General features: G+C 42.1%; 4 protein-coding genes across 5 annotated transcripts; all 4 read left to right on the top strand.

The window, feature by feature from the left end:
* The first annotated feature begins 739 nt into the window (after positions 1–739).
* Nlrp10 (NLR family pyrin domain containing 10) lies at positions 740–8991 on the top strand. Of its 2 annotated transcripts, XM_075971825.1 has the most exons (4): positions 782–800; positions 909–1027; positions 4939–5239; positions 6844–8991. In XM_075971825.1, the coding sequence occupies exons 3-4, from the start codon at positions 4963–4965 to the stop codon at positions 8544–8546; spliced, it is 1980 nt and encodes a 659-aa protein (XP_075827940.1). In that variant the 5' UTR covers positions 782–800; positions 909–1027; positions 4939–4962; the 3' UTR covers positions 8547–8991. The 2 variants fall into 2 exon arrangements, with proteins under 2 accessions (XP_075827941.1, XP_075827940.1); XM_075971826.1 differs by lacking the exon at positions 909–1027 and having other exon boundaries at positions 740–800.
* A 21104-nt stretch (positions 8992–30095) lies between these two features.
* Positions 30096–31070, top strand: LOC142850920 (olfactory receptor 10A3-like). The gene has a single exon (XM_075974820.1). The coding sequence runs from the start codon at positions 30126–30128 to the stop codon at positions 31068–31070; it is 945 nt and encodes a 314-aa protein (XP_075830935.1). The 5' UTR covers positions 30096–30125.
* A 13701-nt stretch (positions 31071–44771) lies between these two features.
* LOC142850919 (olfactory receptor 10A3-like) lies at positions 44772–45773 on the top strand. Its single transcript, XM_075974819.1, has one exon. It carries the CDS (start codon positions 44772–44774, stop codon positions 45771–45773), a length of 1002 nt encoding a protein of 333 aa, XP_075830934.1.
* Positions 45774–54143: 8370 nt separating this feature from the next.
* LOC142850918 (olfactory receptor 10A3-like) lies at positions 54144–55088 on the top strand. Its single transcript, XM_075974817.1, has one exon. The coding sequence runs from the start codon at positions 54144–54146 to the stop codon at positions 55086–55088; it is 945 nt and encodes a 314-aa protein (XP_075830932.1).
* Positions 55089–60948: the final 5860 nt, after the last annotated feature.

Raw genomic sequence — 60948 nt, 5'->3', positions numbered from 1 at the left:
AAATAAAACTCTAGGACCAACAGTGAGGGAAACATGGTCCACACACACAGTAAGAGGAGACCCCTCTTATTCATGAGCTGATCAGCCTTTCCTTCTGTCCAGGCTTCATTTGATGGGATGAGTGGCACCCACAATGGGGAGCACAGCTGGCTTTAGTCAGTTACCGATTCAAATGTCAGTCACATCCTAAATACAGCATCATAGAAACTCTCTCTGATGTATTGCCCAAAGGTTGGAGCACACAAAATTAACCACCGCATGTCACTTTCTAGTTCCTGGGGGGAAAGTGTCTGAGAAGTCATGCCTGAAAAAAACAAAACAAAACAAAGCGAAACAAACAGGATTATCTCTACCAGGGAATCATATGAAGGTAGGCCTATAGGTTGTTTACCTAGCCTGTTTCAGGGATTGGAAGGAACATTACAACACACACACACACACACACACACACACACACACACACACGTGCACGTGTGTTCTAGGCAGCTCCCTGCTCTTGTCTCTCTCCTCTCTGTTTTTTCCTGCTCAGTTTATGTGTTGTATGTCTTTCCTATATCTCTTCTTTCCCACTTTTTCTATCTGCTTCTACTCTTGGTCCTGCTTTCCCCATTTTAATCTTCTCTTTTTTGGGGACTCAGTTTCTCTAGTCGTCATCTCTGCCTCTAGCCAGGACAGGGTTAACACCATTTCATCTCTTGCCTCCGCCCCTCCAATAAACTCAGTTCCTGTTTCTATAAATACTGAGGTGTTGCTGAGAGTCTGGCCCAGTGACTTAGACCTTGAGAGCTGGCGTTGGTGCAGTAAGTCCTCTGCTCTCTGGCACCCTACGTATGCCGTCATGTCTCGTTCTTTTGTTTTCTCATCTTGGCTTCTTGCTTAATCTCTGGTGCTCTGGTTTCTGTTTCTAGCCTGATCTTGGCTAAGGCTTTGGGCAAGTCAGTTCCCATTCCTGCCGTTTCCTCTGAACTTCAGGGAGTGCTCACAGAGCACCGCAGTTGGGATTTGGAGAAGGGATCAAGGTGCACAGGTGAGAGGGCTGGCTTCGTTCACCCCCTGGCTTTCCCATCCCCTACCACCGCTGCCTTCAAGCTCTTTGGAGATCCTATAAGCCGTACATCGTAAAGAATATAGCTTCTGTTAGACATGCTTACATCCATCTTCTGACCAAGAGACCCACACAGTTGTCTCTCCTTCCCAGAGCCTTTCTCACTGAAACCACCCTCCGGCTTTCCCTCTGTTTAGGGTCCTAATCCAGTTCCAGTCTCAATTCCCCCTCCCGCCCATTTGAGATGTCTAGCCTGATCTCTCTTTTGGATGCTTTTTGTTGGCATTTAAAAATATCCCTTTTCCGTGTGAGAACAAAGACCTTTCCTTGGCCTAGCATTTCCCCATCACTTCGCAGAGTCCCTTCATGGAGAAGCTTCCTGAAAGACTACACATGTTACCTCCATTTCTTTGCCACCTATCTTTTCCCCAAGATGATCTATGACCTATTGTTTCATCTCAGTGATACATGTGTATGTATCAGAAATTCAATTTATTACAAAGTCTGTGCCTTCAGTTTTCATTTTTCTCACCATCACCATCCTTCTTCCCCAAGGCAACTACTTTAAATTTTTAACTATCTTATGTCTTTGTACACATGCACACACACACACAGACAGACACACACACGAGAGAGAGAGAGAGAGAGAGAGAGAGAGAGAGAGAGAGAGAGAGGCAGACAGATGTATTATGTGTTTGTTGCATATGCATATGTGTGTGAGTGTAGGTACTTTGTGTGTGCACAGGCCAGAGGACGTCAGGTATTCTGGACTACAACTCTCTATCTTGTTCCTTTGAGACAGGAACTTTCTTTTTTTTTTTAAATTTATTTATTTATTAAGGATTTCTGCCTCCTCCCCGCAACCGCCTCCCATTTCCCTCCCCCTCCCCCGATCAAGTCACCCTCCCTCATCTGCTCGAAGAGCAATCAGGGTTCCCTGACCTGTGGGAAGCCCAAGGACCGCCCACCTCTATCCAGGTCTCCTAAGGTGAGCATCTAAACTGCCTAGGCTCCCCCAAAGCCAGTACGTGCAGTAGGATCAAAAACCCACTGCGAACTTTCATTGAGATTGGATCTAGGTTAGGGGGCAACAAACCTCAGTCATTCTCATGCACCCACCCTCAGTGGTTTTACATGGGTGCTGGAATATGAATTCAAGTCCTCATGCTTGCTTCTCAGGTGCCATGCTTACATAGACAGTGTTCTTATACACAGAACCATCTCTCTAACCCTGCTGCGTCTTTGTACTTCTAAACAGTACACACACAGCTGCTTTTTGACTCAAGGTTTTAGGTGTCACCCATTGGCCTTTTACCCTAATCATTCCATTACCATCCTCTCTAATGTTAAAAACATGATTTTATGCATATGGGTGTTTTGCCTGCATGCATATCTATGCACCAGGTGCATGCTCAGTGCCCTCAGAGCCCAGAAAAGGATATTTGATCCCCCGAGACTGGAGTTGTAGATGGTTGTGAGTTGCCGTGTAGTGCCGGGAATCAAACCTAGGTCCTCTGGAGGAGCAGCCAGAGCTCCTGGCCCTGGAGTCATCTTTCCAGCCTCTCGGCTGTTGTCCTCTCATTGAGGTTATAATAGAGATCGTAGTCATCCAGTGGCTGTTCTATTGTTTGTATGCAAACATTGTTCGCCTGAGTGCTTTAGCTTGCTGTGTTTTATGTCTTATTCTTTTGTTGCTCCTAAAATATTTATTTTACTTTCTTTTCTAGCTTTCTGGCAACTTTACTGTTGTCTGTACCTTTGGTTGTCTCTCCATAGCTTTTTCAGGAAGACAAAGGCATCAGTTAAACTACCAATCTGTTGTTCTTTTCATCTTGAAGACAATCTTTTCAGAGAAACGGTCCACATTTAGGGAGAGGATGGTGTCCCTACTCTCTAGACCAACTGGCCAGCTGCCTTTTAGGCGCATTTAGGAATGTGTTTGTACCTCTGCTTCACAGTTCCTGTTTTCTTCCTTTTTCACTCTTCCAGAGCCCACCCTGCAGTGGCTTCACCAGTCTGGAGAAATGGTACAGTGGCAGAGAATGTGGGGACAGTGCTCCACTTCTTTGTCAACCACCCCAGTCAAGTTGCCGAAAGGACAAACGCTTTCAAGGAGGGATGTGAACCATCTTGGGTTCTTTCTTTTGGTCATGCCTTTGCTCCCTCCCTTGTTTCCCAAGTTTAATGTTTGCAAATGAGGTCAAGTTTCTATTTCTTTTCTCTCTCTCTCTCTCTCTTTTCTTTCTTTCTTTCTTCCTTCCTTCCTTCCTTCCTTCCTTTCTTTCTTTCTTTCTTTCTTTCTTTCTTTCTTTCTTTCTTTCTTTCTTTCTTTCTTTCTTTTCAGTAGGGTTTTTCTGTGCAGTCCTGGCTGTCCTGGAACTCACTCTGCATACCAGCCTGGCCTCGAACTCAGAGGTCCGCCTGCCTCTGCCTCTTAAGGGGTCAAGTTCTCTTCTGGTGAACAATTGCTCGTGCCAGCTGACAGGTCTGATGTGGAGGCATCAGATCTCTGCTTCCCTGTTCACTGAGGTCCTTCATGGGTTCCAGTCCCCTCCCCCCCTACTGTGCCCATAGACAGATAGTACATGTTGGAGAATTCACACCTTTACTTGGAATTCTGACCTTACCAGATAATCATTAACTGGTGGGTTTAGGGTAAGAGGACCCAGGCTTGGCCTGCAAAGCTGAAAATGGACCTGTTGTAGCTCTCCTGGACAGCTAGCTTTTTGTCCTCTTGCCCCAGGGAGCTGAGTCATTCTCTCACCTCCAGCTCCTCAAGCCTGAGCTCGACTAGTCCAGGGCTCTGTTGTTGTCTTCTTGTTCTGGAATGTGTTTCTCCAGAATCGGAGCTTTGTAGGGAATCCCCAGTGTTCCTGCGTCCTAATGTGTTTCTGAGAGGTCTATTCCTTTCCCTGGTTTTCAGTCAAAATACTGATACTCGAGTTGCAGCAAGCCCACTACAAAAGGCTTTTCTGAGCACCTCGTCACACTTCCACAATGGCTTCCTCATGACGCTGGACGACAGGTGTCTCCTGGATTCGGAAGTCCCCTCTTAGTCACTGTTGCTCTCCTTCCCTTAGCAGATGCTGAGTTCAAGTCTAGCACTAATAGTGTCCATTCCTTTAGCCTTATCTGAACTTGTCTCCTTACGGGGAGACCAATTTTGGATGCCGTGCGTGGCTGTGCTTGTGATGTTGGTGTATGAAGCAGTGGACTGAGGATGGAGACTTCCTGTTTTCTGTCTCTGTGGTCTCAGCAGATAACGCACATGTTCTGGAAACAGTCACAATCAAAGACTTGTGAAATTAAAAACTCTAACACTTTTTTCTTAATGATAATTTAAGGAGGCACTGAGTGCCGATGGGCGCCTGGGGATATTGCTTAGCTGGGAGAATGCTTGCCTAATACACATGAACCCCTAGGCTCAGTCCCCGGCATCCCACAAAGCCAGGCATAGTACTGCATGGCAGTAATCACAGTACTTAGGAGGCAGAGCCAGGAGGATCAGAAGTTTAAGGTCATTTTCAGGTACAAAAAGAGTTTGAGGCTGACCTAGAAAACATGAGACCCTGTCACACACAAACATGTCTATAAGTAGGAAGAAAGGGAGGAAGAAAGGAAGGGAGGAAGAAGAGGAAGGAAGGGCGGAAGGAAGGAGGACCTTCTTGACAATTACCCACACAGTCATACTTACTATCTGATAGAACAGGGATGATTAGATAATTTCCCCTGTGAAGTCAGACAATCACCCACTTGCCTTTCTCAGAGCTTTGTCTACCTGGTCTCTGCTAGGCCTCTGGTCCACAGACTGCGAAGCATGGAGCAGGCAGGGTGGAGGAGGAGTCTCCAGGCTGCTTTCCACTCAGCCTTGTCTCACTACTTCTCACTTCCAGGTGGCTGGCTGAACTCTGACCACCATGGCCTTGGCACAAGCCAGCAGCCCCCGGGAGGCGTTGCTCTGGGCCTTGAATGATCTTGAGGAGAACAGTTTCAAGACGCTGAAGTTCCACTTACGGGATATGACCCAGTTTCATCTGGCCCGAGGGGAACTGGAGGGTCTGAGTCGGGTGGAGCTCGCATCAAAACTGATTTCGATGTATGGAGCCCAGGAAGCTGTGAGAGTTGTGAGCAGGAGCTTGCAGGCCATGAACTTGATGGAACTTGTGGACTACCTCGGCCAGGTTTGTCTGAATGGTGAGTGCAGCCCGAGGGAGGGAAGTGAGGTGGCACCAAAGACACCCCCAGGCCCCACAGATGCTAAGAGCCTGTAATCTATACCTTTCATTATCCTGTCCTCTCCTTATTTGGGGATCTGCAGAGTCCCAGGGTCTCCAGACAAGGGGTCTGAAGAATGTTGGGTGCAGTCCTTGAGCTGAAGGCAGGGCTTTATGATGTCTTACGGCTAAAGTACCTCACCTCCTAATTATAGTTGCTGTTTCTAGAGAAGGGGAGGGGATGGAGAACAGTATTGGTGGAGTGACTTCCATTAACCAGAAACAACAGCCTCAGCGTGTGTGAGGTCACACCTCCCCAAATTCATAAACAGCTAGACTGCTGTTCATGGAGAAGTCAGTGGGCTCGTGTGAACCTAGAAAGTGATGGGGCCTAAATGGCTACCTGGTCTATTTTCGAGGTGGGGCGGCTGGGGTGCAGGGGTTGTATTGGCACCTGTGATCTTTCCCAGGTTCCTTTCATTCCTGAGACCTTCTGCGCTGCAGACATGGGAGTGGGCAAGCTGGGACGATAGATCAGCCAGTAAGGAGCTTGTAACACAGACACAGTAGTTCAGTAGCAGAATCCATGCTTTTGTTTGCTTGTTTGCTTTTGTTCAGCTGTGGATTAAGCTCTGACCCACCCCTTACCATGAACAAACTCGGCTCCTGCACCAGCTTTCAGCTTCTCTTTGCTCCCCTCTCTGTCCTCACCTGGCCCCAGGAGGAAATTTCACAGGATTTCTCAGGAACTTGCACATTGCACACACACATTGAGGTGTACACACCCCTTCCCCCCAGAACGCACACACTCTGTCAGCACAGTCTCATGAGCATGTGTACATACTAATGTACTCACTTTCAAAACATGCCTGCACACATCACACCACACAAACACACATCACACCACACAAACACACATCACACCACACAAACACACATCACACACATCACACCACACAAACACACATCACACACATCACACCACACAAACACACATCACACCACACATACATCACACCACACACACATCACACCACACACACATCACACCACACACACGTCACACACCGCACACACATCACACACATCACATCACACACACATCACACACATCACACCACACACATCACACCACACACACATCACACACATCACACCACACACACGCACCACACACACACCGCACACACCACACATGCACCACACACACCACATACGCATCACACACACACACACACCACACACACAGTAGTTTCACTTCATAAAGTCACAGCTATAAACTTCAAAGCAACACAAGTTAGAGAGGGCAGGAGATGAGACTAAAGAGCAAACTCAGGAGGAGGAGTGGATGGGGGGAGATGTGGAAGGGAGGTGAGGCTAGGGGAAGGGAGGAGAGGAGGGAGGGAAACTACGGTTGGTATGTAAAATAAATAAATTTTTAAAAATGAAAAAGAGAAAAAATCAATCAAAAATAAACAAACAACAACAACAACAACAACAAAAAAGCAAACTCAGGGTTTGAAGGGCCAGTTTGCCTTTTGTTGTTCCCGTTCCGACACCCAAAACCCCATTTGTGTTACTCAGATTACAGGAAAATCTACAGAGAGCACGTGCGCTGCTTGGAGGAGAGGCCAGATTGGGGTGTTAACAGCAGCAGCAACAACGAGCTGCTCCTGGTTTCCAGGTCCGGTCCAGGGAGTTCTGGATCACCTTCCCGTTCGGACCTGCAACAGGAGTTGGGTCCAATCAGGATAGAGGCTTTATTTGCTCCAGAGGCGGAGTCCTACTCAGCCCCTCCCATAGTCGTGATGCAAGGATCTGCAGGCACCGGGAAGACGACACTGGTCAAAAAACTGGTGCAGGATTGGGCCAAAGGGACCCTGTATCCAGGCCGTTTCGATTATGTTTTCTATGTGAGCTGCAGAGAAGTGGTCCTGCTGCCCGAGTGTGATCTGTCCAACCTCATCTGCTGGTGCTGCGGAGATGACCAAGCCCCAGTCACGGAGATTCTGAAGCAGCCTGAGCGGCTCCTGTTCGTCCTCGATGGCTATGACGAGTTACAGAAGTCCAGTCGTGCGGAGCGTGTACTACACATTCTCATTAGGAGAAGGGAGGTACCATGCTCCCTCCTCGTTACCACTCGGCCGCCGGCTTTGCAGAGTCTGGAACCCATGCTAGGTGAAAGGCGACATGTCCATGTCTTAGGCTTCTCTGAGGAGGAGAGGAAGAATTATTTCAACTCCTATTTTATGGATAAGGAGCAAGCGAGAAATGCCCTTGAGTTTGTGCAAAACAATGATGTACTTTACAAAGCATGCCAGGTTCCGGGCATTTGCTGGGTGGTCTGCTCCTGGCTGAAGAGGAAGATGGCAGGAGGCCAGGAAGTCTCAGAGACACCTAACAATAGTACAGATATCTTCACTGCTTATGTGTCTGCCTTCCTGCCCACTGATGGCAATGGGGACAGCTCTGAGCTCATCCGGCACAGGGTCCTGAGGAGTCTGTGCAGCTTGGCAGCTGAGGGGATCCAGCACCAGAGGCTGCTATTCGAAGAAGACGTCCTAAGGAAGCACAGCTTAGATGGCGCCAGCCTTACCGCCTTCCTGAACAGCATCGACTACCGCGAGGGGCTCGGCATCAAGAAGCTCTACAGCTTTCGCCACGTCAGCTTCCAGGAATTTTTCTATGCCATGTCCTTCCTCGTGAAGGAGGACCAGAGTCAACTGGGGAAGGCAACACGCAGAGAGGTGGCGAAGCTGGTGGAGCAGGAGAGCTCTGAGGAGATGACCCTCAGCCTGCAGTTCTTGTCTGACATGTTGAAAACAGACGGCACTTTGAGCCTGGGGCTGAAGTTCTACCTCAGAATTGCTCCCTCTGTAAGGCAGGATCTGGAGTATTTTAAAGAAAAAATAGAAGCCATAAAGTACAACAGGTCATGGGATCTGGAATTCTCTCTCTATGAATCTAAAATAAAGAACCTTACACAAGGTATCCAGGTGAAAGATGTCACCATCAATATTCAACGTTCAGATGAAAAGAGACCCTCCAAGGAGAGGCTGTTTTCAGTGAAAGGCAGCTTTGGGAAGGGGCGGGTACAAAGTCCTCTCTTGAGAACCAACGCTAGCATGAAGAAACAAAAGGGGGCTTCTACTGGGAAAAGCAGAGGGGCAGAGGAGTCTGCCCAGATGGTTAAAAACAGTAGACTGGCAAGTACAGAAAAGGGGCGTACAGAGATAAAGGGTCAGGAGGGTGGGGGGACGGGAGAATGGGGAAGGACAGAGAGTTAAAAAGTATGGAGAGCTGGGAGAGCCGATGAATGGGTACCAGAGAGAGTGAAGGACACAGCGACAAACAGAAGAGGGAATCACATAGTCAAAGACCAGGGGACTCGCATAGCCTGTGCAATGGCTCAATGGGAGCAGCCAGCCTTTACCATGGGTGTCTAAAGTTTAGTCAGCTAGCATCTCTCCTGCTAGGAGCTCTTCAGTACCTCTTGTGGTGCGAGGTCGCTTTAAGTAGCCTCTTCTATGTTTAATCAATGACTAAGACTTTTAAATCTGATATTAGGTTCCTTTATAAACAAAATAAACTGTTTAAATTAATAAAGCGGCAATAATATGCATTCTGTAAAACGTGGGCATGTATGGAACACACCTGTGCTGGACACAGCAGAAAGTCCTGTTGACTCTGTATTTGTCTTTCACTGTTGCTTAAATAAAGACTAGCATCTGATTCTTTCTAGAAACGTCTATACTTTCTATTGTTAAAAGTGGGTCATGGATTGTTATGGCCCTAAACACTGGTCTTGGAAGTTCTACTGTGACTTGACTTAATTCTGTACTAATATGACCACTGTTAGCACCAGCTACGCCATCAACTGACTTTCCTCCATGAAAAGATGATGCAGTTCCAAGAACAGGTACATCATCCTTCTCCTGCTCTGGGTCTCTAGATAGAGAAGGGAAGAAGAAAAGGATTCTTTTTTTTAATATTTATTTATTTATTATGTATACAATGTTCTGTCTGTATGCCTGCAGGCCAGAAGAGGGCATCAGACCCCATTACAGATGGTTGTGAGCTACCATGTGGTTGCTGGGAATTGAACTCAGGACCTTTGGAAGAGTAGGCAATGCTCTTAACCTCTGAGCCATCTCTCCAGCCCAAGAAAAGGATTCTTGATGCAGGTCTAATGAGTTGACTGAACACATTTCATAGTTGCGGAGCTTGAGGTAGGGTCAGGAGCCCCACCTATTTTTAAATTTCTCAGAGAGTTCTTTGTCCTTACTGCTAGCCATGCAGAGGCCTGCAGAGCCTGCCAGCATGGGACTTAATCTTCTCAGCGGCTCTTTTTGGCTCTAGCGTGACTGAGTATGGATCCCTTAGCATCTCACAGAAAATCTACAGGACTCTTGCTTTTCTCATTTTTTTCCCCCTATGACCATCTGCCAGATGCCTAAATGCCTGACTTCAGGATCCTAGTCCTTGAATGGTGAGCTTAGGACCCTGTAGCCCTGACTATTAACTGGTTTCCACATGGGAAACATGGTGGCCTGACATTTGACAATCATGCCCATGAAAGGGGAACCCATAGATTGTGTGTATATACAGAATATGTCTAAGAAGCAATCTGTGTGCTTGTGAGCTTTTCTAGAGAGCAATTGATAACTGGATTACTGACAGCCAGTTGCACTTATTGGTACCCATTGAGATAGTCTGTGTGGTCTCTCCAAAGAAGTGATGCTCTCAGAAGACCAACCCTTGAATGTCATGGATAAATTGGAAATAATGAAACAGGTGCACAGCCATATCCCTGCATGTTCTTGGTGCCAAGGAGGCCTGTTTAAGCAATGTGCATCTAATACACAATTATGACTGTAGACAATGTTCAAAGATTTCACTTAGGAGTCATAGTCAATTCAAATTGGCTTGAGTGAAAAATTAAATGATCCAACACTTTTCCAAAAATTCAGAAAACAATAAAAGAAACTTCCTGAATTCTAGTTTTGAGCATTACTTGCTCTATGTTTTTGTTTTGAAACAAGGTCTGTTTCAAAACATGGTGGAGGCTGGTTGCTGCTTCTGAGAGCCATGCACATTGCTCCATTTTCAGGCACACAGTGGGTCAATATTTTCATTAAGAAAGTTGTAGCACTCTGCTCACGAACCCCATTCAAGTGCTGGGCCTCCTGAAAGGGCCAGAGTTTGTGCTGGCAACATGAACCAGGAAGTCACCATTTTAAAAGAAGCTTCAGGCTTTTTTTTTTTTATTGCACCTCTTAAAGGAGCCATGGTGCTCCTGCTGCAAGTAAACAGAGCCCATCCAAAAAAGAAAAATGCTTAACTCTGTTCTTTTGTGTCTAGAAGTTCTTTCCAAGCTCTCTCAGGTTTTAAGTGGGTTTAGTTGGTCCCATGTTGGGCGCCAGTTTCTAGTTGGAGGCTGCTCATTTGTTCCCCTCTGCTCAGGCCTGAAATAATTACATAGAAACTATATTAGTTAAAATACTGCTTCACCAATAGCTTAAGTGTATTGCTAACTAGCTCTTATATCTTTAATTAACCCATTTCCATTAATCTGTGTATCGACACATGATTGTGGCCTACCAGTAAGGTTCCATCCAACATTCAGCATCTGTCTCCTGCTGCAGTTATGTGTCTTCTCTCTGACTCTGCCTTTTTTCTCCCAACATTCAGCTCAGTTTCCCCACCTAGCTCTATTCTGCCCTATCATGGGCCTAAGCAGATTATTCATTCATCAACCAACAAAAACAACATATATACAGAAGAATATCTTTGGTCTTAGCCAAAGCTGGATTCAAACATACTATGTAGTAAAGGATGACCTTGAACTTCTGGCCCTTGTTCCTGGACCTCTCAGAGGTGGATATTATAGTATGCTGCTCTTTCTACCAATGTCATCATGGATATTTTCCCCCTCTGTTGCTACTTATTTTTTTCAGACACGGGGTTTCTCTACATAGCCCTGGCTCTCCTGAACTCACTACATAGACCAGGCTGGCCTCAAACTCAGAAATCGGTCTGCCTCTACTTCCTGAGTGCTGGTATTATACAGAAGTGCCACCACAACTGGCTTTATTTGTTGCTACTTTTATCATTGCCTTTAGCTTTCATTTCAGAGAGTCACTTTTATGTGTTAGAAAAGATTTCGTTAAAAAGCTCAATTTTTAATGATAATTATACCCAGCCCACAATCTTCTAGCAAAGAAGTTGGGGAAGATTCTGATATGTTCTTAGAAATGTCCTAAGCTTCCAGCACTGTGGCCTTAGGAGATAGACATTTCTGTCAGACCAGTCCTGGATTGCATGACCCAGGTAAGATGACCACACCCTCCAGGTCAAATGCCTACACCACAGTGGCTGCATGAATTAGGATAGTTTCGCCAAGGAGGGATTCAGACAGAAAAAATAGTGTGTCATACAAATCCAAGCACATCTAATGGATTAGGGTTCCTTGGAATGTAGGGGAGACAAGAAGTAATGGGTCCCTATGGTGACTAGTCTAGTCCTGGTGGCTAGAGGAAGCAGTGGCTTCAGGCAGAGAGAGGCTGTGTCCACCCATCCTTACTTACCCTCTTCTCCCATTTATGGCCCCATGACTTTCTTGTCTCTCTATCATGCTATGAGGGTAACACTGGATTGAAACTCACAAGACCCTGAGTATAGAACAGATAACAAGGTCTATGTATGTATCCTGTCGCAGGGACACACAGGTCACAGTACATCTTCTTGTTCCACACTTAGAACAGAGGGTACTTATTTTCTCACTTCCCATTGTTCCAGACCAGAGGCTGGATTCATGCTGGCCTCTCTGAAATGGGTTTGCATTGCCTCATTGTTTCCTCCTCCTCCTCTTTCTCCTGCGTCTTTTTAATGTGTATGGGTGTTTTGCCTGAATATCTGTCTGTCTATGTACCATATGCAGGCGGGGGCTAGAAAAGGGAGTTGCATCCCCTGAAACTGGAGTTAAAAATTGTTGTGAGCCACCATGTGGGTGCTGGGACTTGAGTCTGGGTCCTCTGGAAGATTAGCCAGTGCCTGTAACTGCAGAGTCATCTCTTTAGCCCATCTGTTTCTCAAGAAAACATTTTAGGGCTACTTATGAATGTTGTAAAAAAACATTTCAGAACTACTTCTAGTTCTTGTTGCTCAAGGTCTTGCTGATATCCCATGAATCCCTGGGGCCAAATGTCTCGAGCATCTCTGTGGAAAGCACTGGGGTCTCCCTTTCACTGCTTTCTTCTGCAATCACAGCAGGTCTAGGGGAAACTTCTTTCCTCGAAACCTTATGTTTCTTTGTTAAAAGCAGTCTATAAACCGGAATTCTGACCTACCTCATTCCTCAGGAGCCCCCTATGTTCATGAACTGTACACATTAATAAGATGTTTGTCGATCACCCACCTTTTGTGCTATGGGGTTCATTCTAACTGAGAACCTCCTGAGTTGATGAAAAAAATCCATTTTTTCTTTCTACTGTACTAGCAGTTTATAACTATGGATAATATTTTCTCAAAAATAACAGTGGAAAACTAAGATATCTGGTAAGTGACAAAAGCTTTCATTTTACTTATTTATTTAGAGGCAGGGTCTAATAGAGTACAGGTTGGCCTCCATCTTGTCTCACTCTGCAGTCAAGGCTGGCTTTGAACTTTTGATTCTCCTGCTTCCAGCTCCCAGAACCGGGACTACTTGCCTGTGCCATCATAACTGCTTAAAACAAGACTCTCTTCTTAATCATATTTTAGTTTAGCTCCTCTGAGTCCTACTTTCAACTAGATTCTGTTTTTTTGCCAGACCAGACCTGCCCAGTCCAGTTTCAGCAAGAGTCCTATTAAGTTGTGCTACAGAAACCCCACCCTTTGAATCTGACTGCCCTGGGTATCTAATCAGGTTCTTCACCCTCTATGATTCAGGTAATGTCTCATCACCCAGGTCTGCCTTCCGGAAGAATCTGGTCAGGTTGGCTGAGCTAGACTCCCCACTACCCTGGATATTTCCTTTTAGTGATTTTTCTGTGCACAGAAGCCGACTGCTCTGTGTGTAAACTGCCTGTGGTCCATGATGAATTCGCTTCTATGTTGTGGTGCTTTTCCCGGTATGGTAGTGGTTCCTGAATAAAATCCCTCTCTACCACCCGCTGTGTGGTTTGGTGGCTTCTCTATCACAGTTCACTATCTGCCCTCTCCACCACAATGCCTGAATCAGTCTTCATCACCCACCTGAGAAGGGTAGGAGGCAGAGACTGGTGCCTGTTGAGATCAGACTGTGCGCACTGTAAGTAAGTACTCTCAAATAGGGCTTTTGGGCCTAGCCTTGCCACAGGTGGCTTCATTCTATGGAGGGGTATTTGGCTCTATTTTAGTATGCGAGCAGAGGCGGGATGATCGCACGGTGCTGTGTGTAAACACCACCTGTCTGGCCCCATCTTGTGAGGCACAGACTGACAAACATGTTCTTAAGAGCAAAATAAGCATCGAGACAGGATAGAAATATAGGGAGGTTTGGGGGGACGGAAAAGGGAGCCCTCCCCCTGGAATCTAGTTGAAACCTCTTGTCCCTCAGAAGCAAGAATCCCAGCTCAGCTCAATCCTTACTGAGTATACTAATAGCTCTAATTGGTGTCTACCCATCCGTTCACCCTTCTGGATCTGGTCTTACACATCACATCCATGGTTCTTTGGTTCCTTGCCCCACCTTTAGGCCTCTGGAGTCCTGTATAGCTCACGTCTGCAGTCCCACTCAATGCTAAGGCCTGGGTCAACCCCATGGCCCCGTGGCTCAGCTCTGCCTTGCCTCTAGCCGTCTCCAATTGAGTTTCTGAGTATCTAGCTATCCAATGCAGAGATTCTCTTTGCACTTTTATCATCTTTCTGTATTTACTAAGGCTTCTTTGAACTTCTCGAATTCTCCTGTGGCCTCTTTAATTGATTATTCTGTAACTATTCTGTAGCTATTCTGTAACACACACACACACAGAAGGAGTATGTGATCTGAGAGTAAATGTTAGTATGTTGATGCAAAAACACAGATGTCATCTCAATGGGAAAAACCATATAGTTTATTCTGAAGCCAAATATGAGATATGGTAGCCCAGGAACACAGGTTCAGATTTTCCCAAATATCATTCCAACATGGTGCCAGTTCCATGGTAACAGAACAAAGAATTTCGTAAATCAAGACACTTTCCAATTACAGTGGTGGGAACATAAGAGAGGCAGTTTCTAGCAGGATGGGGAGATCTGTGCGTTCTGAGGGCCTTCTCAGTTTTTGGATGGGTGGAAACCAGTGCTCTGTTAGATTCATGTATCTCGGAAGATTTCCTGTGACTGTCACAAGAACATGAGGCCACACAAAGAGAATAATGCTATGCAAGGAGCCAAGATAGTCCCAGATTATTTTTAATTAGGCTCTGGACCTGCAACATTCCAACCATTTCATAGTCTCATAATCACTGAAGGTCTGCTCAGTCATCAGCTTTTTGTCATCACAGCTTTTTGGGAGCGTTCCCCTATGGCAGCAAAGACCAGAATAAAAAAAATATCAACAGGCAGTTGTGAAGGGAAACCTGGGTGACTTGGCAAATTGTAGTCAACTAAACTTAAGTGACATATACATACATTGTTATTTAATAAATTTTGATGTTGTAAAAAGGCACAAACATGTCTTTTTTTGGCATAATACACTCATGACAGTGGCCTTGTCTAAGAAACTCTTCTTCACTTCTTCAAAGGGATGACATCCTTGAAGCAGTAAGCCTGCCTATAATGTATACATTGTGTTGGTAAACACTAAGCGGCCTATAATGTATACATTGTGTTGGTAAGCACTAAGGGGCCTATACTGTATACATTGTGTTGGTAAGCACTAAGCAGCCTATAATGTATACATTGTGTTGGTAAGCTCTAAGTGGCCTATAATGTATACATTGTGTTGGTAAGTTGTCATATCCTCTTTGAGCTCACTGAGAAGAAGCTGACTTTGAGGGTGGGACTGTGCCTACCCCTTTTCAGACACAAGCATTTGTTTTAAATACTCCAAAGCCACTTGTTTAGGGACAGGCTGGTCTCCTAACTGTGCGGTAGAAGTCCAAAAACCAACGTGTAAAAACACTATGCTTAAGAATAGCTAGAAGCAAACTATTTCTAACTGTTACTGCTTATCTCACGATATGAAAGTCTCTGCCTGGGAAAGAGAGAAGTTCAGCCCTAGGTGCCCAACTGGGAATTCCAGTTAGCTGGAGATTGCCCCACCTTCAAGTTGTTTTCTGTTGTAGTTGAAAACACCTTATCTAATCTCTCTTTCCCTCCCCACACCCAGCCCGGCAAACTGTGAGAAATAAGTTTCTTGTTTACAAGCCTCTCCACTCCTCAAAAGGACTTAAATACAATGCAATTGTCAGTTTCTGTTTTCCTTTAACATCAGGAATTAGACTTTTTAAAAAAGTTATTAACCTTGAATATGTACGGTTATGTGGAAACCTCTCTCTCTCTCTCTCTCTCTCTCTCTCTCTCTCTCTCTCTCTCTCTCTCTCTCTCTCTCTCTCTCTCCAGACTCTGCCCTCTCTCTCTCCAGACTCTGCCCTTTAGAAAGCCTGGCTCCTCCTTTGGAGGGTACTTAAGGCCTCCTGTCCTCGAGAGCAGTCTCGTGATTTCCCCTCTCTCCTGAGACCACCCAGAAATGCTTTGCTCAGATTAAAACCTGTACTTTAATCCAGCTTGATTGGCTTATTGCATTGGCACAGTTACCCACTACTGGGTGGGTAGGGGTGGGGGTATTGTTCCTTATCACTACAGTCTCTTTCTGATCTAAGGATTTACTGATGAGTCCAAAGTTAGTCTTCTTAAGTAGGACTTTAAACATGAGTTGGGATAAATAAACGAAAGATAACTAATTGTTGGCATGCATGCATTGTATAGTTTGTTGAACAGTGACTAAATTATAAGCAATTAAAAAATTTGAAAAACTTAACGACTTTTATTAATTAGTTACGTGTATGTTATTCAAATAAATATCAACTCATAGATTGTCACTCACAAACTGACAATTATTTTTTAAAGGCCATCTAGAAATTTTGTGAATGGCAGTAATAAAACTACAAACAAGCAAACATATAAACAAAGGTACATTCTGACAGAGGAGTGTCCAGCAAAGCTTTAATGAATATTGAAATGTTTAGGGACCTCTTTGGGTTCAATCTCAGATAAAGGTGTGATCGCCTCCCTTTACCTGTGGTGGTACTTTCTAAGATGCCAAACAGGTACCTGAAACTACACTTGATACTGACTGGATTCAGTATATTATGTATTTTTCTTATGCGTATATACACACACCTATGAGACAGCTTAATTAATTTGTTTAATCTTACTTTTTGAGACAGAATCTTATGTCACTGAGGCTGGCCTTGAATCCTAGCTAGCCTTCCTGCTTCTGTCTTTCCTCCCAGTGCTGAGATTTCAGGCGTGTGTCACCATGCCCAGTTTACCTGGTGAGGGGGATTGAACCCAGGACGTTGTGCATGGTAGGCAAGTAGGCAAGTACCCTACCAAACAAGCTAGGGCCCTCACCCAAATTTAATCATTAAATTAGATGTAGTGAATAACTACTGCTAATAAGGAACCATTGAAATATTGTGGTAAGAGTTATATAAATATGATTGTTTTCTGAAAATACAGCACTGCCGTGTGCTCATTCCTCTTCCTGCGGTGGGTATGACATAGTATGACGTCTATAAGATGAGATTCAGGGGATGTGTGGCATAGGCATTGGGATGTAGTGTCAGGCTACTGAGTATCTGTGACTTGAACCGTGCAACACTGGATCCTGGAGCTGGTGACTGAGCTGGCAGCTAAGCATCTGGCGGTTGGGTAAGGCATGGAGTATGGTTATGCTGGACAGTGGATGCCTCCTAACTCTGGTAGGTCAGACAGAGATTACATGAGATTTCATCGCAATACTTAGAATGGCATGCAATTTAAAACTTATGAATTTTTCCTTGGAATTTTCTGGGATTTATTGACTGTTGGTGCAGAAACTGTATTAAGCAAAATCATAGTCAATGTGGGTATTACTCTGAGTTTATTTTACAAGGCCTATTTGTTTCTTTATTTCCTCTTTGAGACAGAGTCCTATTAGGAAGCCAACACTGGCCTGGAACTTGTAATCTTCCTGCCTCAGTTTCAAATTGCTGAAATTACAGCTGTGTGAAGGTATAAATTTACAGTTACATAGCAAGGCTCTGCTGAACACAAATACATCCTGGGCATAGATTTTACCCCCATTGGAGGCAAGTGTGACAAAGGGACCTATGTTGATGTTAAGTATGTCCAAATCAAGCCAGGGATGATACAATGCTTTTGGTTTGCTAGAAATGATAAATAATGCTACTTATGCTATTATTGGTAATTGACTGTTCATAAAATATAATTGGTAAGATGACCAGTGGGATTTACTAAAAATATTAGGGACACTCGATGGGGGTAGGATAATCCTTGTTCTACATATCTTTTTAAAAGTTATTTATTTATTTACTAGTGTGTGTGTGTGTGTGTGTGTGTGTGTGTGCTGTCTCAACATGTGTATGTGTTGAGACAATATTTCATTGTATTGCCTAAGCCTGGGTAAAGTCATCATTCTACTTGAGCCTTCCAAAAAAGTTGAATGCTGCTGTACCCAGTATTCTAATTGTGGTTTTAATTTGAATTTTTCCCATGAATAATAATACTGAGTCTTTAAACACATTTCAATTGGTAATTTTTATATAATTTATTCTCAACTATTAAAATAAAAAAGTCTATTTAAAAATGTCATTGGCAATACTCCTCAAGGTCAAATATTCAAAAACTTCAATAAAAATATTTCTTTGAAGTAAATTGAAAACAACAATGTGGCTGGGCTGATGGTGATGCACGCCTTTAATCCCAGCACTCAGGAGGCAGAGGCAGGTGAATCCTGTGTGTTTGAGGCCAGCCTGGCCTACAAAAGCTAGTTCCAGGACAGCTCGGAAACCCAGGGAAACCGTGTCTTGAAAAACAAAAACAAAACAAAAAAAGAAGAAAGGAAAAAAGAAAAAGGAAAAAAGAAAACAACAATGTGAAATTTGCAGGCAAATGGATGGATCTAGAAAACATCATATTGAGTGAGGTAATCCAGACCCAGAAAGACAAATATCATATATACTCACTCATAAGTGTCTTAGACACAAAGCAAAGAAAACCAGCCTACAATTCACCATCCCAGAGAACCAAGACAACCATGAGGACTCTTAGAGAGACAAAAATGGATCTAATCTACATGGGAAGTAGACAAGATCTCTTGAGTAAATTGGGAACATGGGAGAGGGTTGAAGGGAGGGAAGCACAGAAAATGTATAGCTCAATAAAATAAATAATTAGTTAATAAGAAAGAAAACAACAATGTATAAGATCAGAACTGAGTGGGATTTTTTTCAAGGTATGGCATTTTCAAGGCTGGCTCAATATTCAGAAATTGATGAATACGATCTATTATATCCATATATAATGAAGAAAAATTATGTGATAATATTGACAAAATGCAGAAAGGGTACTATACAAAACCTAACATTCATTCACAATAAAAACTCACAGCAGCTGAGGCTATTGCTCAGAGGAACAGCACTTGCATAGCAGGTGTGAAGCCCTGGATTTGATCGAAAGCACCATGGGAAACAGAAAACAAAAACTCCCAAGACATTAGGGGTAGAGGAAAATGCCCTCACTTTGGTAAGACCGCCTCGGAAAGCCTGCGGGTTTGGATGAGAATGGCCTCTGTAGGTCTGTATATTTGAATGTTTGGTTCCTACTTGGTTTGACTATTTGGGAAGGATTAGGAGGTGTGACATTATGAGAGGAAGTGTCTCAATGGGGAAGGACTTTGAGGTTTCAAAGAGCACATACCAGATCCAATCTTTTTCTCTCTGCCTCCCTCTTGGGAATAAGATGTAAGCTCTCAGCTACTGCTCCAGCACCACGTCTGTCTGTCTGCTGCCATGCTTCCTGCCTGATGTCCGTAGACTAACCCTCTGAAACTGCAAGCTAGCCCCTAATTAAATGCTTTCTTTTATGAGTTGTTTTGGTCATGGTGTCTTTCCACAGCAATAGAACAGTGACTAAGACAAAGCCCTGTGAATTAAAGTATTCATATGAACAGTACTCATAGTTTTCATGCCCTAAGACCAGAAACAAGGTAAGAATACCCTCTCTACTTCTCCTATTTATTGGCATCCTAGTGATGCAACAGGACAAGAAAAAGAAAAATTATTCCAATTGAGAGAGAAGAAGTGAAGTGAGAAATCCTTGCTCACAGATGATATGATTGCCTTTGCAGAAAATTCCGAAGAATTTATTTTGAAATACTTTCCTAAAGTGACTAAGTGACTTATATATGTTAATTATACGTGATATATAATAAATGACTAATAAATAAGGCCAAAGAATGAAAGCTTAATGCGCAAGAGTCTATTGGAATTTGAAATTAAAAACACGGCGAGAAGTCAGGCAGGATGTTGCATACCTGTAGTGTCAGCTGTGTGGGAGGCTGACTTGGGAGGATTATCAGTTCCCAGAGTGTAAAGGCCATCATGGTTGACACAGCGAGCCCTTGTCTCAAAAAACAAGATATCTCCCACAGCAACATTTACCTGAACACTAAGAATAGAATTACCTAAAAATAAATCTAATGAAATATAGATATGTATACATATACATATGTAGTAGGAGGACACAGGCCTGCTTTTTGTCCCCATCTCCAAGAGAAAGTTTACAAGATGCTGTTGAAATGAAAAGTCTAAATAAATACAGCGCTATTTCGTACTCACAATGGGAAGAGTAAATATTATTATGATGTCAGCTTTCTTTGATTTGATCTATCAGTTTACTGCAATCTCAATTAAAACACAGCTGTGTGATTTTGTAGGCATTGAAAGACTGATTCTAAAGTTTATACAGAAAATCAGGAAGTCCAGAATAGGCAAGAAACCTTCAAGACTTGCTATAAAGCCTTGGTAACCAAGACAGTGTGGTAGCGGTGAAATAATAAATTAATGGGGAAGAATGGAGATCCAGAAATAGCCTAGAAAATAAGTCATTTGATCTTAGAGAACGAATCAAAGGCTATTTATATGAGGAAGAATAATATTTTAAATAGATGAAGTTTAAATAACTAGGCATCCACATGTCGAAGACATAAACCTGTATGATTATATTATAATCTCAAAATTGAAAGAAATCATTAAAACGAACCTAGTTGTGAAAAGCAAATGTGTAAAGACGATGGAAGAGAAAAATCTAGGTGACCTTGTGTTTGGCGATAAATTTTTAAATATAGCACCAAAACTGTGATCCATGAAAATTCCAACTGTCCCAAGGTCAGTGTGTAGTAGGGTGCCTGTCGGTAAACAGACAGATAAGGGAGGAGACAACAGGCTTTGGATGTCTCCTACTGGGGTTCTGAATTGGGCTCCAGGACATCCCATGAACCAGCAATGGGGTTGTGGGTGAGGGTCTGTCTAGCTGGTGGACTGATTCTGGGAGTTCCTCCCTAAGTTTCTGGTTTGGATTCTGAGTTTAGATTCCAAGCTGAAGCTCTGGTTTGAATTTGGGTTTCAGACTCTAAGTAGTCCCAAATTTATGTGGTGGGTGATGTGGCTGAGAGGTGAGCAGGTGGGGCAGGGAAATTTTGGAAATTTCTAAATGGGGTTCAGGGTTTGGTACCATGTGACTCAGTCCCTAGGGCCTGATAGTTGATGGGGTACCTGAGTTTGGAGAGAAAGAGGTGGGTAGGTGGCTTAATACTAAGGAAAAAAAATCATAATTAAAAAGCACATAAAATTGGGCTGGAGAGGTGGCTCAGAGGTTAAGAGCACTGACTGCTTTCCAGAGGTCCTGAGTTCAATTCCTGGCAACCACATGGTGGCTCATAACCTTCTATAATGAGATCTGGTGCCCCCTTCTGGCCTGAAGACATACATTGAAGAAGAACTCTAAATACATAATTAATAAATAAGTCTAGAATTAAAAAAAAAGCACATAAAATCCATGGGTCCCCAGCATCGAAAGAAAGAAGGAAATTTAAAAAATGGGCAAAATATCTGAGTAGACATTTTATTAAGGATGAGAGATGGCGAATAGACATTTGAAGATGCTCAATTGCATGTATCATTGGAGGGTGGCGAATTGAAACCACAATAAGATATCTTGATGGGCCTCTAAGCATGGCTAAGATGTAGAAGATGGACAACACAGAGTAAGGGTGAGGGTCAACAGGAACCCAAATTAATTCTGGTAGAGATGCAGGCTAGTACAAGGCTCTGGAAGACAGCTTGACAGTTTCTTACAAAGCAGGGTATAGCCTTACCTTACATGTGACCCAGAAACCACACCCTAGATATTTAGCCAAATGATTTGGAAACTTACATACACACAGAAGTCTGCACACATGTATTTGTAGTGGCCTTATTGACAATTTCTAGAAATTTACCAAAGAGGCAAAACCATGGGGCAGTGAGAAGACAGATTTTGGTTGGTAGAGATTCACAGATGGCAGGGAAGGGGGTAGCTAGGAGCCTATTCCATGTGCCATTGGAATGATGGTTCATGACGCTGTGAATTCTTCCAGTGAAGGGAATCTAACAAAAGTTAGAGAACCGATCTAATTATTTTAATTAAATTGAATAGTTAATTTAAGAATGTTAACTTTTTTTACTGGTGTATAAAATATTAGACAAGGTTGAGCTATATAAAACCCATATCAAAATTAAAAAAGAAAGGGAGAAAATTGTCCGAGATAACAAATCCCTGACAGCCACATTTGCACATCTGTCTTCTGTCTCCCAATATTCTCTTCTCCTCCCCTCTCTTCCTCCTCCTTCTCTTTTTCCTTCCCTTTTCCCTTCTTCCTCGTTCCTTTTATTTTCCCTTCCTTGCCTTCTGCCTCTCTCTCTCCCTCCTCTTTCTTTCCTCTGCCTCATCATGAGTGCTACTCATATATTGTAGGTATTAACCCCTTATTAGATATATGGTTTATTAATAATCTGAAACCATAAACTGATTTTTCACATTGTTCCTTTTTTATGTGTAGAAGGCTATTAGTGTGATGTCATTCCCCTTGTCATTCATTCCTGCAGTGTGAGCTCTTGAGATCATATAAAAAGCAGCACACATACACACACCGGAAACACACTTGTCAGCTTTCCTTCTACGTTTTTATTTTAGAAATTTTATGTTTTCATGTCTTACATTTAAGTCTCCAACCCATTTTTCTTTTTTTTGTTTTATTTTATTTTATTTTTTCTTTTTTTTAAAATTTTTTTTATTAATTTATTTATTTATTAAAGATTTATGTCTCTTCCCCGCCACCGCCTCCCATTTCCCTCCCCCTCCCCCAATTAAGTCTCCCCCCAGCCCGAAAAGCAATCAGGGTTCCCTGTTCTGTGGGAAGTCCAAGGAACCCCCACCTCCATCCAGGTCTAGTTAGTTGAGCATCCAAACTGCCTAGGCTCCCACAAAGCCAGTGCGTGCAGTAGGATCAGAAACCCATTGCCATTGTTCTTGAGTTCTCAGTAGTCCTCATTGTCCGCTATGTTCAGAGAGTCCGGATTTATCCCAGCTTATAATTAGTGATCCTAGAGAAGCTAAATAAGGAGAACCCAAAGAAAAACATATAGGCATCCTCCTGAATATTAACCTTCAGCAAGCGATGAAAGGAGACAGAGACAGAGACCCAAATTGGAGCACAGGACTGAAATCTCAAGGTCCAAATCAGGAGCAGAAGGAGAGAGAGCACGAGCAAGGAACTCAGGACCGCGAGGGGTGCACCCACACACTGAGACAATGGGGATGTTCTATTGGGAACTCACCAAGGCCAGCTGGCCTGGGTCTGGAAAAGCCTGGGATAAATCCAACCCATTTTTCTTCTGGGCTTTTGGAGATAGAGTCTTACTCTGTTGCTTAGGAAGGCTTGGGACTCGCCATGTAGATAAGGATATATTTTTACCCCTTCATATGGGCATTCTTTTTCATTGTCTCCATTTATTGAAGAGACTGTCTCTCCTTGGAATTTATTTTTGGTGCCTTTAGTTGCTTTTATAAAATCCAGTAAGACTCGTATTATCTGGGTTATAATGTCAGGAGAAATCACTTTATCTAAAACAGGAAAGTGGTACCCAGACGTTTCCTTCCTAGTACTTTTCATCTTGGCCATGGAAGCTTGGGCTATTTAAATACCAGCCAGATCTTGTTGAAAGGAAGGTTTCAGCATATAATTTCAGCATCCTTCTCTTTACTCTCACCTCTTAAGCCTTGGGTGTCAAACATGAACACATGACAGATATACTATCATGGCTTATATACATCTAGACTTCTCTGTAATTTCACCAGGAGTCTTTCTTTTTATTAATTTTTTTCACACATTATATTTTGATCATGTCCCCCCCGCCAGTTCCTCCCTGATCTTTCCTACCTCCATATGCATCCAACTTTATGACTGATATTCCTCTAGATGTGACATTGAATCAGGAATTGTCTACACTTTTTGATATAACTGTTTATAATTACTAACAATATTCTCTTTTACACAAATTAAGATACTTTCTCCCTTTTTATCTCTCTGGCAGTAATGCAATTACACACTTTCTGGTGCTTCTTTTTGAACTCATTCTGTTGTTTCTCTTGTTCATTAGTAGAGACTCAAAAGGGAGTTGATGACTTCTGTACATCACACTCCCCTTTCACACAGACTTTCTTACTGTGACAGAAACAGGTTTGGCATCTGAACAGAGGTCATAGCAGTGCTGTTGACAGTTGGGCTTTCAGCCTGTTTTTCAAAAAGGAGGTCAATTCAATAGAGGCTCCTGAGTTAATAGAGTTTACCTATTAACTCTCGACTTATTTTAAGCAGCAGACATGAAGGTGTGGACTGCTGATGACATGACACACAGTGAGGTCATTTGTCTCTGCTTCTAGCTGTTTCCCACCTTCTGTCTCTCTTCATCGCTGCCCTCCAGGCCTGTCCATCCACTGTCTGTTCCATTGTATGGCTTCATTCATTCTGCTACATTTCCACTCTTACCAGCCTGTCTAACAAAAACAACTAATGCAAGGTTATTGACTCTCACTGTTTATCTTTCCTTCTGGAGTCACACAATGATCGCAGCTATACAAAGCATTTTCTCACGAGGAAGTCAGCATATTGAACCATAGCCATTGCGGAGCCTCCTTTTCTTTAGGCACAATGCTTCCTTTTTTTTTTTGCTAGGGAATTTTTTTTAAATTAAATATTTTCAGGTGTGTATTGTTGGGATTGACACCATGCCAAGTTACAGAGCAGTTCTATGAAAATTATCCACCTAGAATCATATTCCATCCCAGTGTTGGCCACACAGTGTGACTCAGATGGACAGATAACCACTCCACAGAGGTCAGGAGTCCTTGGGTTAATTTTTAGAAGCAAAATCACCTTTTCCTCAGGACAAGTGGTACATTTACACTGGACACAGAATAGAGAGATATTGGCAGCCCTGACTTTTCTAAAGGATTGTTCCTTGACAATGGAGCCCACTCTAGAAAAGCAGAGGTATGATATAGAGAAAAGAATCCATGTGTCTTGACAATGGAAAAGCTCTCTAAGAAAGCAGTGATGAGAGACTGAGAAAGAATTTATGCCCTGGCCACATCATCTGAGCTCTGGAGAAAGCTAAGTCTTGACTGATTCATCCCTTTATCAGATAAGGCTGAGACAATGTCAAGTCAGTTTGGACTAGCTCGTAAGTTCCCTGACTCTTATATAGGGCCCATGAGAATAAATAAGATTATTTTTATTTCACTAAAAATTAATAGGAATGGAGAGCTTACATCATTTGCTCAAGCTACTACACCTGGTATAGGTATCTTAAATTTAAGTTAGTAAGATCTAGGTATGAAGTAAATCACAAACACTTTTTATCCACAACATTCTCACTCTGAACTATTTTTAAGTGTTTTTAGTTTTTGAGAATTTCACACACATATAATGAAATATAATCATATCTACCTCCATTTATCCCTTCAATGCTCTTCATATCCGCCCATCATGCCCCATTCAGCTTCATGTCTACTCTTTTTTTTCAAATATTTATTTATTATGTGTACAATATTCTGTCTGTGTGTATGCCTGCAGGCAAGAAGGGGCACCAGACCTCATTACAGGTGGTTATGAGCCACCATGTGGTTGCCGGGAATTGAACTCAGGACCTTTGGAAGAGCAGGCAATGCTATTAACCACTGAGCCATCTCTCCAGCCCCTCATGTCTACTCTTTTGATCACTCACTACGTTCAGTTAGTGATGCCCACATTTGCATGGACTTGGGGTCACCCACTGGATCATGAAAGACCTAAGAGTTGCCAGATCCTCAATAAAGAATGATTCTCTCTCCTCTAGCAATTATCCTGGTATAAAGCCCATGACTGGGAAGGCCATAGACCCTACAGCAAAACCTGCTATTGTTATTTTGCTAAATTATCATGCTATGAATTTGCTTTTAAATTTTTTATGCTTGCACTTAAGGGCATGGGTAGCTCTCAGCTTGGCCAGTGAAGCTTCTTGCTCTGTATTGGGTGGTGGCTGATGGAGAGATTAATAATTGATCAGAGTACTGAGAATGAGGCTCAGTGCATAACACCAAAGTCTTTCTAGAAAATTTGATGATGATAACCAGATTTTCTGTAAAATAACTTCATACATTTTGTACCACCACACAAGATGTCCACCCCTGATCCAAATTTCCCCTGGATCAGCTTGCTCTCATTCAGGCCTGCATCCTTTCATCCCTTCTCAGTCCTATTTCTTGGCATTAATTCGATCTCCACTTTCAGTTTCTTAATTGGGGACACAATGGTGAAATTAAATCTCTAGTGTGAAGACATGTTTATTAAGCCCTGTAGACACCTGGAGGGGTGCGCCTAGTTTGTACCATGGTGTTTTCTGATCTCCACAGAGGGAAGACTCTGTAAATGCAGTGTAAGGTCTCCAGAGAGAAGGTTTCTCCCAGAGCACACAATGTTAAAAAAACAATGTGCTCATTCACAAAGTTGTATGGATGGGAATGTTTTTTTAAGTATGAGGTCAAATATCTGACCCAGTAGGGTGAACATTGGTTGATGGGTTAGGAGCTAAAGGTTGTGTTTGAATTCCTATCTGTGACTTCCACCTTCTCGCTCCCGTCAGTGGGATCTCATGTCAATGCTACTGGCATTTGGAGGTACTTTTTAAGTATGAAAACCAGTTGCTCCGGCTTTCTACTTCACACAGGGTCTAGATAACTGCTGGAGCCCTAAGGTCAGGCATGCACAAGTCATCAGTTCACAGAGGTGTGGGGTTGAGGGGTCAGAGTGAGGGTGGTCAAGGTCAATTTTGCAGAAAGATAAAGCCCTAAGGAGAGAGCTACTTGCTTGAGGTGATGAGGAAAGTTAATGCTAAGCCAGTGAAACCTGCTGTGAGCTGGCCAAATCAGCATTAGTCATCAGGGAAGAGATGGGACATTCAGGCCCAGTTCTTAAAACACACTCTTGAAGGTATTAGATTTATTTTCATAAATTTTCTTTATCAGCCCACTGAAGTTTGTCAGTTTAAGTAAGATTTTTTATGTATTACTTTATATTATAACTTAATTTGTTTCATTCATTAGAAATGCAATATACCTGTCTTTCAGTTAAAGATTTTACTTTTCTTATTTTATAAACATTTTAGCATCAATAACATTGTTACAGTTAGTACAGACGGTTGGTAATGGTGTGCATTCGTGCTTGTTTGCGTGCGTGTATGTTGTATTTGGAGGTTGACATTGGGTAACTTCTTTTATGGGTCTCTACCTTATTCACTTTCTTCTTAGAGACAGGGCTAACTGTGTAGCCCCAATGGCCTAGAGCTTACTAAGCAAACCAGGTCGGGCTTGAATTCAGAGACTCACCTGCCTCTGCTTCCTAGTGGTGGGATTAAAGTCATGCACCACTGTCTCAAGATAGCTACCTTATTTTTAGGACAGAGTCACATAATTTTGAATTTGCCATTTCAGCTCTACTGACTGAGCAGTGAGCCTTGGGATCTGCCGGTCTCTCCTTATCTCTGCACCAGTGCGGGGGTTACAGATTGTACCACTACATAGACCCAGCTATTTCAAGTGGTTGCGGGGGGGTCAAACTCAGGTCCTCATGCTTGAACAGCAAGCCAGTTACCCACTGAGACATCTCTCTACCCCTAGGTATTTGGTTTTAGTACACCATCATGATCATACTTAGTAAATCAACTAGGTTTTACTCTCTGTTAATGTCCCAAAGATTTGAACCCCAGCTATCATGTGTCTTTAGCTTGTTGTGCAATTCTGGCCTCTGGCTTTTCTTTTTCATGTCCCATACTACAGTTCTATTTTTTTCTAGAGCCTTATAGAAAGGCCAGAGTCCTCTATTCTAGCACTCAGATGTCACCAGAGTGGCAGGCTCTCCTCACCAGGCTTTCTTTCTCTACCCACTGGCCTTTCCACCCTTTACACCTCGTGATGATGTAGTGATGGCTAATCACCCTTACCTCCATGTGGAAGGAGCATTCCCTCATTTATGTCTCTAAAATAGTTGTTTTTAAACCACCCTGGTTTCATTACATGACTGCCAGAGAGATGACCATTTTGTTCTGTGAACCAGGGGAGGTCTGGAGGCTTTGAGAGGAAGCATGGGGTTGTTTTGATGCAGGTATAAAATAAACACGGTAGGAGAAGGTGTAAGACAAGGGAAGTCATCACGGCTTCATAAACGGATGAGAAGGAGCGGAGGAACTTGAATGGAGCAGGGATCTGGGAAGGGTTTGCGGGTTTCTGGTTCTAAGGATGTAAGAGTACTGACATTGGGGAGAAGGCTGGGAACAGGGGGAGTTTGTCTAGGTAGCGCAGGGAGTGTGCTAAGCCTTATCTAGAGAGCCTTGTCAAGGGGAGTTGGGCAAGGAGGAAAACCTCTGTACAGAAGATTGGCTGGCTGTGGAGAATCAGGAATTTCATGCTTGTTTGTTGCCTAACTGCTGTGGTTCCACTGCTCTCAGCTTAGACCCCATCTGACTGGAATGATGGCCTAAGTGAGAGCCAGAAGGGCTGCCTGGGGCATTTCAGACCATACAGATAGGGATTCTCATGCAGGGAGGAGCACAGACCTATTCCTAAGCAAAGTGTTGCTCGCACCCCACAGCAGCCTCAAGCTTCTAGGAAAGTCAGACTGTAAATGCATCCTCTACATTTTTTTTTGATTATTTTTCCTTTAGAAACAGTAGCCATTGAGGGTAGAGTCTGGGTTTTCTTAAATACTTGTTTCTCCATGGATTCATTAAATGTCAATTTAGCCACTTTTATCTATTATGTCTGGGGTTACCTCTTCTGTTCTGAGAACAACACAAAGTCTAGAACAAAACTCTTGTCATCCTTCAGTTTATATTCTAGAGGGAAGAATAAAAGCCCAAATAGATGTGGATTATTTCCATTGGTAGTGAGTGTCTGGCAAAATGATAAACCAGGTGATTGGCGGTGGGAAGGAATGCAGCGTGGCTCCGGATGTTTCTGTGTGGACTGTCTGGCTCAGGTTTATCTGGAAGGGTGCAGACATAACTCTGAGGTGGGTGCTCAACCATTGTGTGATTGACCCAAACCCCCAAGGACAGCTGTGCTTTCTTTCAAAGGGAGCTAGTGAGTTATAGAATCAGAATGACCCTATATGGTATTTTTTACAATCCTAAAAGTCACTTTCTGATTGCGAGAATCAATGGTAGAAAATTGGTTTCTAAAGTTTCTCATTGGGGAAAATTTCAATAATTAGGAACCCCTGGACCAGAAACCAAACTAATATTTTAGAAGCCATTTGACTTATGTTCATCTGAGGTCAATGTATCTACAAACCAACTTTTTGGGAACATGTTATATTTGCTCAGGAATATATGGTTTTATTTTTCATGCTTAACAAAGTAACAAAGGTATGTTTTGTACTTTGGTATTTATCATAAAGATTTGCCAATATATTTACATTTCCATTTATTATAGTTTTAATTCATCTGTATTTTTTACTATTTGTCTAATTTGAAACTCTTCATTTACAATAAATATACAAGTATACAATTAAACACAACACAGACATGATGCACCAGGGTAATGGAGAGTGGATTCTAAATAACACAAATCCCATGCTCTAAGAATGGATTTTATTAATTTTTTTGCTACATAGCAAAATATTGCCATGAACTATTTACTATTCTATTAATTTAATTTTTAGCATTAAACTTATTATTATTTTTATGTGAGTGTGTGTGTGTGTAAATATGGATGTACACATGCCACGGTGAGCTTGTGGAGGTCAGGGGACCTTTAGGAACTGGTTTCCTCTTTCCACTATATTAAGGAGAGTTAATTTCGTTTCTCTGTGCACTCCAGGCTAACTGACCCACAAGCTTACAATTATTCAGTTGGCTTTGCCTTCCATCTTGTCTTAGGAGCACTGGGATTACAGATGAGTGCTACTATATCAACTTTTTAAATGAGGGTTCCAGGGATGTGTGGCAAGGGCTCTTGCCAGCAGAATCATTTAACCAACTGTTTTATATTTGCTAAATGATTTCTGAGTCAAAGTTTTGTAACTTGTTCATTTGCTCTTTAAAGATTCATTGTTACAACTTATTGACCATTCTTTAAAACTGCCAGTCTGAACCTCTGTCAAAATGAGCATGTCTTTACAACTTCTGCCAAGATGTCCAAGTCTGAACTCAGCTCCTGCACTGTGACTTCATCATTTATGTCCTGTGTCCCTAAAATCAACACAGGGATTTACTGTTGTGATGAGGAAGCAAAATCACAGCTCTGAAGTGGAGTTCATCCTCCTAGGATTTTCTAACTACCCTGAGCTCCAGCGGCAGATGTTTGGGGCTTTCTTGGTTATTTATCTGGTGACTCTGATAGGAAATGCCATCATCATTACCATCATCTTCCTGGACCAGAGCCTGCACATCCCCATGTACCTGTTCCTACAGAATTTATCTTTAGTGGACCTCTGTTTTAGCACAGTCATCACACCTGAAATGCTGGTGGTCCTGAAAACTGAGAAAGCCACCATTTCCTTTGGGGGCTGTTTTGCACAAATGTATTTCATTCTTCTCTTTGGTGGGACTGAGTGTTTTCTCCTGGGGGCAATGGCTTATGACCGATTTGCTGCAATCTGCCATCCTCTGTCCTACCCGGTCATTATGAACAAAAGGGTCTTCGTGAAACTGGCTGTGTTCTCATGGGTCTCAGGTACCATGATGACTACTCTGCAGACCACATGGGTGTTTAGTTTCCCCTACTGTGGTCACAGGGAAATTAACCATCTCTTCTGTGAGACTCCTCCAGTGCTGGAGCTTACATGTGCAGACACATTCCTGTTTGAAGTCTATGCCTTCACAGGCACCATTTTGATTGTCATGGTCCCCTTCCTGTTGATTCTCTTGTCTTACATCCGAATTCTCTTTGCCATCCTGAAGATGCCATCCACCACAGGGAGGCAGAAGGCCTTTTCCACGTGTGCCTCTCATCTCACGTCTGTCACCCTCTTCTATGGCACGGCCAGTATAACTTACCTACAGCCCAAATCCAGGTACTCACCAGACACCAAGAAACTGATGTCATTGGCTTACACACTGCTCACCCCTCTGCTGAATCCACTCATCTACAGCCTGAGGAACAAGGAGATGAAAAGGGCTGTGGTGAAATTATGGCAAAGAAAAGTGGCTTTACACACAGCTTGACTTGTTGAGGATCTCAGTGTTTTTCTATTATGTTATTGAGCTCTATATGGATTTTTGAAGGTGTTGGAAACAGAGTACATTTTTTGGGTAGATAATGTTTCCTTTCTTGATTCCTCCATGCTTGAAGGCATATCACATTAACCTTCTCTTTTAATACTGTAGTCAATTGTTTTTTAGGAGATATATGATCCATAACACATGACTCACAATTTATTGATCCACCTTCTGTTGTTGAATACAGGTCATTGCTAGACTGTTGCCATTAAAAGATGATGCTTCAGTAAACATCTAATTCATTATGTTCATGTGCTTGTTGATTATATTTTTATGTGATAGATTCCTCACGGATGACCGAAGAAATGAATTATTTTGAATTTACATGCTTTATCAGGTGTTATAGATGCCAACTGAAGTGGTACATGCTTTTTTAAAATTATTTTTTAAATTTATTTTACACCGACCACAGTTTCCCCCCACTCTTCTCCTCCTGTTCCATCCTCTCACCTCCCTTTTACTCCACATCCACTTCTCCTCTGTCTCAGTTAAGAAGGGTAAGGCCTCCATGGGAGTTAGCCAAACATGGCTTATCAAGTTGAGGCAGGACCAAGCTCCTTCCCCACTGCATCAAGGCTGAACGAGGCATCCAACCAGAGGAAATAGGTTCCAAAAAGCCAGTTCATGCACCAGGGACAGGTCCTGTTCCCACTGCTAGGGTTTCCACAAACAGATCATGCTACAAACTGTCACCCACATGCAAATGACCTAGATTGGTTCCATGCAGGCTCCCTAGCTGTAGGTCCAGAGTCTATGAGCTCCCAGGCATTCAGGTCAGCAGTCTCTGTGGGTTTACCCATAATGAACTTGACCCCTTTGCTCATATAATCCCTCCTCCCTCCCTTCAACTGGACTTCCAGAGCTTGGCCCAGTGCTTGGCTGTGGATCTCTGCACCTGCCTCCATCAGTTTCTGGATGAAGGTTCTATGATGACAATTTGGGTAGTCTCCAATCCGATTACAGGTGAGGGTCTTAGCTGGGGTCATTTTGTGGATTCCTGGGAGTTTTCCTGGTGCCATGTTTCTCCCTAATAGTGTAATGGCCCCTGTATCAATATATCTCTTTCATTACTCTCCCTCTCCATTCCTCCCCCAACTCAACCATCTCGATCCCTCATGTTCCCATCCCCTGCCCCCCCCCCAGGAGATCTAATCTATTTTCCCTTCCCAGGGTGATCCAGTGGCTTATGCTTTTAATTCTAGTATTTGGAAGGTTAATTTAGGAAACTTCAGAGTTTAAGATTAGCCTGGGGTACATGAGTTCCAGAACACAGTGAGACTCATCTTGAGAATATAAAGGAAGAGGATGTCACTCAACAAGAGAATGCTTGCCTAACATGAACGAGGCCCTGAGTTTAATCCCCAGGACCACAAACCAAGCTTGAAACATAGCAGAATTGCTGTTCACGTGTATCTGCTTATTTCAGACTGATGTTGAGCCCCACTGAGTACCACTCCTATCTGGAGCAACAGGAGACCAACTACATGAAACAGTTTTTCTAGAGAGAAAATCTATTCTAAGAAAAAGTAAAGAATTCATTTATTTTGGGGTCCTCAAACTTGTTTGAATTCACACATCTTCAGATTATAATCACAAACTGCGTTACTTTTGGATCTATCTATCTATCTATCTATCTATCTATCTATCTATCTATCTATCTATCTATCTATCTATCTATCTATCTATCATCTATCTCTATATATCTGCTGCCCTGTGGAAACCAGCCAGGCTGCCTGCCTTTCCAGGTGGGCAGCAGCAGCTGTCACTTTGATGAACAACTATGTGATGGAGAGCTGGAAAAGGTGGAAAAATGGAGTGGTAGGTGCATGCACTGTGGATAGAGGTGGAACTGGACACGACACGGTAGTGACAGTTGGGAGAGAGGGCTGGGGTTGACAGTGAAACATGTTATTGCCCAGTCAGGCCAGCGGGGTAGTGTGCAGCAGCCTGGAACTTACTCAGATGAGGACTCAGCCCCTGAACACACAGACCAGCCGTGGGATTGCCCTAGCTCTGGGCAGCGATGGAGGACCAAGATGAGAAAAAATTCACTTTCTGGATTGGACATCATTGGAGGGCTATCATGGCCTGAGACCCCTGTTGGGGGTCATGTTAGTTTTGGTGGTCCATGCTGATGCCCTAGGCTGCAATAGATCCCGAGATCCATGTGAACTTTCAAGGTCTGTACTGCTGACTGAACCCATGTTGTTGTCCTTAGGCCATGCTGCTGCTGGGAGGCCACACTGGTTTGAGCAGCCCTCGCCTCCACCTGAGGCAATGGTAATGGTCCTCTCTGTCACTGAGAGCCATGTCTGGGTCCCTGGTTCTACTGCGGCCAGGGTCTATGTTGATGCCTGAGGCCTATGTTATCACCTAAGGCCATGTTGATGTCTGTGGTCCAGGCTTGGAGGGCATTGTCTGGATCCATGATCCTACTGCGGCTGGGGCCGTGTTGGTGGTCTGTGTTGTTACTGGAAACCATGTGGAAGCACACGATCTGTGCTCCAATTGACTGTAAAGAGAAAACAACCTGTTTTTGCAGTGATACCGATTAATGAAGATGCACAATTGGGAGAGCCGGACATAGAAGCCTCTGTGACACCTCCTACCCCCACCCAACAGCCTCCTTCTAGAAAAGTAACAGCTGAACCAGGAAACATTGAAGAGATGAGGAGGAGGATGCTGAAATGTGGCTCTCCATAACTGATGACTTCTGGTGGGGGTGCAGGAGGGGAATGACTCAGTTCTATTTGAGTGGCAGCCTGTTGACAGTTTGACCATTCTTCAGTGAGTATAGTGGTAACACAAATTGGACTTCTTTTTTTTTCATTATTTTTGTATTTAAAAAATTTGGGAGTGGGAGGTCACAAGAAGATAGACACGGAAGGACTGGGAAGTGAGTGTGATCAGGGTGCATGCTGTGAAATTCCCAAAGAATCAATAAAAATATTATTTTAATAAAAAGAAGTTAACAGCCCCATTTTCTCTTTAAAACTAAGAGGAGGTACCCTTTCTTGATCCTGGTGACATATGTGCTGATAACATTTCTACATCTGAAGAAAGTGGCTCTCCCTTCCTTTCCTTAGCACCCATCAATGTCAATAATTACTTAGCTAAGGTCTGAGTGGGGTTCTTGTGTCCTTCCCTCGTCCATGCAGGAATACTGACTGGCTTGACCTCATACAGACGATCACAGCTGCGGTGAGCTCCTGAGTGTGGCGGTTCTGCTCTGTCCCGAAGGAAAGTGCTTCTTTCTAGCCCTCCTGACTCTTGTCTCTTACAGTCTTTCTGCCTCCTCTTTTATTATGTTCCCTAAACTCTGGGGGATGTCATATAAAGATCCCACTTATGAATGAGTACCCCACAGACATATGCTTTCTGCACTTTGGTCAGTTGTGAGTCTCTGTATTAACTACTGTTCACTGGAAAAGAAGCTTCTCTGATAAAGAGTAAGAGTTGAAACTGCTCTTGCTGAAGACACCACATACTTTGGTCAGCAGACGGGACAATCAAGCCATTAGTCATCGGAAAGCTTTCTTTTTTCTAGCTTGCATCTACAGTCCCAGAAGATGCTCCGTAAGTTGCCTGAGGATAAAAATCAAGATTTTTACCCAGCTGTGAACCTTGTGAGATATAATCATGCTTGACTTTGCAACATATGCTCATGCAGCAATAGTGTCCACAAATGTCATCGATGCAAACAATCCCTTCCTGATTGGATTTAAGACCTGTGGTGTAGAAGGAAATTCTTGCCTGGTCCTTTAAACCTGTCTAAAAATCTAGCTGCTGGAGAGATTATACTTCTACCTTTTCATTAAATATGTAAACTTCCCATGTTTGCTATTACATATATTTATAAAATGTTAGTAGTCAAAACTATGTGGGAAGTTCCTAAATTCTCACTTGGCCTTGTTGTTGTGGTTTCCACTTACATGTTCACTGGAAGGACAAAATGTCCCACACACAAATAATGAATCGTTCCTCTAATCTACTGTGAAAAAAATGTCCTTTCTCTTCTCTGTGTTCATTGGGTCAGGTTACCTATTGCGTGGCCTTTTCAGACTGAATACCTCCACAGGTTGTGAAATTTGTAATATTTTCTGTTTACAGCCTTAGGTCTCACTTCCTTGTTATATAAAGAGAATATGAGATTTGTGTTTATTGAATATGAGTCACATGAGCTCTTTAGCGCTTATTTAGTTTTTTAGTTTTTCTCCATGGATGGTAATAAGGGTAAAATGTTGTTTTTTTTCCAAGTTAAATGCTATGACCATTGAACCCTAAACTTAACTTCTACTCATACTCCATTGGATAGATGATGCCCCCCCTCTCTCTCCCTTCCTCCCTCCCCCCTCTTTCCCCCTTCCCTCTCTCTCTCTCTCTGTGTGTGTGTGTGTGTGTGTGTGGTGTCTTTGTGTAGATAGTGCTGGAGCTCAAGGAGGTCTGAGGCATCAGATCCCCTGGAACTGTAGTTGCAGGGATTTGTGAGATACCCAATGCCAGGAGTTAGGAACAGAAATCAGGTCCTCTTGAGAGGAAGCATGTGGTCTTAAATAAGAGCATCTCTCCAGATGTTGAAAAGGAAGGATGTAGTCTTAGATAAGAGCATCTCTCCAGATGCTGAACCATCTCTTCAGCCCCACCTTATTTATTGATTAATTTTGAGACAGGGTCGGAGCCTGGAGCTCACCAATTTGGCTAGACTACGTGTCTAATGATCTCTAGTAGCCCCCCTCTCCCTCCCTCCCTCCCTCCCTCCCTCCCTCCCTCCCTCCCTCCCTCCCCAGCACTGAAAGTATAGATATGTGTCCCTGTTCACAATCGTGCTGGCGATCCAAACTCAGGTCCTCACGCTTGTACAGTAAGTAAGCACTTGACCGACTGAGCCATCTCATTCGCCTCTGCTAGCCATGTCTTTCTAATTATGTAGTGAATTTTCTCCTGGAAAAGAATCTCAGTGCTGCATTTGAACTGATTCATAGGCTTATTATATTTTGTGTTTAGATGTTTAGATGCATTAAGCTGGGAGAGAGGAATGGTGCATTTGGAATGACATGCTGAAGCTCTATCAGCCAGATGCAAAATGTCACATAGTGTGGCTTTGGACTCCAAATACACATAAGTAAAACAGCTTCTTCTACCATTGTGTGATTGTCAGTATCATTTACATGGGAAATAATAGAAGTTTCATGTGTTCTAACTGTGAACTCATTTGCATTATTTATACCCACACTACTCAACGGTATTAATTAAATATGGGTAAAATGTCATAGTGAGAAGTTCAAGAACCGACAGTAAAAACGAAAAGCCCCTAACTGTCTCTGGTAGCATGTCCCTAGCTATTTGAGCATTTGAGAGGCTGCCGAAGGACAGAGAGCTGATGACGGCAACTTTACCTGTCTTTAGAGAAAGCATGAGACTTAGCTATAATAGTATGAGTGGGTCAGCATGATGCTCTAACCTCTTAGTTTAGGCTTCCTGAAGCTAAAAAGGGAGCCTTCTTTGAGCCTCGAAGTTGGGGATATTCTGAGCCACTGTGCCTGGGTGGGGGGCGGGGGAAGAGAAACAAAACAGAAAAACACAATGTAATGATAGAGAACATCGCAGATTGAAATCCTTTTATGCTAGACATTGTTTCTCTCTCATCTTTCCGAGAACTCCAGGAGAGACGCTACTTAGACTCCAATACTGAATCTTTTCTTTCTTTCATTTCACAGGTACATCAGCTGCACACATATTGGATCTTTTGCTTACTCCTTTTTCATTATCCCCTAGTCCAGAGTCTCATGTAGCTCTGGCTGATCTCTTTGTTCTTATGTAGTCTCCCCTCTTTTCTGCACTTGGCTGAGTTTTTTTAAACAGTGTTTTAAATTGTGTTCATTTTAAGTTGTGTTTAAGTTGTATGCATTTATTTTGCTTTCTCATCTTGTCTTCCCTCTAGTACTCTCTTCTCATGTGTCCACTCTCTTTATGCGTTCAACATGGACTTGTGATTTTATTGCATCCATCTCCTGTGAACACTGCAGATCAGGCTTTACTTATTTCTGTTGTTCCACAAACTCCTCCTTTGGCATTCATGCTTTTGTTTTGAGCTTTTCTTCAATAAAATTAGTGTTTATGTGAGCTTAAAAATTTTGTAGCTTTATTTTCTGGTGACAATTTATTACTAGTTCATGTTTCTTTCTTGGATATTCTGTTCTCATCTCTTTTAGGCTGTTTGATTCTAGAATGTTACTAAAGTGTATGATCTCTTTGGGTCACCTCCCATCTTTTCTCTTGGCTTTTCTGTGGTGTTTGTTTGAAGAAAGGGACTCACATGTTCCCTGTCAGCAGGAATAATTCAGGATATACAGAAACACTCCACATAAACTCCCACTGTGATGAGCCATGCAGACTTCATGATTCCAGTCTGCATTTCACTAAGCTTTCAGGTGACATTCATGTATTTTGAAGCTTGAAACTTGCTGCTCTATGATACAGATTACATCTTCACGCTGAAGATGAGGTTTTCCACCTCCTTTGCTCTCCTGCTGTCAGAACCCATGGAACAAAAGGTATCATTCAGGTTTTTATGAAGCTAATTAGAGTGCTCTGTGGTCATCCACACCCACTTTCTCTCTTCTTTCACAACAGACCCAGGAAAAGCTTGATCACCACCTTCCCATGCAGTTCTTCTTGCTGGGACAAGAGGACCATGACTTTTGTCCTCCAGGGCATGGCACTGCAGTGGTTTAGCATGCATGAGATGTAGGAATAGAAGCCTCTGCTGTCATACACACAGGGACTTCCCAGACCTGAGGGTTAAGCTGATACAAGATGGATTTCAGGAGTAAGAAGAAGGAAATAGGAAACACAACCAGTCACTTACATGCTGGTTTGCACTGGAGATGGTGAGTTCTGAAGAAGCCAATGGGTTATGTGGAAGCTTCCAGAATGAGTGATGTTTAAGAGGATGCATGTGAACTCCTCATAGTGCCAGTGTCTCCTGCTTGAGAACAGGGATGCTGCTTCCTTCCCATGAGAACTCCGTCTCCTGATCTGAGGGTCAACAGAAAGGTCAGAGTGACCCTGTGCCTGCTGTCTTTCCAGTGCCTTCATCACAATATTATAAGGTGAGAGCAGCTCATCTTAACCCTTCTGCGTTGTCTAGACAAATAGTAAGACATCTGTGTTTGCATCACACCCAGGAGGTGTGCATGTGGCAGATTGTTGTGGGATCTAGAAATGCCCTCTGGTTTCTGATGCTGATGACAGAGGGACAACATTCTGAGAACCCATATTGGAGACCAAGGCTCTTGTCTTGGTCTCAGCTACCCTTGGTGTGTCCCTTCCACTCCTCACTGCTTTCTTTCCCCTTACCAGATCTCTCCTATATTGTAGGTTGTGCACTGGGATTTTTAAAAGTGAAGTTTAGATTCCTGCTTCTCACTATTTTGGACAGTATCTAGTAGTACATGCTATTTCCTCCTTGACATTTTGTTTGTCTATGTCTTTTAGATGAGGTTATAGACTAGGGTGGCATTTTTTCAGATAAGGTTTCACCATGTAGGCCTGGCTGGTCTTGAACTTGGTATCCTACTATCTCAGTCCTAGAAGTGCTGAGATAATAGATTTGTTTTTTTTTTTATGCTAGGGTTCCTTTCCCTTTAAATAAGTCTGAAATTCACTTTTTGGCTTTTAAAAAGCCTTTCATGTACTTATTCCTAAAATAAAAGAAATTAAGCAGGAGATATATCAAATAAATACCAACTGTGTCTAAAAATTCTGCCCACTCTCATTTCCAGTGTAATTCCTAAAAGCAGTTATTCTAAGTTCATTCATGGATGTTTATTCTGGCTGATGCTTCCTGCAGTCAGAAAACACAGTGTGTGTAATAAAGTATTTCATGAAACAGAGATGGGGTTTTAAACTCTGCATTTGGCTTTTTTTCCTTGCTCCTAAACTTTTAGTTTGCCTTTTTGATTTTTGACTTTGTGCAGGTTTAGTTAAATCATGTTTCTCACATAATCTCTATGATTTTGAAATTTATTGGAATTTCCTTTCAATTTTTTTTTTTGGTTTTTTTCGAGACAGGGTTTCTCTGTGGCTTTGGAGCCTGTCCTGGAACTAGCTCTGTAGACCAGGCTGGTCTCGAACTCACAGAGATCCGCCTGCCTCTGCCTCCCGAGTGCTGGGATTAAAGGCATGCGCCACCATCGCCTGGCCTCCTTTCAATTTTTATAAATATTGTAGAAACATTTTTGAGCTGAAAATATATTGTTGACCGAGTTTTTCTGTCCCACCCAGTCCTTGTCCTGCCCAGTTCCCACAGTCATTAAGTCCCAAAGAAATCACAGGGGTTTACATTAGTTATAAACTAATTGGCTCATTAGCTCAGGCTTCTTATTAACTCTTATAACTTATATTAGCCCATGATTCTTGTCTATGTTAGCCACATGGCTTGGTACCTTTATCAGCGAGGCAGTCACATCTCGCTTGCTCTGTGGCTGGATCAGGACTGCCAAATAAGCTTTCTTCTTCCCAGAATTCTCCTGTTCTTGTCACTCCGCTTCTACTTCCTGCCTGGTTGTCCCGCCTATATTGACAAGGGTGCTGGCCAATCAGCATTTGTTTAAAATATAATTGACAGGATACAGACCATTGTCCCACAGCAATATATAGTTAGGGATCTACAATATGTTCTTTTCACTTCCTGTTGATGGAGACTGCTTGTTTGTTTCCTGGTTGCCTAGACTCCTGAAATAATCACACAGAACTTTATTATTTTAATCAGTACTTGGCCAATCACTTATGTGTATTGCTAACTAGCTCTTATATCTTTGGTTAGCTCATTTCTATTAATCTGTGTATTGCCATGTGGCTGTGACTTATGGGCAGGGTTCCTGAATGTCTGCCCCCAGCAGTGACTGCTTGATTCTTGTGACTCTGCCTTCTTTCTTCCAGCATTCAGTTTATTTCCCCCCTGCCTTCTGACCTATCACAGGCCAGGGAAGTGTCTTTATTCATTAACCAATAAAAGCAACACATATACAGAAGGACTTCCCATATCAACTTCCCATTTATTTTTATTGCCCTGTGTTAATTTAAATGTCATTATTTAAATCTCTCTGCATGTATTTCATGATGCTTATTTGCTATCCTTGAAGAAGATGTATAAATTCTCCACACTTGACTATGCCATATCAATGATATTTTTGTTTGGTTAACAACTGATGTTATTATTACCTACTGTCTGTGTTTTATCATGTTCCTGGAATTAGCTCATTTTCACTGAGATAAAACATACTTGTAGAAAGGGCACACACCACCATTCTATAGATCTACGACCTTCAGATACAGAATGTACTGGGGAAGAGAAGTTCTTACAGAAAAATTGGGTGTATGAATAATGAAAGTTCTAAAAATCATGGAGGCATGCTGCATGCCTGGGCATGCCATCCTACCTACTGAGTGGTTTAGGAAGGGGTCTGAATTGGACTTTGAATATGAAAACCCCTTTCCTTTAGGACATGTGGTCTACTTCACACTGGGCATAGATAGATCAGGGAGAATACACCCCTAAGTGTCATCTCCAGCCTATGGCTGCAGGAAGGAAGAACATTTTGGAGGAGAAACTTACTCTTAGAAATCTGTAGAAAAGTGAAGGAAGCCTTGGTGAGGGCATCAGTAGAATTCTGTAAAGACCTTACTAGTAGATCTATGGAACCTGCGCTCTCCTGGGCAGAGTGAATGATCCCTCACTGTTTTTGGTAGTATAGGCAAACTCTGAACCCTTGATTTGTTGATTTACATATATATGCTCTATGAAATTAATAACACTCTTTTCTTTATACAGAGAAAAGTGAGTGAAACAGAGAAGTTAGCTCAAAGTCATGCAAACCCTTCAAACCTTTGCAGTCTCAGGATAAGAATTTCTGTGACTGAGATCCACTGTAATGGTGTTCCTTTATAATTTTAACGATTCTATTTTCCTTCTAGAAAAAGGAAAGTTCTGGGCATGCGAGCCTGGAAGCTTTCTACCCAGAGTCTTGAATTTGCCTGCCTGATTCCCACTGTTGCCCAAACCCTCTCCCTCTAGATGGCACTCTCACCCACCCCTCCCTTCTTCCTGTTTACAATGTTCTTCAGTCTTAGCTGTTGCCTCTTTCTGAGAGCACTATCCGGAAGTCAAATCTCTGGTGTAAGGGGAGGTTATTCCTCATGGACATTCAAAGGAGTGATGCTCCAAGTTTTTCTCTAGAGTGTTCTCACCCCTTGAGTCATCATACTGAATATGAGGTTGATTCCAAGTTCTTCAGGGAGCAGCTCTCTAAGGCACATGGCTGGTGCCATCTAATGCTGTAAAGTCAGCACGGAATCACTAAGACAAGCTATGAAGAAGTGGGTTTTGGTCAGTGTTAAAACTGTTGACAGTGTATAAAAATCATGGAGACAGTCATGGGGTAAGAAAGCACAGCCTCTGCTTCTGTTGTGTGCCTGTAAGAGGGTGCCTTCACAGTTCTTACCACTGATGACTCGAGATGCTGTGGAAGAGACACCCCACTGCTCAAGGGTTGCTTAGATCAGCAGCAAAGTTTTGTTTTGATGAGTGTACATGCCTTCTTGTTTCTTTCTGAGAGGTAAGTAGACAATGATTTCAGGAATAAGGACTTTGCATGCATTAACTATCAAATCCTAGACATTTCTTTTAAAAAATCTACTATCTATCTGTCTATCTATCTATCTATCTATCTATCTATCTATCTATCTATCTATCTATCTATCCCCCTCCCTGCCATCCTCCCAGTCCCTCCCTCACCAACGCCTCTGTTCCCCCTTCTATTTAGGAAAGGGCAGGTCTCCCATGAGTATCGACAAAACACTGCTTACTAAGTTACAGCAAGACTAAGCACTTTCTCACTACTAAGGCTGGACAGGGTGATCCAGTATGTGGAGTAGGGTCCCCAAAGACTGTAGAAGTTGAAGACAGCTCCTATTCCTTCTGTCAGGAGTGCCCTAAGAAGACCAAGTTACACAACTGTAACATTTATGTAGAGTGTCTAGGTCAGTCCCATGCAGGCTCCCTGGTTGTTGGTTCAGTCTCTGTGAACACTGACTGGGTCATTTGGTCAGTGCCAACCCTTACTTTTCTCAATGAAAAGCTGAAGTTCAAGGAAAGGACCACCCGCCTCAGACTCCCTGTTGCAGAGTCATTTAAGACAGTAGGGTCTTTTAATCATTGAGTGACCATTCATGATTTTCCCCCAGTCATAACAGGTTTTTTCTTTTTGTGAAAATTTGGTTTTTAGTATGCATGTTTGTTTTTCATTTGTCATAGTAATCTCACATTCATGAGGTACAGAGTCCCATTTTTGTAGAATATGCAATCTATAAGGCTTAGCTTAGGACAGTTGGCATTTCTGTTGCCTCAGATATTTATCTCTTTTTAGAAAAAGACTTATTTTTAACTGTGTGTGTGTGTGTATGTGTATGTGTGTACATGTGCATGTGAGTGCAGGTGCCCATGAGGGCAAGAAGGCATTTGATTCCCTGGAGTTGGAGTTATAGGTGGCTGTGAGCCACTTGATGTGGATGCTGGAAACTAAACTCAGGTCCTCTGTAAGAGCAGCGGGGACTCTTAACCACTGAGCCATCTCTTCAGCCCTATAGCACTTATTTTTGCATTTCTCTGGGAACATTTCAAATCTTTACTAGTTGTTTTGGAATGTATGGTGAGTTGTTGTCAGTTATTGGTTTCCTACTGTTATTAAAAATAATTTTATTCCATAAAGTATTTTTACTGAGTACCATAAAAGTTTCCTATTTAAAACTTTTTTTTTACTTTTTGAAATTATAATATGATCACAAAATTTCTCTCTTTCCTTTTCCCCTCCATATTTTTTTCCCTTTAAAACCCATGGTCTCCTTTTCTTTAATTGCTGTTACAGACATTTGCAAATGTGTGTAAATACGCTAACTATAACTGCTCAATCTGTACAATGTTACAATGTCGTCAGTTTAGACCTAGTACACATTGTTCTATGTATGCTGTTGGAAAGGACTTTGAGGTCAACAGAGTCCAATTTTTTCCATTTGGGGAGACGTCAAAGCCAAGTATGTGTGAGCACTGGGGTTGCTTCAGGCATTTGGCTTGGATTTGTGAACACGGTCCAAATCAAGCATAAGTGAACTTGCTTTCACTGTTTGCAAAGGCTCTCCAATCGTCATGAAGATAACACAGCATGTCTGCTGCGGGCTGTGTCTATCTGTTCTCCTGACGTCCTCATCTCTCCTGGCGAGTTCGCTCTGGATCTCACAACATCACACACACACCAGTCCTACGGTGTGATCCAGGACCTCTTCTAAACTGGGCAAGTCAGTCTTCGTGCATCTTCCTTTTCCTGAATTAGGGAATCTTCCACCGCAGCGTCTTGAAGTTGGAGTTAACACTCTCCCCCCATCCCCCATTCCATACCTTAAAACTTCTCAAATGTTTTCCCATTGTAAAAGGTTCTGGCATCACTTTAATGTATATTATAGGTAAAGTCTAGATGTTTCTAAGTTCTTTATTCTCAATATTGTATTGGAGTCTTTTATGAACCAGGAGCTGTTGTAGGCATTGTGCACATAGCAAACAAAATACTCGTTCTCTATCCTGCTCTAGAGGGTTATGTTTTTCTGTATGAAAAACGAATGCCATCTGGTACTATCAGGGTAAAATAGAGGTAGAGGCACAAGGGAGAGTTACGGGCTTTTGGAGGGACCGTTTGACGTTGCCTACTGGTCAGGGCACATGCCAGGTCCATGCAGCACACTTAGCTTCCGTTGCTCTCTGGACTCTAATGTATTTGTACCCGTACAGAACCTAGGGAATGGTAGTTAGCCAGAACTTTCGGAACAATTAAAGTTTTCATGGATTTCTGAGTAGGGAACTGGAGAGAGGGAAGAACCTCTCAAACCACAAATCCACAGTGACTTTCAAATGGGCTTAGAAAAAGCCACTAGGGACATAAGGAAGATACTTGGGCGTCTATTCCTAAAAATGCCACATTTGGGTTCATTCTAATATGATCCAGTAGCTTCAGGTCTGGGTAGCGATCTGAAACCAATTAAATATTACTTGTGTTACCTAATAAAGGTAAATTTGAAACATACTCCCTTTGTGTGTTCCTATGAAATGTTTTGAAGAGCTTTTAACTGTCAAAAAATAGCTCTTTAATTTTCACTTGAATGTAATAAATATTGTCAATAAACATATATATGTTAAAATATATATATCAGGTTATAAACATTTTTGTGGCTAGCTTCCCTCTACCTAGTTTCTTTTTTATGCTATAGTTTTAGAGGCCTTTAAATTGATATTTACCTATATTTAATAAATAATATCTATTGAGGGGACAGCTAGAATCATGTAATTTATGTTTACTTTAAATTATATTTCATTTGCACTATTGTATCACTTGCAATAGAAAACTGACAGTATTTTTTATATATTTAAGAATATATTTTTCACCTGGAATTCTTCATATCTCCTTTTGTATTTGAACGATTGGTTATTGCAAGTATGTAGCTACTATCCAAAATGACAATGGGTGCTTTTGTGGGGATGGTCTCTTTTATTATCGTCTGGCAAAATTCCTGGTGCAAGTGCTGGCTGGAGCTTAGATCATGACTTCTTTCTTATATTTTATGCCCCTAAGAACAATACAGGGCTCCACTACTGCAACAAGGGGGCAGAATGACAGCTCTGTGGCTGAGTTCATCCTCTTGGGCTTTTCTGCCTTTCCTGAACTCCAGCGGCAGATGTTTGGGGCTTTCTTGGTTATTTATCTGGTGACTCTGATAGGAAATGCCCTCATCATTACCATCATCTTCCTGGACCTGAGCCTGCACATCCCCATGTACCTGTTCTTGCAGAACTTAGCTGTGGTAGAAATGAGTTTCAGTGCAGCCATCACACCTGAAATGCTGGTGGTCCTCACCTCCGAGAAAGCCACCATTTCCTTTGGGGGCTGTTTTGCACAGATGTATTTCATTCTTCTCTTTGGTGGGACTGAGTGTTTTCTCCTGGGGGCAATGGCTTATGACCGCTTTGCTGCAATCTGCCATCCTCTGTCCTACCCGGTCATTATGAACAAAAGGGTCTTCGTGAAACTAGTGATATTCTCATGGATATCAGGGGTCATGGTAGCAACTGTGCAGACCACATGGGTATTTAGTTTTCCCTACTGTGGCCACAGGGAAATTAACCATCTCTTCTGTGAGACTCCTCCAGTGCTGGAGCTTGCATGTGCAGACACATTCCTGTTTGAAGTCTATGCCTTCACAGGCACCATTTTGATTGTCATGGTCCCCTTCCTGTTGATTCTCTTGTCTTACACTCGGATTCTCTTTGCCATCCTGAAGATGCCATCCACCACAGGGAGGCAGAAGGCCTTTTCCACGTGTGCCTCTCACCTCACGTCTGTCACCCTCTTCTATGGCACGGCCAGTATAACTTACCTACAGCCCAAATCCAGGTACTCACCAGACACCAAGAAGCTGATGTCATTGGCTTACACACTGCTCACCCCTCTGCTGAATCCACTCATCTACAGCCTGAGGAACAAGGAGATGAAAAGGGCTGTGGTGAAATTATGGCAAAGAAAAGTGGCTTTACACACAGCTTGACTTGTCGAGGATCTCGGTGTTTTTCTATTATGTTATTGAGCTCAATATGGATTTTTGAAGGTGTTGAAAACAGAGTACCCTTTTTGGTTAGAGAATATTTTCTTTCTTGATATCTCGACACTTGAAAGCATATCACATTATCCTTCTCTTTTAGTGCTGCCGTCGATTGTTTGATGAAGTATATGCTTCTGTAACACATGAGGAACAGTTTGTTGGTCCTCTTTCTATTACTGACATACAGATCATTGCTAGCGTGTTGCTATTAAGTAGATTCTCAAATAAACATATAATTCTTTATGTTCATATTCTTGGTGATTTCATTTTTGTGTGCTAGATTCTTCAAAAAGTGACTGATGGAATGAATCATACTGTTCTTATATAGTTAAAATTTTAAAGTTGCATTTATTTACTATTTGTGAGCACGCAGGCTTGTGGGCATGCCATGGTAGATGTGATAGCCACAGGCTGTTTTCTAGGAAGCAGGTTTTACATTTGATGATTAATGGAACATAATGGGAGACCTTGCTTGTCTCGCAAGAATTCTATTTGGAGGTCCTAGCTGTTTTCAAACAAATGGTGTTGGTGTTGGTTTGTGTTATTTGTGCTTCATGGTATCCTGTCCGGTTTCCCACAGTCTGATGGGATTCCTATATATGAACATTTTCCATGCTAGGCTGGATGACCTGATGATCATGCATGGCTATAACCTCCTCTGCATTCCAGAGAATTACCAGATAAAATACAACTCTTGCCAGAATCTTTCCTGGTCCTAGCTCTCTCACACCCCTGAGGGTAAGGAAAGGGGTATTGTAGGTCATATCTTCACCAAAGTGGAGGAGGATCCTGATGATAATGTCCATGGACAGAGATGCTCATACCAAGGCCTCAGCTTGACCCAGAAGCTGATAGATTAGGCCTAATGTGCCGTTAATGAGAAGTTTAGTGCCAAGTGTATGTACCTGTATGACAGAAATATCAACCAGGGCCCTTTACACCCTTATTCTGATGCTCTCTGTTTCTAGTTTGGTGAGGCAGAATCCACTAACCATGCAGATGGAAAAGTACATGTGCTGCGAAGTGGCATGTCTCTCAAAGGTGAATGAGTTGAGATGGCAGCCGATGCGAGAAAGAGTAGATATGCGGTTCTGGGCGTCAAAGAGAGGGGAAAGTTCAGGGCAGCACGTTTCTTGGTTCTGAAGAGGCTTGTCTGCAGGAGAATCTGACTGGAAAGGACAGTGATGGGCAGCAAGGACGGCACTGATGTCCAGAGCAGTTCCCAGGATCCAGATTCCACTCCCTAGAGCCTGCTTGAGCACCAGAGGTTATGGCCATATTTACATTCGGGCTCCTGGCCGTCTGCTTTGCAGTATCTGCCCTGAGGTCATCTCCTAGTGAGGTGAAAGACTTCCACTCTTAAGAACCACATTTCCCATGACACACCACGATCACAAAGGCACTCTCAGACACATTACCTGTTGTGAAGGAGCCGAAGAGGCTGGAGGCCTGCCATGATTAATCTTCCTTGACTGACTCATTCCAATCTGGTTCTGTTTACTGTATCCTGGGCTGGGTTGTGGTGATCCTGTGCGATGTCCCCTAGGATGCCTTACAGCAAGCACAGACAACTCTTAAAGCATCTGCCATTTTATTTGTTTTATCAGCCTGGGAGTAATCAGGACCACCAAGTCAGACCTTATGCCCCCTTTTTCTCTTTCCCAGTGTGCTATCTGTTCATCCCTGCCTTCTCTGAAAACTGCCCATGTCTGATCATCTTTGTGTTGAGTGTGAGTTTCCTTCCCCAGTGGGCGAGGGTGATAACTATTTGATATCTAATGACTGAGGTTGTTCTATATAAAACAGTAGAGTGATGATGATGGTAACTGTGGTGGAGATGTTACTGCCTTTAACAACACTGCAAGGAACAGACAAAATGACAGTGTTAGTGGGTTAGCACAGTGCTTGTCAACTGTTGGTCTAGAGGAAGCCTACTGTTTTATATATTTCAGGAGTAAGAAGAAGGAAATAGGAAACACAGCCAGTCACTTACACGCTGGTTTGCACTGGCGACGGTGAGTTCTGAAGAAGCCAATGGGTTATGTGGAAGCTTCCAGAATGAGTGATGTTTAAGAGGAGGCATGTGGACTCCTCATAGTGCCAGTGTCTCCTGCTTGAGAACAGGGATGCTGCTTCCTTCCCATGAGAACTCCGTCTCCTGATCTGAGGGTCAACAGAAAGGTCAGAGTGACCCTGTGCCTGCTGTCTTTCCAGTGCCTTCATCACAATATTATAAGGTGAGAGCAGCTCATCTTAACCGTTCTGAGTTGTCTAGACAAAAAATAAGACATCTGTCTCTGTGTCACACCCAGGAGGTGTGGATGTGGTAGATTGTTGTGGGAACTCATTTCGCCAATAGCCTTAGTTTACCAGCCTTGGCGTGTGGTATCTTGTCTGTGGTGACAGTTTATTAGGGAAGAGAAAGGTCACATGCCCTTTTGGGTGGTGAAGACCGTGTCAGGTAATGTGAAATAGAGTGTTGTCAGTTCCCAGCTCCCTAGGTTAAATGGAAGGGTTCTGCAACTGGTTTTGTCTTGTTCTGTATCCATGAGTCTGTTCCCTTATTGCACCCCTTAGTAAATTTTATATCTATCTATCTATCTATCTATCTATCTATCTATCTATCTACCTACCTACCTAAATATATTAAGGATGAGTGCCCCACAACAGGTCTAGAAATGCCCTCTAGTTTCTGATGCTGATGACAGAGGGACAACATTCTGAGAACCCATATTGGAGACCAAGGCTCTTGTCTTGGTCTCAGTTGGCCATGATTCATCCCTTCTGACCTCCCTCCACCCACTCTCTTTGATCTCACGGACTCTCTCCCATATTGTAAATTATGCTCTGGTTTTAAAACATAAAGTTTAAGCTCTAGTTTTTCATTCAGTTTTTGACATTTCCAGGGGGACAGATCTCTCTTTTCCTCTTTCTCCCCCTTTCCCTTTTATTTGTTGTATATTTTTCAGATGGGTTTTCATTGTGTAGCTCAGGCTGATTTAGGACTTGGGATCCTTCTGACTCTAGAATGCTAGAATTACAACTGGGTTCCTTCCTGCCCTTTTCATTAACAACATACACACTTTATTTTCTGGCTCACAAACCTTGTTTTTATTTACCACAAAAATTATATCTGGAAATCATTAAACATATACAAACCAGTTCTTGAAAGTCTCTTCACTATTATTTCCACTGCCATTCCTAGGAACAGTCCTTCAAAGCTCATTCATGAATTTACCCTCTGACATTTCCTGGGTTCTGAAAACACTGTTATGTGTACGTGTTAATTGTCTTTTAAAAATAAAATTAGAGTAAGTGTTCATATCCTATTCGTAGCTTTTTGCTTTGTCTCCTATGACTTTAGTTTTTCTTTCCTGAGTTTTGACCTTGTACAGTTTCATGGACTAGCTCTCCCATACAGTTTCTAAGATTTTGGAATGTACAGATGTCATACATCCATACCATACAGTAAATATTTATATATTTGTATGTAGGTAGGTTATAGAATGGCATCAAAGGGTTACGAGGCCATAGCAGAGTTCAACAGGTTTCAGCAGTAGGTAGATAGAAACATTAAGTAGAGACTGTGTTGATAAGGTAAGGACCAGAACAGCTGCATATAGAAAGTGGCAGAGATCCTGAATGTCACAGGCTTAAGAGAAGAGTTATGGAGTTGAGTTCAGCTACAGAGGGGGTAGGGGAAGAGCAGAATGAGGAGGAATGGGTGGGTGGGTGGATATGGGTCATAAGAGCAAACAGGAAGACGGACATACAGGAGCTGAATAGATTCTTGCCACAGCACAAGCTGAGCTGAACAAACCCCTGGGACAGTTGGGAGTTCTCTGTCAGTGGGTCCTATCAGATGACAGGTTAGAAGAAGCCATCTCCATCACGGTTTAACTGTCATTCTCCTTATGGGGTTCAGGTGAGCAAATTATGCCCATTTCTTGGTCTTGTATCTCTGATATCTATATATTAGGACTGGTTGCCTTATATGATCTAATATACTCATATAGTTCTGCAATATCAATTTCCCTAGATAAATTTTTAGATTGGCATCTTTTCTCCTCTCAGGAATGTCATTTATCAGTCTGTGCTGTGTGGCTGGTACTGGACAGATGGTTCCATTTGCATATGAACCCAGGTGAATAGTCATGCCCCATCCTCAAAAGGGAGTCAAATACTGCTTGTAAAATAGAATCTTGATCAGAATTCATAGAGATAAAGATCTATAAAAGCAAGCACAGTTTGTGAATCCACTGTTTCCTACAATATGGAGGAACTTAGAGCAGATTAGCTTGTTCTCAACAGATATTCTAGGGGTAGGAATGATGGAAGTCTATGTTTGGCTACTTCTACTTCCTGTCCCCAAGTTATGTAACTAATGTATGCTTGGACATGTCATTCCACTACAGTTATTGATGTAGAAATGTGTGTGTGCCCTTGGAGTGGATTCTTAGGATGAGAACCTCATCATGAAAGACAAGTGGTTCATTTCACACTTGACACAGATCAGAGAGACCTTATCTCTGAATGTTATTCACAGTCTCATTGATGTAGAAAGGGAAGGCTTTCTTGGAAAGAAAACTCCTCCCTCAAATCAGAGGTGCGAAGTAGAGAAGGAGAACCTTGGTATACGTCCCTTGAATTCTGACAAGGCCCCACTTACAGGCTTTGCAACATCTCTCTGCTCTCCTGGGGAGAAGTGAATGGTCTTCCTTGGTTCTAGGCAGCGTGGACCGAGTCCTGAATGCCTGTTTATATATGCCCTATGAGGTTTATAATGGTATTTTCCTTTTACAGAGAAAGTGACAGAAACAGAGGCGTTCAGCTCGAAGCCAGTCAACTCAGTCAAGAATTTATGCCTGAGATCAATTGCAATGGTATTTTTTCATAAAGCATTTCAGTGATTCCATTATCTTCTAGAATGGGTGAAAGTTCTGGTTGTGGGGATTTGCAGGCTTCCTACCCAGAGTCTTAAATCCATCTGCCTTGCTTCCCACCATTGTATAGACTATGCGTTCTGTTCAGCCAAATCCCCCCTCTCTCTAGGCCATGCTATCATCCACTCCTCGCTTCTTCCATGTTTTGCAGTATTCTTTTAGCCTCTGATTATCAATTCCTATTGGGAGATGTCATGGTGAAGTCAAATCTCTCATCTAAGAGTTGCTTATTCCCCGTGGACATTCGAGGAGTAAGTGCTAAGCATGTTCTCTTGAGCTTTCTCACCTGAGAGGCCAAGTTATAGTCTCCTGAGTCACAATATCAAATATGAGAAGATCTGTGTGCAGTGATTCCAAGTTCTTCAAGGAGTGATTCACCAAGGCCCATGACTCCATGCTGTGTAATGTTACAAAGCAGCACCGAGTCACTAAATCATATTCTGAGGGACTTTCGATTCATGTTAAAACTACTAATAACGAAGTGTGAAATCCTAGAGAAGTGAGAGACACAGCCTCTGCTTGTGTTGTGTGCCTGTTAGATGATTTCCTTCACAATTCTTGTCCCTGATGGCTGAAGATGCTGTGGAAGAGAGATACTGCTGCTCTCAGACGTCATTGGTGCGGCCGAGGAATTTGGATGGAGAGGCATTTTGGTTTGATGCCTGCTAATTTTTTGTTGTTTCTCTTTTGAGAGGAGAGAAGAGGATGATTTCAGAAATTAGTGGTTCACATACATTAACTATCAAATCCTAGAAGGTTCTGGACTCATGTACTAGGTCAGTGAGTCCAACTCTTACCTTTCTGCATGTACAAGATGAAGCTTAAAGAAAAGAGATCCTGCCTAATACTACCTGTTAGAGTTGTTTAGAACAATGTAAGAGGGTTTTAATAGTTGAGCACGCATTTATGGCCAGTTCATCTTAACCCTCATGACAGATCTTTTTCTTTTGCCTTTTAAATAGTGTGTTTTTCATTTTCTCATAGTAATTTCACACACGTATGAAGAACAGAGTCTCATGTCAGTACTTGCGTACAGTGTGTAATGATCACATCAGAACAATTGGTGTTTATGTTATCTCAGACATTTGTTGTTCCTTTTAGCCGGGGACATTCCCAGTCTTTACTAGCTCTATTAGCTATACCGAAATGCACAATGAATTGTCCACTCTAGCTGTCCTACCATGCTACTAAAGACAGTTTTATTCTGTTGTAAATTGTTAGTTTGTTCAATAAAAGTTTTAAAAAATAAAACAGTATTTTTAAAAATTTATAACCAATCATTTTATATATTTAAAACTGAGTATACATGAATTTTTGATTTCTCAGAGGCTATATTACCTGTTGCAGGAGGTGTGGTGTATGTATAGTGTGTGTGTGTGTGTGTGAGTTCTTGCATGAATGTGGAAGCCAGAGTTCAAAGTTGTGTTTCTCAAGAGCTTGGTTTTTGATACAAGGCCTAACACTGAGTCTTGGGGCCTGCTGATTAGAATCTTCTGGTTCGTCAGTGAGCCCTAAGGAACTTCCTGTCCTTACTTGCTCAGAATAGGGATTAGAAGTGTGTGCCACAAGTCACACTTTTTGTGTGGATTCTAGTGATTGAACTTCAGGTCTTCAGGCTTGCAGAGCAAGCTCATTGCCAATGGAGCTATCACCCCAGCCACAGCACCAATTTTAGGAGTTTTTTTTTCTGACAGTCAAAATATGCACAAGTATTTGATTTTGATACAGGCAATTGGCTTGAATTTATGACCACAGGACAACTCAAGAATAAACAAATGTTCTTTCTACTCTTTACTAATGTCCTACAGATCTGCACTGAAGGTCATGTTATACATCCTTAGATGGCTGTGTCTCTCTGTGATCCTGGCTACCTCATCTCCCTTGGTCAACTTCCTGTGTGTTTCAGAACATCAAGAGAGAGCAGAAGGCTCAATTCCAACCCTGTGGCACCATTCCAAGACCTTCTGAGTTGAGCACATCAGTCTTCATCCTTCTGTTTTTTTCCCTCACCCTCATGGTCCTTCTACCATGACAACCTGTGGCTATTATTGTTATCTCTTCTTGCCATCTATACACAAAGGGGTTCTCTCATTTAATTTCCCAAGCCATATCTTATTACATCTCATTTCCCCCCACTCTGTTATGACTGGCTTCCCCTTTCTTTTAGATACCCATTTTCTTAAAAATAGAGCCTAATTTTTCCTAATTTCTCTTATTCTAGAAATATTGTCTTAATATTTCTTATGATCCAGGACTGTTGCAGGCATTGTGCATATATGCAAGAAGCCAACAAAAATCTTCACTCTCCAGTTGTACTCCTGTGTGTGGTAGGATTTGTATATAGAAAATACTAATACTATATCAGTTGGCAATAGGAGGAAACATAGGGGTAGAGATAAAAGATAAAGCCCTGGTGTGTACCAGAGATATCTTTTGTGTGCCGTGCGTGTAAAGACAGAAGTCTGTTTTACGCGGTGCCTTTAACTCTCAGTTTTAGAAGCTAACAGAACAGCAGTGACAGTACAGTGGCAGCTACTTGATCAGGGCTTGCTGAGTTAGTACTTAATGATTTCATGAACTTCCTGATGTAGAAGAAGTCAGGGAGAGGGGCAAGAGATAAGGGGGAGTAGAGAGTGGAAGCTTTTAGACGAAAGTTTCATAATGACCCCCAGATGGACTTTTCCTTTGATTATCAAGGTCACAAGGAGGTACCCTAGCATTTAGTCCTAAAAAAAAAATCACACTTAGATAAATTCCAAGAGAGGTGACCACTTCCATTCTAGGCTGGAACAACTAAGCTTGAAACTTGTTCAAGCATGTTATTGTCACCTAATGTAGATAAATTTAATATACAAATCTTCTATGAGTTTTTATGGGATGTTGACTATTACCTGTCAAACTACCCTAATTTCAAATGCAGTGGGTATTTCAAACAAGTGTGCACAACAATGTTACAACTGAATGATTAACCTATCTTTTCTACATGTTATCTTGTATGTTTTAAAGTTTTATATTTAATATAGTTAAGTAAAAATATATCTCTAATAACAGGATGAGAATCAGAAACAGAGTTATAAATTATTTGTGTTTATTTTAGGGCTATGATTTAATTCAAAGTATAGGGCATATAGCCTTTAAAAGAATTTGACAGAATTTTGTTATTTAAAGACTAAATTTCTAAGTCAGAATCTTTATTTTCCCCTTTTATGTAGAAAGGGTTTATTAATCTAAGTGTTTAGCCATTCTAGAATTGAAATGGATAATTGTGTGAAGAGAAGATGGTCTTCTGTGGCGCTCTGGCGGAATTCCTCAGGTGAATGGAAGCTGGAGCTGGAACTGTGATTCTGAACCGGCCCAGGGCTCCACTCGAGCAATGAGAGGGGGAAATGACAGCTCTGTGACCGAGTTCATTCTCTTGGGATTTTCCAACTATCCTGAGCTCCAGCGGCAGATGTTTGGGGCTTTCTTGGTTATTTATCTGGTGACATTGATGGGAAATGCCATCATTGTGTCTGTCATCTTCCTGGACCAGAGCCTGCACATTCCCATGTACCTGTTCCTGCAGAACTTGTCAGCAGTGGAAACCGGATTCAGCACTGCCGTTATGCCTGAAATGCTGGTGGTCCTCACCTCCACGAAAGCCACCATTTCCTTTGGGGGCTGTTTTGCACAGATGTATTTCATTCTTCTCTTTGGTGGGACTGAGTGTTTTCTCCTGGGGGCAATGGCTTATGATCGATTTGTTGCAATCTGCCATCCTCTGTCCTACCCGGTCATTATGAACAAAAGAGTTTTTATGAAGTTAGTGATGTGCTCATGGCTCTCAGGAACCATGATGACCAGTCTGCAGACCACATGGGTGTTTAGTTTCCCCTTCTGTGGCTCCAATAAGATCAATCATATCTCCTGTGAAACTCCAGCAGTGCTGGAGCTTGCATGCGCCGACATTTTCTTCTTTGAAATCTATGCCTTCACAGGCACCATTTTGATCATTTTGACTCCCTTCCTGTTGATTCTCTTGTCTTACATCCGAATTCTCTTCGCCATCCTGAAGATGCCATCCACCACAGGGAGGCAGAAGGCCTTTTCCACGTGTGCCTCTCATCTCACGTCTGTCACCCTCTTCTATGGCACGGCCAGTATAACTTACCTACAGCCCAAATCCAGGTACTCACCAGACACCAAGAAACTGATGTCATTGGCTTACACACTGCTCACCCCTCTGCTGAATCCACTCATCTACAGCCTGAGGAACAAGGAGATGAAAAGGGCCGTGGTGAAATTATGGGCAAGAAAAGTGGTTTTCAACACAACCTGATTTGCTGAGGAGTCATGTGACATTCAGAGATACCATAATTGTGTATAAATTAAAACAATGAAAACCACATTTCTTGGTGAGAATATGTTTAATTCTTTCATTCTTAAATAACTATTTTTATGCTTTTAAATCCTTTTAATTTTGGTTTTATACAATATTTTATAATCTATTCTGAAAATTTAATATAAAATTTTAAATTTTTTATTTCTAAAACATTTTTAACATTTAAAAATTCCTTGAATTTATTTTAAAATTGTTCATATCATATTTAAAAACATAATCAAGTATTCTCTCTATTTTAACACTATAGTCTATTGTTTTTAAGATGCACATGTTTCTAAAACACACAATAAAGCAGTTTATTGATTTATTTCTGTGCTGTTGATAGATACAGGTCATTGTAGATTGTTGCCTTTAAGACAGTCCTTCAATAAACATGTAGTTCTGAATGTTCATCTGCTTCGTGATCTTACTATTTATTCTATGGCAGATTCTTGAAATGACAGCCGACAGGATGAGGCCTGCTGTGGTTATATATTTTAACTATCATTGTCAGATTGCCCACCCGGCACATGAAAATTCATGGCAGAAAGCTCTAGAACTCAAGGCTAGCTTGCTTTCACAAGTTCAAGTGAAAGTAGCTAGTCACTAGTTCTCGCCTCTACAAAATCCTCAGACCTAATGCGGTAACCTGTCTCTACTAGTACTCAGACTGAATGCCTGACCTCCTGTCTCCTCCCCACTTCCATTCCACTCTCCGCTGCCCAACCATGTCCCTTCCTGTCTCCACTTTCCTAGTGATTGGATTAAAGGCATATGACTCCCAAATATAGGAATTAAAGGTGTAAGCAATCACTACCTGGCTCAGTTTTCTCTTTTAGACCGCCTTAATCTTGTGTAGCCTAGGGTGGCCTTGAACTCACAGAGATCCAACTGCCTCCTACTTGCTGGGATTAAAAGTGTGTGCTGCCAATGCCTGGCCTCTATGGCTAACACTCTGATCTTCTGGCAAGCTTCCTTTGTTAGATTACAAACAAAATATCAGTACAGATAAGATTATTACAATGCTGCCCGCCCTACAGAAGCTATGAAATACTTATAGTCCTGGCCATACCCCTTAAGCATTACCTAGGGACCTGCCATACACCGATAGAGTTCCGTGGTTTCTCCGAGTGCCTGGTTGAATTCCTTCTTTGTCTGAATGTCTCATAACAGCATTTCCTAGGCCCCTGAGCATCCTATGTAGGAACATTTTTATTCGTTGTTCCTTTATGTTTGTTTTCCTGTCTTCATAGAAGACATATCTGTAAAACATTCAGAGATCATCTCTGTATAATGATTTTTTTTATAATGCTCACTATCTTTCATTCCAAGCAAATGATAGTTGGTCTCCAACTCAGCAGCCAAGGGGATGTTAAATGAAAATTTGCAACGTCCTAAATAGCAAGAAGAGATCTCACTTGTTGTATCAATTGTATTCAGAAGAGATGGGATGGGCAGGTTTGCAACATTTCCTGTGAATTGAAACACTCCATCTTGGAAAGGGTTCATTAATAATGGAAACTTAGAAGGCTCAGAAAGTCAATGACTCACCAGTCTCAGGAAGTTATATGATTCACAATCCCCTCCCCAAGGTTCATATAAACAGGAGCACTTGCTGAGGGAGACTCTCCGACCTTTTAGCTGCATGTAAACCACTGTCCAAAGAATCTCTAGGATTCCAGTTTCCACTGTTGTTTCCCATTCTGCTGCATCTGCCTTTGAGTCATTCCTGCTCCAGTAATAAGCCCTTACCAGTAAGAAACCGTAAGAAACTCATTGATTTACTAAGTTGGACTTTGGTAGAATTGTTATCTTGGCTAATTGTCAGTTCCCTGTCTACGGTGAGTAGAAATTCCTTCATGTCTCACCAAGAAGAGTTAGCACAACATGGATACAGAGCCTTGGATGAAGGATATGGCTTTGTGCAGTACTTTATTATTTATAGTTATTCTCTATGAGCTGTTTTGCTTCCTCTTCTAATGCCAACTTGGAGTCCATCATTGCATACAGATGGACTAAGAGGGCCTTGCTTGCACTCAAAATGGAGTCAACTGCTGTTTGAGCCAAGGCAAGGCACAGCCTGAAAGACACTATTTTATATAACGTGAGCTTGTAACTGTCCCAGCAAAAGCTAAGACTGTTTTAAAATGACACATATCATTCCTCTTTCTAGTTGTCAAAACACAGGATTCCAGGAGTCTGGAATTTCCCAAAATTCTGGGGGAATAAAAAGGGTAGTGGTAGCCAGAAAGGAGACTTGTCTCATAGGACTTGTATCACTTCTTACACTTTGGAAATTTATTTTGCAGAATAGACTATGTAGATAATCATGATGGGCAGGGTCACATCCAGGCCAGCCCAGATGAGTTTGCACACCTCTTGCTCTCTCTTGAACTTCAGGTAAAGACTCCAGTGGTGGACTTGAGAAATCATTTGACTTATTTTTATTTTTGCCCATGTAGCTATGCTGGATTAATTTTCTTTCTCTGCTTTTCACTATTTACAGTGGCCTGTTGAGGGTGAATGGATGAGCCTGGTTTTTTGGTTTGTCAAAGTCTGATTCTAAACTCTGGTACCTGTTAAATAGAAAGAAGCAATAGAGCTGTTGCTCTGGAAAGGAAGCTAACACATAACCCTGTAGGAATGAGATTTATTGGAATAAATAGGCCTCAGGGCCATGACTGGGGGATGGGGGTTTGGAGTGGGAGTCGTGTATTAGACAGAAAGAAGCAGTGCACTCTATGGAGACATAAACATGATGGGCTCTTAAAAGGAAAGAGAGGCTTAACCTTTAGACTCTTGAAAGAAACTGCATTAAAAGTGAAAATAAGATATAGATAGATATAGATAGATAGATATTGATAGATAGGTAGTTAAACTAATCTGGCCTCTTTAGAAAGAAGCCTTTGGCACACTTCCAAAAACAACCCTCACCCCTGCCCCAAGGAGTCTCTAGACCAGTGGTTCTCAACCTGTGGGTCATGACCCCTTTGGGGGTGGGGTCAAAAGATCCTTTCACAGGGTTGCATATCCAATATCCTATATATCAAATATTTATATTACGATTCACAGCAGTAGCAAAATGACAGTTATGAAGTAGCAACAAAAGTAACTTTACGGTTGGTGGTCACAGCATTGGGAAGGTTGAGAGCCATTGCTCTAGACCAATCTTCAGACCAAAGAAAACGTCTGCCCTGTATAAAGTTTTATGGGTGGTGAGAAGTTTCTCACCATGTGATTTAGTTAAACACAGCTTATATGAAAAGAACATTGAGAAGCCAGGAACAAGCAAGAGTTGTCAAGTCACACTACAGACTACTCCTTAACTCTCTCCCAGAGAGAGCTGCAGTGGGGTTAGACAGGAAGTAGGCTTTGAAATAGAATCTAAATGTACAGGCACATATTATAACTAACAAAATAACTTAGATTATTAGATAGTACATTTCAGAACGACTGCTCAATAATATTTTGGTCTTGATATTGTTGCTGTTTTCTTTTTATCCACTATTACATGCATTCAACTTATGCAACTCTTCATTAAAATTTATTATATACACATAGAAAGGGCATAAGTCATTCTGCATCTTGATGACTTCTCACAAATTGCTTATATGTGGCGGACATCACCAATGACATGGGGACACAGATTATAATGGGATGAGACAAGACTTTGTGAGGCATGTTGGTGAAGGAAATGAAAATTCGTGTGTGGCAGCACATACCACCCTGAGGCATGCTACCGCTGCAAGCCTAGACATGTCGTCCCATTCAAGTGTGATTCAGGAGGGTACTTGGATTGAGGTCTGAGGGAGAAAATATTTTCCTTGAGGTTATGTGGTATAATTCCGGTTGAATACTGATTATATGGAATATGGGACTTACTTTTATTTTATAGAGAAAGTAAAAGAAGCATTGCTCAGTGAGGTTCTCAAAGCCAAGTCAGTTGGTCTATGCTTCTGACTCCAGCCTCTTTATACATGAGATCAACTATAAGGATTTTTTCCCTCAAATTTTGCATTTGCATTTTGGAAAATGTAGCCATTCTTGGGTCAGGAATGCCTATGCTTTCTACTGCACAGGCTTAGACATATTTGCTTTAAAGTTGTTTCCCGTCATTTCATAGACTGTATACTGCCTAATGAAATCTCTACATCACGTTTTCATCCCACACATCCCCACTTTCCTGCTTACAATGTTCATTCTGCCTCTGTTTTGATTTCTATAGGGAGATGTTATGGTGAACTCTCTTGTGTAAAAGAGGTTTGGCCCCAGTGGACACAAGGAGGAGTGTTGCTCTGAGCTTCTTCCCTTGAACTTGCTCACCCGAGGGACCAAGTTCAAGGCTGTTTAGTTATCCCAGAGCAGAAGAATATCCACATGCTGCGATTTTAAGTTCTTTACAGAGAAATAATGAAGGCACGTAATTGTCATGTAACTTTACAAAAGTAGTGCCTTAAGTCATATTTATTAACAGGTGGCGTTGGGGCATGGAAATGACTGAGATGGAGCCACAAGGCAAGGAAGAGCAGCCTCTGCTTTTGTTGTGTTGTATGTTTTTTCTTCAACCTTTTCCTCACTGACTGCTGGACACCTTCTGCAAGAGACACCTCCTTGCTCAGTGATCATTAGGCACAGCCAAATCATTTGACTCTTTAGGTTTGTATTTGATAATTTCATTTGTTTTCTTTTTCAGAGAGAAGAACAGACAGAACTTCAAAAACCAATACTTTGGTGCACTAACCAAAGCTTAGAATTTCTTATTAGAACACTTCATTACTGAGTCCAGTGCTTACCCTTTTCAAATGGAGGCCAAAGCCTACAGAATGAAGTGCCCACTGTAGCACTATTGTCTGAGTTATCGAAGACATTAGCATCTTTAAGGTATTGAAAGATCAGTTGTTAGTTGTTCTTTATCACTCATGGTAGTATTTTTATTTTTGTTTAGAATTTAAATATATGCATATTCTTTCTCTATGTATATTAACACATAATAATTACATATTTTTATGAGCTATAGTGCTACATCTCAATTTATTTATAAAGTGTACATGGTCAGATAAAAACAATTAGCATTTCTATTACTTGAGGTGTTCATTTCTTTGTATTAGGGACTTTCTAAACTTTTACAACTCTGTTTTGGAATGAACAACAGGTTTTTGTGAGTGAGCCCTCCTATTGTGCCTTACTATGTCTTACAGGCCAAGGACTGTTGTAGGCATTGTGCATGGCTCCAAGAAGCAAACAAAACTTTTGGCTTTCAGAGTTATGTTCTTATGATGGGTTACATTTTTGTATATGGAAAACATTTTGTAATAAAAAAAGAAGGGGTGAGAGCCAGAGCTCTGAAGCATGTTGGAATAGTAGCCTGTTAAAAAGTCATGCTTATCTCTTGTAGCATGCGAAGTTTTTATTGGTTTCTGTACTCCAGTGTGTTTGGGACCATGCAGAGACTAGAAAATAATTGGTTACTGGTTAGAGCTTGTTGAGTAATTAATGATTTCATGAACTTTAGGACTAGGGGGAAATGGAGAAAGGGAAGAGAGAGACAGAGAGGGGAGAGTGTAAGCTCCCAAATCAAAGCTCTACGATGACCTGCAAGTGGGTTTTTTCCCTAAGCCATCGTGGCCACAAGGATAGGCATGTCACATCTGTGTAAATTCTAATAGAAGTGGCTAGTTCCAGTCTATGCAGCATTTAGTAAGTTTGAAACAAGTTATAGGTATCACCCAATATAAGCATATTTCAAATACAACCTCCTCTATGTGTTCATATACAATGTACTTACTTTTAACAATTACATCCAATTCTGTTATTCTTG

Source organism: Microtus pennsylvanicus, chromosome 5 (genome assembly GCF_037038515.1).
Source record: "Microtus pennsylvanicus isolate mMicPen1 chromosome 5, mMicPen1.hap1, whole genome shotgun sequence".
NCBI classification, from domain to species: Eukaryota; Metazoa; Chordata; class Mammalia; order Rodentia; family Cricetidae; genus Microtus; species Microtus pennsylvanicus.
The sequence above is the reverse complement of the archived record's forward strand: the minus strand, read 5'-3'. Positions and strand labels throughout refer to the sequence as shown.

Coding starts and splice junctions, on each gene's coding strand:
- Nlrp10 (XM_075971826.1), top strand. CDS start 4,963: ATGGCCTTGGCACAAGCCAGCAGCCCCCGGGAGGCGTTGCTCTGGGCC. Junction 5,240..6,843: donor CGGCCAGGTTTGTCTGAATG/GTGAGTGCAGCC, acceptor TGTGTTACTCAG/ATTACAGGAAAATCTACAGA.
- LOC142850920 (XM_075974820.1), top strand. CDS start 30,126: ATGAGGAAGCAAAATCACAGCTCTGAAGTGGAGTTCATCCTCCTAGGA.
- LOC142850919 (XM_075974819.1), top strand. CDS start 44,772: ATGACTTCTTTCTTATATTTTATGCCCCTAAGAACAATACAGGGCTCC.
- LOC142850918 (XM_075974817.1), top strand. CDS start 54,144: ATGAGAGGGGGAAATGACAGCTCTGTGACCGAGTTCATTCTCTTGGGA.